The 60,948-nt window shown below is 39.3% G+C and overlaps 1 protein-coding gene across 1 annotated transcript; it reads right to left on the reverse strand.

The window, feature by feature from the left end:
- Nucleotides 1-11,936: 11,936 nt before the first annotated feature.
- On the reverse strand, nt 11,937-56,951 carry CHST13 (carbohydrate sulfotransferase 13). Its single transcript, XM_087708969.1, has 3 exons — nt 56,713-56,951; nt 16,990-17,072; nt 11,937-13,066 (listed from the first exon to the last, which is right to left on the reverse strand). Exons 1-3 carry the CDS (start codon nt 56,804-56,806, stop codon nt 12,221-12,223), a joined length of 1,023 nt encoding a protein of 340 aa, XP_087565095.1. The 5' UTR covers nt 56,807-56,951; the 3' UTR covers nt 11,937-12,220.
- Between the last annotated feature and the right edge of the window lie 3,997 nt (nt 56,952-60,948).

Genomic DNA, 60,948 nt, shown 5'->3' on the forward strand with positions numbered 1-60,948 from the left:
ATAAGAAAAAACGACCCAGTACCATAGAGCTCCAGGAAATACTTTGGCTAGAGTAGTAGTGACTGTTCCTTCCTGGATTTCCCGGAGGGGAGGGGCACGGGGGTTGGAGGTGGGCTCGTGTGGGAAAAAATGGTGGCTCCTCATTTTTCTTTGAAAAATATTTCCCTGGGACTAATTTCACCATTTTAATTTGCTCAGTTCTTTGTATTTACATCTACATCATTCTGGATTGACTTGGAGTGCCTGCCTGCTGGTAAGTGAGCTGGGTTTTTTTTCTTTTATTTTTTAATGTATTTTAAAATAATATTTTATTTATTGTGCATTGAATTTTTTAAAATAGTTTTATTTTGTGTGGATTCTTTTTTTAAATTGTCTTAGACTATTTTAAAAAAAGGTTCTATACAAAATAAATTGAAGTGAAACCATTTTTAAAAATTCTATGCACAATACTTTGAAATATATTGTGCATAGAATTTTTAAAAATAATTTTACTTCAATTTATTCTGTGTGGAATAGTTTGAAATGTTTTACTTCAATTTATTCTGTGTGGATTCTTTTTTTAAATTGTCTTAGACTATTTCAAAAAAGATTCTATCCAAAATACAAAATGCCAGCTGCGGTTATTCACTTAAGAACTGTGGCAAGAAAGGTGGTATAGTGATCAAAGTTACAATGGCATTGAAAAAAGTGACTGATGACCATTTTTCACACTTAGCAACCATTTTCATACTTAGCGACCGTTGCAGCATCCTCATGGTCATGCGATCAAAATTTTGATGTTTGGCAACAGTTACAATTTATATTTGTAAATTGTAGTTATGTTGAAATAAAAAAAATATTACAATACTATTTTTGCGTTGTATGAAAATTTTTATTGCTTTGTATAAAAGTTTTAATCAAGTGTCCCCCCCGCCCCGCCCCTGGTCAAAGGTGTCCCTCTTTACCAATCTGAAAATCTGGTCACCTTAACGAAGGGCCTATATACACATCTACCTTTGATACAGGTGATACCATCTTAGGCATTTTACTTGTGAAAATAACAGGCTCCTGCTTGATTGAAAAAGATAGAGAAATGTGAATTTGTGTATCTCCCAGAACCATTGAATCTTAACGAATACTACCTTTAAAAAGCATGCAGAATCAGTAGACAGTTGCTCGCTTTCAGGATTTTCAGCTGAATGCCAGAACCTCCCAGCAGCCAGAATATTTGTAAACAAACACATGCTTTGCAAATGCCAAATTGCCTCCCACAACCAAATTCCAAGGAAACCAGCCCCAGGTAAGAGTTCTAGAAATGGCTTCAGCTTGTACTCAGAAACGAGTGCAAGTCAAAACACATATGGCTTTAGAGAAGTTGGGTTATTGCTTCAGGGTTTTTAATTTCTTGTTGAGTTTTTTTGCCTCTTGCAGCAATCAAAAACTTTTCTTTCTTTTTTCTTTTTTAAAAAACTCTTTGTGAGAGAAACAAAGATTTATTACTAAGTCAAATCTTTTAGTGTTAGGCTGAAGCGATTATAGTCCATTCAAGAAAGCCATTAGTGAGTAGGCTTGAGTTTTTACTGGAAGAAAGAACTGTGTGATTATTTGATGACAGATTATTGATTAATAGGCTGAGGGAAGACAGATTAATCCCATAGTACACAGCAAGCTCTATTTAAATGACCAAAGGTTGAAGCCAGATGAAATTCTTTAGACATCTTAACAAAAAAGATGATATAGACATTAATGTCTAAACTGCTGGCAACAAAAGTGAGCACTAGGATCATATGTGAGGGGGTGTACTCCTGTGATATGCTATATAATTTTACCATATGGATCACACAACAAAAGATAGTCAATATTCTATGATTCAGGGGGGGAAAACCCAAGGATTTTGCACTTTACAAGGATAAGAAAGGAAGGCAAGCAAATCTCAGAAGAGGATAAGTTTAAAAATGGGCCTTAATTAACTCCAGAGATTGACTGCAGCAGGATTCAGGTCACAGCTGTTCAACTGTTCCTAAATTCAAGTTCTTTTAGTAGTTTGCAAGAGACATAAGAGCCAGCTGGCTTGGCTTGTCCAGCTGAATACAATTTAAAGTCCCTCTTCAATAGTCCTACAGATACTTCTCTGGAACTGCAGTTAGAGACCAGCCATCTGCTTGGTCTGTATCATTTCATCTCCGTGTTAGGGGAAAGCTGCATTTATTGGGCTGTTGCCTGTCACACCTGCTGCTAAACACAGGGGAACCTGATCAGGGTAGCTTCTACACTAATTCCTGGCCCAGGAGTGATATTTCCCAAAATAATCATAATCCCAAAATTGTGAGTACTATGAAGATTTGTGTGCTTGGTAGAGTGGCTGGATTTATGGAAAACGGAGAAATGATTTCATATTAAATCTTGATGCAGCACTTTGCAAGTCATAAGGTCACTGAGTTCAAAAGAACTAAATAATCTACAGTAGTCCATCATTTATGATGGACTGGACTGGCCGTGAAAATATTTACAGACCCCTCACATCCTGGACGTAAATTATTTCAACTCCTACCCTCAAAAGGACATTATAGAGCACTGCATACCAAGACAACTAGACACAAGAACAGTTTGTCCCATCCCCCGAATGCTATCACTTTGCTAAACAAATAATTCCCTCACCAGTGTCAAACTCACCTGCATTACTATTACTATTAGTCTTCTCATGTTCCTATCACCCATCTCCTCCCACTTATGACTGCATGACTGTAACTGTTGCTTGTATTCTTACAATTTATATTGATAGTTTCCTGATTGCTTATTTGTAGCCTATGAGTATCATTAAGTGTTGCACCTTATGATTCTTGACGAATGTATCTTATCTTTTTATGTACACTGAAAGCCTATGCACCAAAGACAAATTCCTTGTGTGTCCAATCACACTTGGCCAATAAAGAATTATATTCTGTTCTGTTCTATTCTATTTCCATGAAAGCTAGAGCAACAAGTAACTCAGTTAAGCATGATGCTTCCAATTTCATCCACCAGCACATGAAAGTCTCATGTGATGTAGAGATGGAGAGCAGATGCTTTTAATAAATAAAAATACTAAATAAAAAGTATGTTTTAATGCTTCCGTTTTAGAGTTCTACTATACACCTGCTATACTTAATGAGCAGAACAACAGAATATACAACCATGCACACAAAATAACAAAGATATCTACAGAGGGATTTTGAGAGAGTGGTCAAATAAAATGTATATTAATCTAGTTCAGTCATTCTGCTATTAACATAGAGTATTTGACTTCTCCAACACCAAATTATCTTAGAATAAGTATTTGCTAATGTTTTTTTGAAACTGTATTTCCAGAATCCACAATTATTAGGTGTGATTGGCATGCACATCCTTAGAATAGGGATCCTTACCCCTAGGTCGCAGCCTGCTACCAGATCACAGCCCTTTAGGAACTGGGCTGCCAAAGTTGAATACACAAAGTTTCATTTGCACATGCATGGGATTTAGTTAGTGTGTGTGAAACCATTCCTCTTCCCCCTCCCCCCACCACCGAAGCCACCACTTGTCCACGGAAACCAAATCCCTGCCTTAAGAGCACTAACTCACATTGGTTTGTAATGCCAGTTCTGAACTGAGCTTGTAATTCTTTCCTATGTTTAAAGGTCCATTTTGTTGATCCTTTTGTTAAACAAGTGTTAAAACAAGATAGAAACAGAATGTTAATCCGTTTCAAAACTTTCAGAAATCTACTTATATTTGCATATCCTTATTCTATGCTAAATTGCTTTAAATGCATTTTGTTCCATGATCAAACAGCTGTGAAACTTTTGTTTATTAAACCTCAATCCTCTAGAACAAAGCATGAGCAATCTTTTTGGTGCTCTTGGAATATTCTCAACACATCTGGAAGGGATGGGGGTGATAGAAGGACCATCACGGGTCTATTGCATTTGTACATCATGGCCAGTGCTCATTGCATAAATAAATAGGGGTGCTACAAAGTTTTTTTCTTTTCTGTTGGGAGATTGGTATTGTGTCTTTAACAATTTAAACTTTATTTAGGAGGGTAGAATTTTCATTTGTTTTCAACTTCAGCATGGTGAGAAGTGCATCATTGATGTTCATCAATCACACTGCTTACATAGTGAAACAATTGGAAGGAATTCCAGAGTTAAGGGGCTGATTATTGATTAAATGCATTATAATAGTTCTAGGCCACTCAACTCTTGTATATGCTCTGCCAACCCAACCTCTGGGTGGGTTCGCAGAGAAGATACAAAATAATACAATTAACAAAACAAAATACAATCACATCTAGAGAGAACAGCAACCAAACTCCCTTACCAGTGGCGAGAGCCGGTGGCAAAGACAGACCAAAAAAAAAAAAAAAAAGTGATGGGGCATCATCCCTGAAAACATGTGTTTTCCAAAGAGTCAACAGCAAATGCTACATGTGAGCTCAGTCAGGATGTGACATTTTTTCCCCTCTGAAATCAAAGTGCTGCACAGTTTTGTTGCACATCTAGAAAGCATCAAATTGGGAAGGACTATCTCTAGCATAAAGATTAGAGATAGTCCTTCCTAATTTGATGCTCTCTAGATGTGATGAAATTACAGTAGTTGTTATTATTGCTAGCTAGCACAAGTAGGGTTATCTGAAAATTCAATGAGGTGTAGTCTCATCACATCTGGAAGATATCATATTGGAGAAGACTGGTATAAGCAACCAAACAGCAACATGAATTATTTTCTCTTTCAATGACAATCCTTGTGTGTACATTGTTGGAAATACATGTTCAGCAAGGTTGGTAATACTGGACAAGATGGTCCCTATTTTTTCCTGGTTTATTGTCTATCGTGATTCTGTTCAATTGCAAAACAAGTAGGGTTGTGCAGTGCTTTGGATTAAGTTTGGAAAAGGTGGTTTGAATGTATGGGCACATCAATGCAGCATCTCTCTGTGACACATAAAATCCGATGTTTCTGTTTCCAGGATCCCATAGCTCCACACTTTTCAAAGCATTCCTCCAGAATGGAATTGAGAATACCACACAATCCAAATAGTAAGCATCTCCCATTTTAAAAAAAAGTCTTGTTGAAATGTGTTGTTATGATATGCTTGTCATCCAATAATTACTGTCATAGTAATGTTCGATGGCTTGTTAGGTGGAAATGGTGAGACTTCCCAGTCAGGTTCAATACTGGAAAGAATCTAGCAGAGAACAAACCTGTAATTACAAAATAATGATCACATTTTTTAAAAATAAACACATAAAAAAGCAGGGTTGGTCAACTTAAGAAAGAAAAAAGAACCCCAATCCATTATGGGTAAGATATTTATTAAGATTAAATAAAATTAACACAAATACTTTTGCAAGCTTTCATGTTCTCTAGAACTCTTCATCAGGTGATGTGCAAAAAGCAAAACATTTAAGAAAAAAAGGCATCTTATTGCATAAAGAATTATTACATTCCTCTTTAAATGGCTGCAGTTCACCACTTTGACCTTAAGATGTCCTTATAGCTCTATATGGCTTCTAGGTAGGATAAGTACCAGAAATTTATATTTAACTGTAGGAACATTGAACAAAAATCACCTGTAAAAACTATAGCAGTAAAAGCATGTTTCCAGATGGACAAGTCAAAAGGCACCTTATAATTACTCCATTCTTCCTTAACAAATGTGTGCGTGCGTGTGGTAAGAGAACAGCTAAAAGAAAGGGTAAAATTAAGTTACAAGTGGAAAATGATGACATTTGGAGGGCCTATAAAATTCCACCACTGAGGGAAGGTTACTGTGTGGTAACAGCCTTGCTTGGAAACATCAGAAAAGCTTTGGGAAGACTATAAAGACCAACAAAGGAATCAAGATGTTACTCTGGGGTAAGGAAGTTCCAGGTTCAAGTCTACTATCAGTCATGTAAGCTTTAGGTCACTCATGCTCTTTCAGCCCAACCTACTCAGAGAGGAGTTGCTGAAGTGAGGGAACGAAAAAGGAAAGAAAAGTGCTACCTATGCTGGACATACCAAATCTAAGCTGCAGTAATTTATAATTTATACTGGAGGGTAGCAAAGAGACATAAAATTGTGATTTTAGATTTTAGCATGACTATGGAGTGCCTAATGTACCCCAAACCTTGAGCTCCAGCAGGAAAAGGTGGCTATAATCTAACACATAAATAATTTTAATAAATAAGAAAGCTAATGCAATGCTCAGAAAGAAAAAGGAGCCCGAGGCTTGCAAGAAAGACCGCTTACAAAAGAATCAGAAAAAAGTCCTGAAATGTAGAGTTTCTTTTCACTTCTAATAAAAATGGATATCTTAGGTCTTACTGGAACTAAGGGGAAAAGTCTGGACTTTGGGGCTCCTTCCACTGGCAAGTTGCAAAGATGGGAGAAAATTGTTCTTCCGACCCTTTCCTTTCCAAGCCAAGAGGAGCACAAATCTATTGCTACATGCCAATGACAAGTGATACTAGATAGGCTTCCCAAGCATGTGTGAGTGTGTTGTGTATATGTCTTACTGTAGAATATTTTCAGCAGCAGAGACCTGTACTTGAGCCTTCTCAATGGAGAATAGCTTGTCCTCCTGGACATAGTCCTACATTTCCCTGATGAGTTTCCATAAGTTTGTGAAAATTTACAGCACATTTGGGGCAGAGGTGGGGGGTTAGGTTTGGCCTGTCACTGGTAGAGAGCACTTAGACTTATATACTGCTTCACAGTGCTTTATAGCCTTCTCTAAGCGGTTTACAGAGTCAGCATATTGCCCCCAACAATCTGGGTCCTCATTTTACCCACCTCAGAAGGATGGAAGGCTGAGTCAACCTTGAGCCTGGTGAGTTTGAACTGCCAAATTGGAGGCAGCCGGCAGTCAGCAGAAGTAACCTGCTGTACTGCACTTTAACCACTGTGCCACCGTGGCTCTACTATGGCTGATGCCATCATTCATTTCTAAACTTTGTTTATCCTATACACTTCTTAGAGGAAGCCAGAATGGAGAGTAGAGAAATCTTAGCAACAACAACAACCAAAAAAAAAAAAAAAAATGCCACCACCACCACCACCTCCCATGCACAGTCAAGATTTGGTTGCCTTCACAGGGCATGCTTGCCTGAAGTTAGCCATGATTTATTCACTCTAATTAGAAATAGAACTCTAAAATCTAACATGCAAGGTTCACACAACTTGCCAAATTACTTTTCAATCCAGGAGTTCAGTTTACTTCAGTTCATACCATAAATATAGCCAGTAAACTTCTCTGAGCTTTTTCAGAATAAACATGTGAGTGCTATTACAACAAGATGTGGCTTTTTCTTTTCTTTTTCTTGAGGCAATTTCATTACCTCTATTTTTCATTGGGCAACAATGTGCAGATGTATTTCCAGTAGAATTGCACATTTTTAATTTGAATGGTTTGTTGTTTAAAACATTGCAGAACAAATAATGGATTCACGTGAAGAAATAGGCTGTTTTCTTCAGTCTAGAAATATTTCAGGGTTGAACCACTTCCAAAATGATTGAAACAGCCACCCCACATTTGAAATCAACAACACCCCACTTGAAATGGGCATTTTGCACTTGATAGATGCATTTCCTATCTGAAGCAGTTTGTGAGATTGTGGTTAAAGGCACCAGGCTAGAAACCTGAAGACTGAGAATTCTTGCCTGTGCCTTAGGCACTAAGGCAGCTGAGTGACATTGGGCCTGTCACACTCTCTTGGCCTCAGGAAAGAGGCAATGGCAAACCACTTCTGGGGAAAAAAGTCATGCCAAGAAAACTGCAGGGACTTGACAAAGCACTTGGCAGGAATCAATACTGGCTCAAAGATAGTAAACAAACCCTAATCACTTTGTAATTCAATTTTCTAATTCAGTGTAATTCAATGCATATGATAGAAATTGCCTGTTTCTTAAGGGACAAAAATACATAGGCCAGAATAAACTAACTGTTTCTTACAATCCCATGTCATTTTTCTGATAATATTGGTTCAATTACTACCTATTTGCTTCAGATAAAATATATACATCAGGACATAACCTGCCTGAACCTCTAAGACCAGTATTTGAAGTTTCACTGTCCCTCCATTAATGTAACATATTTGGTGGTGAAGCAGCTAGGCCTCAGCTGCCATGGTGGTTTTCAATCAGTGGTGGGATTCAGCCAGTTCGCACCACTTCGGGAGAACCGGTTCTTAACTTTCTGAGCAGTTTGGTGAACTTGTTAGAAGAAATCATTAGGGCAGAGAACCGGTTGTTAAATTATTTGAATCCCACCACTGCTTTCAATCCATGATGGCTCTTGGTGGTTTATGTGCTTTTAGAGTGTCACTTGCTTAACATATTTGTGTTGTTAAAATTAGTTGATGTTCCTGATGCAGTTTATATTTGGATTCTGCATATTAACTATTTCTCCTGATTATACTATTGTTACGTCTTATTGCATTTGTATTCTGCTTTTTTGCTAGGATTTCAGTGATGAATATGATTCTCCATCCCCCACTCCATTTTATCTTCACAAGTTGGAACAACTGATAAGCTACCACTGAGATAAAAATATAAATGTTCGATTGAAACAAACCAACAATCCAAATCACAAGCTAGTCATAAAAAATGCAAAATAAATCAGCAATGTCCCTGAGTATATAAGTCCCTGCTGTTTTTTCTATGTCCAACAGCAAAACCATTATAGTTGCCTACTCAGAGGTAAATCCCATTCACTTCAGTATGATTTCCCTGGAGGAAAGAAGAAAAGTGCAGGCTATTTCACCAATGGAAATAATTTTGGGTGGATCTGTTCACTTTATCAGAAACATGTGTCCAGAACAAGAATAAATATCAATTTACTAGAAGTAAATATGCCAATGGAATTTTTATCTAAATAACATAATAGTCCTAGCTATGTTTATTTTTTAAAGTAAGTTTAATCACTAGGTAACAAAGTTTTCTTCTCATACTTCACTGATTTTGTATATTGGCACACATTTACTTTTGTTCCTGATGCTTTTATACAATCTTTTGAGGAGATTAATACAACTACCTAGTTCAATTTTTAAATAATATGGATTTCTAATTCATTGGTACTTTAAATGTAATTAATTAGTTGTCACATCAAGGAATGGGAAAGTTGCAAACCAAAGAACAGGCATCATCACTGGTTGAATGTTAATGTATAGTAATTACATACAATTGCAAAGTAAATACCTTTCCCAAGCTCCTGCCTCTCCTGTATGCTGGGATCAAACTTGCAAAATTCCCAGCCAACCATATGCTAGCTACATATCCCAGAGATTGTAAACTGGATGCAATGGTATGCATTAATGACTTTGGGAGAAAGGAGGCAGAGCAGCAGACTAGGCAACAGTTAGATAAGAGACAGCTGAATCTGTAGAAGGAATGGGAATGGGTGTGAGGCAAACATCTCAGAAGGGACCCTCCTTAGTTTAGTTTACTTTACTTTATTTACTTTACTTGGATTATAAAGGCAAGAGGGGAAGAGAGGTATTTTCAGACTTGAAAGATTCTGTTAATGTAACCTTAACAGTAAAGTTAGAGCTAGTTCATCTGAGGGTGCTTCTTCTCTGCCCTACTTTGCAAGGCTGACAATTGGAGACAGATTTGAATTTGAATTCAAATTCTGAATTAATCACAAAGTACTTTGGACAACTTTGAACAATCGCCTTTCTGTCACTTCATTCCACCCATAAGAGCACTCCATCTTATTGCCAAATGGCTCATTATAAGAAAAAGCTATGGTCAAAATGTAAGCTACCTAAAATTAAAGCTTGGATCGATATTGGGTGCTGTACAGGTGAATTGACTAATTCAAACCCTGAACTACTCAATCCTCTCATCGGAATTCATTCTAGCCTAACAGAAAGCATGCAGCTATGGGGTAGTGGTGGGGAAATGCCACCTTCATATAGCGGAACCAAATCATGGTGTCTTTAATATGGATGCCTTATATACTTCATGCAACATAAGAATGTTTAGTAGCATGTTGCATAAATCAAATTAATTACACAGAATCTGTATTAGACTTGAATTTCCCTGATTCCCAGCCAGTAGGACTTTTGGGTGTTAAGAACTAATGCAGGGGTGTCAAATTCAATTTTATTGAGGGCCACATCAGGGTTGTGTTTGACCTTGGGGGGCCTGGGTGGGCATGACCGGAGGGGGTGGACAGCTTGACATCACTCATGTTGGGGGCACCTCTGGTGGCCCGAGTACTCTGCCAGCAAAAACGGCCTCCCAACCTCCGTTTTCGGCTGCAACGGCCTCCCAAACTCCGTTTTCACTGGCAGAGGTACTACAGGCCAGAGCCACCCTGCAGGCCAGATCTAAGCACCCCACGGGCTGAATCCAGCCCATGGACCTTGAGTTTGACACCCCTGAGCTAACACACCAGAAAGCACCCAGTTTGGGGATGCTATTGTACAATAACTCTATATCCAGCCAATTTACATAAATGAGGGGATATATTTTGGTATACATAGAAATGTAACCATGTAGAGACAAAAATGCCAACTTAAACAAAAGCCGTTCAGGTAGACTGAGTTAAATGTAGTCTTCTAGGATTGCAGTTTCAAGTACAAGCCTTCAATTTTACCAGTTAAAGGTCTGTTTCTCTCTCCACGGCCCAATTCCACCTGTGATCTCTGGCTCCCAAGCCATACTGATTTCTATAGTAAAATGGATCCTTCCTTTTAGAAAAAGGAGACAGCTATTTTAGGCAGAAAACATGACTTGACTGAGACAACATAGCAACGCTCTACAGAAAAGGCACCATTCATGATTAACTCAAGATATGTCTTCTGGGGGATACTGTTTAAAGGCAAAGCAGGATCTCTGATCAATGCTCTGTTTGGCTTGCATAATCCAGTGCCCTCCAAATGTGTCAGATTCCCGTTATCACCCATAAGTGCTCTCATATTGGTAAGAGGTCAAACATATCCGGAGGGGGGGGGGTTCCAGAAGAACCATCTGTTCTCTTCTTAAAACACTTTCTGAGATCAATCCAGTTTCATCTATAAGAATTCAAGTCCAGTGGACACTGCCCAGGCCCACTGTCCTTCCAGCCTACAAAAATACAGTTCTGTGGGAGTTCATTTCTCTCACCTGGATGAGGGTTCACTAATTACATTGAAAAGCTTGGTTGTGGAGCATAGATTGATTAAAGGTAAAGGTTCCCCTCACACATATGTGCTAGTCATTCCCAACTTTAGGAGGCCGTGATCATCTCCATTTCAAAGCCGAAGAGCCAGCACTGTCCGAAAACATCTCTGTGGTCATGTGGCCGGCATGACTAAATGCTGAAGGTGCACAGAAGGCTGTTACCTTTCCACCAAAGGTGGTCACTATTTTTCTACTTGCATTTTTACATGCTTTTGAACTGCTAGGTTGGCAGAAGCTGGGACAAGTAACAGGAGCTCACTCCATTATGTGGCGCTAGGGATTTGAACCGCCAAACTGCCGACCTTTCTGCTCGACAAGCTCAGCTTCTTAGCTACTGAGCCACCTGTGTCCCTTTTGATTAGGCCTACATAAAACAGGACACCACAACCATTTTTTGCACATCCCCAATACATAATCACATGAAAAATAAAGCCCAAGGCAAACAATAAAATATTTCTTTTGGTCAAGATTTTCTCACATAGACAAATCTGCAGAGACAAGTGGGCAATCCACTAAGCGTCACTCCAGTGCAAATTGATGGAAACTGCATGGGAGCAGAACTTGACGGGAAAATGCAGGGTTGATTTCCCCCCCCCTCGAGAAAATACAGTTGTCTGAAAACACCAGCTGCAAGGATGGTAAAAGGGGGAGACACAGAAGACACTTATCTCGTAGACAATTTTGCCTCACACCAAGTAACTGTTCGCAATTAGACACTTCTGGCTCATATTCCCCTTTCCTCCCTCACTGTGGAGAAGTTTGTGGGGGTTATAATCGGACACATGAAATGCATGCACATTTTATTATGTCTCCTACTTCCACACAGATTCTCCCACCTCCCGACAAAAGGACTTAGTTCCAGTGCTTCCTAGAAACAAATGCTGTTTGGTTAAGAACAGGAGAAAGGATAGCCAAACCACAGTAGATTCTGTCTACTGAAAGAAGAACACAAGACGGAGAGAACTCTGTGTGCTGATAAAACATAAAACAAAAAAGGTAGAACTGCAAGCATCGCATATCTATGTCTGTTGGTTGACAGCAGAAATGTTGAGCAAAGTTCATGTCACCAGCTTCATCGTAGATGTAAATAAGACGGGATGGTGTAATTGAAGAGCAAGTAGTCCATCTTGTATAAATTAAATAATCTTCTTTGGTAGAAGGGGCTGATGTTCTTGAAGAACTTTGCAGTCAAGTTATTGTTGGTTCTGATGGCCTTAGAAGAGGAGGGGAACTTGATGCCTGCATCAGCCCCAATCAATTGCAAGATATAGTTGGCATCATCACCCAAGGTCTCATACTTGCCAATGATATCATAGTGGATAATGCATGGATGGCAAAGGGAGTGCACTCGCTCCCAATGCTCATTGAAAGGCTCCTCGCGCTGGGTCTTTGGATCCAACAGATAGTACACAAACTCCTCAAAACGCACATCGTGGCCACTTTCCAGGGCTTCGCTGCTAGGGTCCTGACGGTGCCGCCGGATTATCTTGGTCCCATAGCGTTTATGGAATGCCGTGTTGTAGCTACGGGTGAATTTGTTCCGGTAGGCTGAGACCAACCGTTCCAGAGGCTCCCGTACAAAGATGAACTTGAGGTAGTTGCGCAAGCGGTGGTTGATCTCAGGAGTGCTGTACTCGGAGAGAGTGCGGAGGTTGGCTGGTACATGAGCTTCATGTGCTGGGATTTCCAGGGGGTCCTGGTACTTGCCCTGCCCTGTCAAGACCATTAGGACCCTCTTCCAATTAGTGCAAGCCACCTTGGGGACATAGCAGTAGAGCAACCCATGGACATCATCCACCACCAGGTGCCGCAAGTCATCTGGAGTTAGGAGGCGTCGCTTGCGGGTGTAACGATGGCACATACTGCTTAGCAACTCCCTCCTGTGTTGATGAGTTGTCTGCAGGGAGGACTGCTCAAACTGAGGAGAGATAAGACAAGGATGTAAGGGGGAACAGGAATCACTTCATGCTGTGTGCCAAGATCCTTTTGTTAGATCCCAATAATACTCTACCCTACATGCTGCCGACACCTATACACAGGAGCTGATATCTTTGGATACCTTTAAGATTTGTGAGTAGTTATAACATTGGCTATAATTGCTCCTTAAAGTGATGCCCTTACCCTTTAATAGTGGGGATTTAAAGGTTAACAGGAAGTAAAACTGGGTAAACTTCAGGGTCCTTCAGTTGGAACATGACTGTAACCTCAGAATTCCCAATTAGAAAGTCAGAATCAGAGATTTGGAGCCTATAGACTCAAGATCATCAGACTGGTAAGGACCAGTTTAGAGAGCAGATTATTTAACCAATTTTCCTATACTGGGTCTCATTTTCAGTATTAGAAATCCTTTTTAAGGAGCAATGGCAGTGAGAGGGAAAGGTACGGGTCTAAACATCTTACATTTTATGTTGAACTTAATTGCTTCTACAATTGATATTTCAATTGAATGTATCTGTCTACCCTGTTTCCCCGAAAATAAGACCTCTCTGGATAATAAGCCCAATCAGGCTTATTTTGAGCCCATGCGCTGAAATAAGCCCTCCCACGAAAATAAACTCTCCCCGAAAATACTGCAACACAGCAGGAGCCATGAGGTGACCACGCTCAACACCTCCTACACCTCAAAAATAATAAGAACTCCCGGAAAATAAGGCCAAGTGCTTATTTGGGGGATCAAAAGAAAATAAAACCCTGTCTTATTGTCGGGGAAACATGGTACATTGAGGAGAGGGGTTTATTTACAATCCAAAATATATTAATCAAAATGTATATTCAGAATGGAACTACTCCCACATTGTTTGTCATCAGTTCTTTCAAGGTTTCCGAACAATACTGGCATGTCCTCTGAATGGACTCGATTGTTTCTTTCCTTTCCTTGATCAATTAATCATATAGAATGATAGAAATGAACGGTGTTAAAAATGGATTAGTTTGATGCTACGTATTTTCATATATGGTGGACATGTCGTAATGTTAAGGCATTTTGGATAAAAATTTGGTGGATCCTGCAAAATATCTTCAAAAAAAGGATAAAATTCACTCCCCAACTGTTTTTACTAGGTATATGTATTGACTTTGTAGCAGTAGAGATTAATTTGGTTCTGTACTTAATAACGGCAGCAAGACTCTTGGTGGCGCAATACTGGAAGAAGAAAGACCTGCCTACAATTCAAGAATGGACTTTGAAGGTTACAAACTTAGCCGAAATGGCAAAAATTTCAGCATATCTTAAAGAACATTCAAATGAGAGGTATAAACGAGACTGGAAAAAATGGATTGATTATATACAAAGCAAATATGGGACTAGGAAATTCCAGATAGCTTATGCTTAAAATTAGTAATAACTTAAACTGTTAAAAATTTGGGTAACAGCAAGAAGCTGAGTTCAATGTAGAGATATTTTAGACTGTGATTGTCAAAAAGTTATACCATGTATGGGCTCTGGGAAGTCGGGGGGAGGGAAGGGAGGTGGGGATCTAGGGGGAGGGGGGAGGGGGGAAATATAATATGTGTTAAATTTTAAAGCATGATTGCACTTGTAAAAATGGATTAGTTTGGAAGGCTGGATCATCAGAGGCCTACTTCAAATGTCCAGCTGAGTACTCTTAGCAGAGCAAAATATTCCTGAATCAAAATGCTGTAAATGTAGGTCTACCTCCATGATTGTTGTTGTTTGTTGCAAAGTCGTGTCCAGCCCATCACGAACCCATGGACAAAGTTCCTCCAGAGCTTCCTGTCTTCTACCATCCTCTGGAGTCCATTTAAGCTCACGTCAACGGCTCACACCTCCTATTACTGCCTAGAAAGCTCACGCCTACTACTGCTGGATGGTGACTCCATCCAGCCACCTCATTCTCTGTTGTCCCCTTCTTCTTTGGCCCTCAATCTTTCCCAGGATTAGGCTCCTTACCTCTATCTATCTCCATGATTAAACCTTGGCTATTCAAAATTTCATTTCTTCCCATAATTGGAAACCTTTCCTAAGAAAAAAGGGTGCCTTAGGTCACCAGGGATTGCAGCTTGGCTCTTGAAGGTATGACTAATAACAAATTCAGAAAATTCTTTTCTTTCTTGGAGTTTATTCTTGATTTCCTGTGAGTTCTCTCTAATGGTGGATTTTTTAAAAAAAGAAAATCTTCCTTTCTTGTCTCTGACATTTTGTAACTCTTCACCTAATGAAAAGTTCAGGGAAATCCCTAAAACTTCGAGGGTCTTTTGCAACATTTTGGTTCTAGGAAATATACTATTCATGTGTGGATTTTGGATATCTTTGGAACTTTCCTTATAAAAATATAAAGCAGCATCTGTTTATAGGGGAATAACCTTTTTCCTTCCTCCTAATTATAGTTAAAACAAAGTGCTTATTTGCAGTTTGACTAAACATATAAAGCCCTCCTTTTAGCAAGCTGTTTACACCGTCTGTGTTATATTCATAAAGAGAGACAGATGAGCACATTCAGTATGCCATTAACTTCATAAATACACTTCTTTGGATACACACAAGCTAAGTCAGGGGTGGGTGGGCACATTTAAAACGCTGAGCACATGTGTCATGCGCTCTTTCACTTAACATTGACCATCCACAGTGGTCAATGCCTGGAATGCACGACCCAATTTTGTTGTTACATCCTCAAACCCCCAAAACTTTAACCTTAAACTGTCTAGCATGGATCTCACCCCTTTAGTAATAGGTCTGTAAGGGGGTTTGCATAAGTGCCCCTTTGTGCCTACTGTCCCTGTCTTATTGTCCCCATTTATTTGTACTCATTTCCTGTGTTCATGTCCATGTTTATACTTATACCATTATCTCGTACATGTTTGACTAAACAAACAAACAAATAAATTGCTTTCTTTTTGTGTGTCCTGATTATTTTCTTACATATGCACATCCAAAAGGGTAAGGAAAAGGAAATCAGGAATTCAGTGACTGAGGGCTTATTTTCAACACACAGGGATTATCCTATATTTCCAAATTAGGTGGAGGAAAAACTACCCCATTTGACTCTCAAAAGACTTTACAAATAAAATACCTATGTGTGAAAGGCTATAGGCAGGGTCCAAATCTCCATTTCACAACTTTATAGCAACTGTGTGGGTGGGGGAGAAAGCTCATGTTTCCTGCATTCAAAGCAGGGTAGATAAAAATTGATGGGGTTTAAAAAAAAATCTGTTTTTTTAAAATTTAAATCGGATTTTTTTTATTTTTATCAAATTTATTTTAATGAAATGATTTTGAGGTAAAATCTATCTAAAGATAGTTTTCTATTTAAGATACATTAATAATTTAACTTAGCATGAAATGGAGCTTAGTTATGTAGCATGAGGCTGTATATTCTGCAATATTGGGAGTGTCAGTGAGTCAACAGCGGGACAGAGGAGGAGATGCTGTGGGACAGAGATGACAGTTACTCTTTAAAAATTATGATTTAAATTGAGTTGATTTAAACCAAGTCTTTTTACTAGTGATTTAAATCAAATCCACCTTGATGCAGAGTATTCTTCAGCTATTAATTATCTCTCGCTCTCTACCTCCCTCCCTCCTCCCTTCTTTATAATTCATCCTCAAAGCTGACATCTGCCAGAGCATAGAACAACTCAAAGACGTTTGGAAGATGTGGAGAAACCTGCCCCATAGAATCGCCAAGAGTCGGACACGATTGAATGGATAACATCATCCTATTTAATAATTGCATTTTATATTTGTACTTAATTGCACTGAAAGCCGCCCGGAGTTACTTTCATTGCCAAGATGGGTGGCATGTACATTTAATAAAGAAAGAAATAGCCTGTTCTCTTCCTTCATACTCCATGCAACCACTTTTCTTTTTGAAGCCCATTTACCTGGTCACCCTTGTAAAGAGTCTGAAGTGGACTTCGACCAGATTTCCCGGGCCAGCTGATCCTCAATATCCTGTCTTCTGCAGCTGGAAATAAAAAATGTGGAGGAGAGATTTTAAAAACACATGGCAAAGATTCTCTATTTCATGAAAAGTACAGGATTAGTCATACTTAGAGAAGAAATACAAAAAGTAAGGATGGGAACAGCATTCATTTAAATTAGACTATTGTTGCACAACCACCCTGCCCTCATGATGGAACTTTACCAAATATCTAAATGATATCATCTGCCTTTTGTGACTGTCCTGTTTTCCTCCTCAAAGAAGTATTAGGAAGATAGAGGGAAAAAGACAGAATAGCTGCACGGCATCTTTAGATTGCTGAGACTAAGGAAAATCCACAGGAAGCACCAAAGTGCGAAAATTCGCACTTGGCTAAACTGTATCCTTATATATGCAGTTTTAGTTGATCTAATAATAGGATTATCTCCCTTGTTCTCTGATTTGTTTCTCTCCCAAAACTAATTATAAAGAATACTTAGGTTTTGCTTTTTTTCAGTAATTATTTTATCTTTGTATGTTCATTTTTCAATAAAAAATATTATTATATGATTCTCTAAAGAGAAAGTTCTGGGTACATTGTTGCCAAATATCTTTGAATTCTTTCAGAGTTAAAATATTTTTTTCCATTCTATATTAGCGGCCTTCTCCTTTAATTATAATCTTTCTGGTTGCCTCTGGTAACCAGCCTTCAAGGTCTCCTGTTATGTTTTCCTTTCATTCACTACATTTTCCCAGGGACAGATTTTTTTCTGTACACTTAAAACTCAACATTTTCATACATTTGAGTAAGATTTTAAGTGGACCACAGGAACTATTATTATGTTTTTCAAAATCTTACTTCCAGTCAACCTGACTGACCCCTTATGCCGATTTCCAAAATCAATATTCTAATTACCTTTTGTTGCTTATTTCCAAGTAAAAAGTTTTTCTTTAAGTTTTAAACTTGCATAAAGCTTCTTTTGCTGCAGGTTGAAGGAAAATCACCCCAGTGTAATGAAACTTAAAGAAACTATGGCTTGGGCAAAACTGCCTGTCCTTGCTGCCAGAGCTCATTTACTAGAGAGAGCATGTCTCCTCACAGATAAGATCTATGAGGAATACTCCGAGTAATCCTAAATCCTCTTCTTCACTTGGGGAGCTCATTCATTCACCAGCTCGATTTTTCACCACGTCATCAACTCTGCTAAAACTAAAGTCTTCAATTCACTACTGCTTCCCTGAAATCCAAGAATAGTTATGTTTTTCTAAATTTGCATATTTTTATTCTTCAACTTTTGTTTACTTAATAATTTATTATTAAGGCCTTTGGGATTGGGCGGTATACAAATCTATTAAACTTAAAACTTATTGAAGAGCTGCATGAGCCCCAAATGACTCTGGGAGGAGAAAGGTAGGCATGGACTGAAGACAGTTCTGTGAAAAGCAGAGCCAATGACCATGGCAGAAGGAAGAGGCAGCGAGTAGACTGGTTCTTCAATTTTTTTTTGCTGGACAAGGAGAGGATTTGAGATCATCCTCAACTGCTCCAGACAGTAGCTTCTCTGGCAGGCTTCTCTAGTACCCTGGGAGATCAGGAAGTGGCCCTCTCAAAATGTGGTTGTTGCCTTTGAAAGGACATTGAGTTTGTATACTTCCTTTTCTAATCACATCCAGAAATGGCTTATCAACTGCTTTTCAGCTATTGAAAATTTTTAGATTGGTAAGTTTTGAGAGCACCAGGTGAATTTCCTTCAATCCTTAGCAAAAGAAACTTTTAACGACAAATTTAAGAACTTTGAGAAAAATTAATAAATAGCAAAAGTGTGATTAAGCCTTTGATTTTAGAATGTTACAAGTAAATTTGAAATAAGATTGTGGAATTAATGATAAACAATCTCTCTCTTGGGAAAATGTTTTTGTTTTAATTTTAAAAAACCACATAATGATTGGTTTTAGAACCAATGGAACTGGCAAATGAATAGAGGGAACCAGAGGGAACTAAGAAAAAAAATGGGTCTGCTCTTTCTTGTCTGATCCTTTCTATTGGGTGATTCTTTCCCCAAAACTATGACTTTTAACTTTCCTTAACTCTCACTCCATATGTCTAACTTCCTGCTGAGGTGCCTTTAGTCTCTGCATCCACTCTTCCTGCATCTAAAACACTATTAAAAACTCAACATCTTGTGTTCTTTCTGCTATTTATCTGCTTCTGTCTTGTTCTGCAAGTGCCTAAGAAAATGTACTTGTGATACAATTTAATACAATGTACAGTTAGTCCTTAACGTACAACAATTGAGCTCAAAAATTTTTGTTGTTAAGCAAGACATTCGTTAAGTGAGTTTTGCCCTGTTTTGCAACCTTTCTTGCCACCATTGTTAAGTGAATCACTGCAGTTGATAAGTTAGAACAGGGCTTCCCCATTGGCTTTGCTTGTTAAAAGGTTGAAAAAGGTGATCACACGACCTTGGGACACAGCACAGTCATAAGTATGAACAAGTTGCCAAGCAACTGAATTTTGATCACATGATCATGGGGCTGCTACAAAGGGCATAAGCGTGAAAAATAGTCATAAGTTACTTTTTTCAGTGCCATTGTAACTTTGACCAGTCACTAAATGAACTGTTGTAAGTCAAGGACTCTCTGTAGCATTGGTACTCGTAGCATAGTATGTGCAAAATGATTGAAAAATGAAAAGTTTGTGGAACTGTTGTACAAGGAGCATACAACATATCCACAAAATCCTTTGAATAATAAATCAATAGCCTCAAAAGCCAAGCAAATCAGATATTTACTAAAGTTTCTTTTTTAAAACAGTTTTCTTAACATTGTTATTTCTTTTTCAATGGAAGTATAACACTTTCTGAATTAGTTCGACGCAACCTCTATAGGATCCATGCTGAACCATTCAGAGGTTTCTCTGCTCGCTTTTCTCTATTCTTGCTATTCTCTTTTAAGGCAGAGATATCTCAAAAACGTACATGTGCTGGAACTTTTCATGGTTACCGTTCAATAAGTGACAGCTTCCAGGAATAATTGCCCAATCCATTCCATCCGTTCTTACAACTAACTGATGTTGTTGTTATGCAATGTCTTGTTAAGAGTCTGTTCAAACCACAAGAAACTGTCTTGACTCCTTTATGTCCCACTTTGAAGCTGTGTAGAACAGCTTGCATTGGAAAAGAGAACATCTATCATGGCAGCTGTACCGAAAAGATTTTAAGGATTGCTCCTATAAATGCTATGAGGATAGGGTTTCTCACTAAAAATGTAATGTGTCCGTTTTAGTCTTTTACACAAATGTATTGAGACCTATTACCCATTAGAGAATCTGTGGCATATACCCAGGTCAGTGCTACCTTTCCTCAGGAGTATCACGATAATAGGACCACTGCAAAATATTCTGATGACTGTTAAATGAAAGCCAAGATCTAATTTGCTACTCGTCCAGGTTTTTGTAACTCAGGGGTGATGGCCCTAATAAGAATATTAGAATAGAAGTGGCTTTCATTTATCTCTTCATAACCACTGTCCAGAATTACTGCCTCTGTTGACATTCTTTTTGTGATGTACAAAGAGATATTATACTCAAGGAAGGTAGACTGCAAGATTTGGGAAATCCTATTTATAGAGACTGTTGATGGGCACGTGGAAACTGCAACTTTTTAATTACTCCATAGCTGTTAAGGAAAGAGGAAGCAAAGATTGGTGATAAGTGCTTTCATCAGCATCAGAGATCAGCAGAAAAGGAACTTAGCTCAACAACATAAACCAAAAAGTTAGCCTACTCTCCTTGCATGTCACAGGACAGCTGATGAAGCAAGCTCCTTCAGCAGCAACCGTTAGTTGGGGCAAGCAACGAATCTATTCACAAGGCAGGTTGCTGCTAAAGGAACAGGAAAGGGGAACTGATGCAATGAACTCAACAGGAAATCAATTTGAGGGCTACAGTTTAAGTGGTCTGAACAAGCCTCTTTTCCATCTAGCTTTACCATAATGAAATAGGAAGTGGGGTATTGCAAGCAACTGCTATTATTACCCATAAAATTATTGCTACCAAGATGCAAGTAAAAGCATTTTGGTAAAGTTCTAATGGACATAGATGACTGTAGATGTTTCTTTTTTTAAAAAAATGAATGTATTTTAATTCTCAGTTTTGATCTAGAGGATTTAATCATTTCAGGGTATGGATTTAAGGAATTAGACTCGGAAATTTCTGGTTCCAGATGAAGAACTTGATCTTTATCTCACTAACTCTCCCCAAAGCTATTTCCCTTCCTCTATGCCTTTTCTAGCCACCATCAGCAACATGACTGGTATTGTCATTGTATCCATTTTGAATGACAGATGAAGAGGTGAAGAATACCTATCCAATTTGTAGACAGCTGAAATATAGAGCACGTGCATCAACAATTACCTTGATTCTTTAGAAAAATGAGTTGAAACTAACAGGACAAAATTTAACAGACATATGCAAGATTCTTCACTTAAACCAGATATTGGTTTAATGCGTGCAGGATGACAGCAGCCCATCTTGAAAATTGTACCTATGAAAATATTTGCAATATATACATAGTTCCTAGAGACTACAAAAACAGCTTGATCATTAAGGAAAGTGGTTGCTAAGTAAAATTGCAACTGTGCTTATGATCTTAAAATCATAGAGTTGGAAGAGACCATGGAGGTCTTTTAGTCCAATCTCTCTCCAAGGCAGGAGTCTTCATACCATCATGGACAAATGTTGTCCAATCTTTTCTTTAAAACATCCGGCAGCGGAGCACCCACAAGTCTGGGAGGCAAGCTGTTCCACTGTTTAAATAGTTCTCACCAACAGCAAATGTCTCCTTATTTCCAGGTTGCATGTCCCTCTGCATGAGCTCTCAGCCATCACTTCTTGTCTACTCTTTATTAATACCCTCTTCCCTGGAGTAATCTTCAAGGAGTGGAAGACTGCTCTTCTGTCTCCTCTCAGACTTCTCTTCTAAGCAAAACATGCCAAAGTTCCTTTAGCCATTTTTCAAAGGATTTAACCTCCAGCCCCTCATCTTACAAAACTGTTCTTTGCTTAACAGAGTTGCCGGAGGTCATAAATGTGAGGGTTGACTGTAAAGTTACTTTATCACTGTTGTAATTGCAAATGGTCTCTATACAAAGCAGTTGTTAAATGAGGACTACAAGTAGTCCCAAAAAGCACACTGATCAAGAATCAGGAATTATGTGTGGTAGCCAAACATGCTATTTGGATTTTGAATTATTGAAATCCCTGCACAAAGGATGTCCCTTGATAACCGTATGATTCTAAGCAGATATTTTGAAAGCAGCCCTGAGCAATTTATAACATGGAAAGACAAGGAAGAATGAATTAACCAACTTTCCTTTGAAATAATCCTAATTTAGTAGAGCACCTATTTTAAATGGGTTTCACCCAAGGAGGCATTCTCCAGATTGATTGGACTTGCAACTCTAAATCAGTATGTTTAGTAGGGGAAAACAACATCATTTTTGCATACAATCTTTATTCCTCGGTATATTCTAAACATTAGCAACGTTAGAATCCTACAGTCTTCCAATATGGAACTGAGAAATATTAAATTGAATTTTCTGTAAAATCAAAACTGTGTTTGATCAAGGGATTTTTTTAATAAAAAGGCATAGGAATACATAATACAGACTTCCTCCAATCAACATAATCTTATCAATCTATATTAAAGTAGTATTTTACTTTGAACAAAAGAGCAGATTATCACATGTAACACAAGTATTGGAAGATACCATTGCTCTGATCCAAAAAGATTCATAAATTCATATGTCAGCTACATTTCCTAATTTAACATGGAAATGATTGCATTTTTAAAAATAAAAGTTGTAATATTATCTGCTGTTAATGCGATTAACAATACTGTGTTCCCCCGAAAATAAGGCAGGGTCTTATTCTCTTTTGACCTCTTGAAATAAGTGCTTTGCCTTATTTTCGGGGAGATCTTATTATTTTTGAGGTGCAGGAAGCAGCGAGCATAGTCACATCATGGCTGCTGCTGTGTTGCAATATTTTCAGGGAGGGCTTATTTTTGGGGGAGGATTTATTTTGACCCATGCACTTTTTAACGCGATTGGGCTTATTATCTGGGGAGGTCTTATTTTCAGGGAAATAGGGTAGCTAACCAGTACTGAATTTTGAATGCCCTTTAAATCTTGATATGACTTAAGCTCAATGTGAGAATTATACTTCTGCCCTCTAAACTAGCCCCCCCCCCCCCCGCAACTCCCAAACCATGGACTGGTCCTGGTCCATGAGCTGTTAATAGTGGTGGGATTCAAATAATTTAACAACCAGTTCTCTGCCCTAATGATTTCTTCCAACAACCAGTTCACCAAACGGCTCAGAAATTTAACAACCGGTTCTCCCAGAAGTGGTGTGAACTGGCTGAATCCCACCACTGCCTGTTAGTTACCGGGCAGCACACTTGGAGGTGAGTGGCAGGCAAATGAGTGAAGCTTCATCTGTATTTGCAGTTCTCTCTGCATCACTGCCTCAGCTCTTCTTCAGAACATCTAGCAATGTATTCTCATAGCAGCATGAACCCTACCATGAACTGCCCATGTGAGGGATCTAGGTTGCACACTCTTCTGCCCCCAACTCAGGTACATGAAAAAAAAGTTGCTAAAGTTTTTTGGGATTGCTGCTCTAAACCTTAGGACATTTTATGCCATATTGGAAAAGGGCATTATGGAGGAGCACACTCAAAACTTATTGGAGACCAAATGCAGTGCACACATTTTCTTCTTCCCCTATGCAGAAACATATGTAGATATCCTGGCCATAAATATTGAGGTTACAATCATCGGTTCAGCAGGATTCTCCATCACTACAAGTTTCCCAAGATTTAAATAACCTGGCTGAAAATCATCCAACTTTATGAAGCAAGTAAGTTTTATATCAGACATAGTTGGAGGAGTTTAGCAAAGTCACAGCTGCTAGGTTCCAAGAGAAAGAATGCTATTGAAGAAGCAGGACTGCTCCTAGGAGAATCCTTACCTCTGTTCTGCTCATAGCATCTCATTTCAAAGTCATTTTCGAGCCCAATTTTGCAATGAAATGAGTTTAACAGAACAAAATCTATGTTTTCCATTGAAATTCTAGCTCTCCAGGCAAGTCCTTTCATGAGGGGATGAAAGCATCTATTTCCAACCATAATACGTATCATTTGCAGCCATCTGATGCCCTTCAGACAGATTGAAGTACCACACCCATCACTGACCACAGATTGGGAGGCAAAAAAGCACATTTCACTATTGAGATCTAATCTGAACAAGCACTTGTACCCATTTCACCCATTTCTCTTTTCTATACTCCATGTATACACGACATGTATTTGTTCAGTACAAAATATAGAAGGGTGTTTGATCTGGATCAATGACCAACCGAGACAGAGGCATTGTCTTTCAATCATTTTAATAGATCTACATCTAGAGCGGTGGTTTTCAAATCCAGCAACTTTAAGATAGGTGGACCTCAACTCCCAGAATTCCCCAGACAATTGGCTGGGGAATTCTGAGAGTTGAAGTCCACACATCTCAAAAGTTGTCAAGTTTGAAAACTACTGCTCTGAGAGTAATGATGTTTTGTATTCAGGGATGTACTGTCTTTTCCAAACCTATGGATGAGAACTTGTGATCCTCCAACTGTTACTGATCCAGAATCCTTAAAATTATTCACCATTGGTCATACTAACTAGGGCTCCTCAAATCTTGATGAGACAGATGTTACTCATCTCTGAAGGCATAAACCAAAACAACCACACAAATCACACAGACATATGATGTTGTCATAGCTCAGATCCATTTTACATATATACAAGAAGAGAAATGAAACCAATCAACAATATTTGAGAAGCAAACAGACTCACTCTGGCTAAAAGCACAACAATAAAAATCCATATGACTGTATAACAAACCTAACCAAAATGTTAAGATTTTGAATACTTTCAATATTTCTAGACCTTTTCATCTGGCACGATTTAGCAAATGTTGATGGGGGTGTAAGGGAGAACTGAATGTTTTGAAGTCAGATATTCTCCATGTAGTGAAGATGCTGTCCTAGAAACCAGAAGTTTGTGAATTCTAGTCCCACCATATTAGGAAAGTCAGCTGGGTGACCTTGGACCAGTCACTCCCTCTCAGCCTAACCCACCTCACAGGGTTGTCATTATTGTGGGGAAAAAGAAGAGGAGGAAAGAATTTTAGATATGTTCACCAACATACCTTATTATGTTGAATAAAATAGTAAACATGGGATTTTAAAAATGTAATAACTAAATAATAAAACCTACTTTAGTGTTCTAATAGAAACCTGCTCCCCCCCCCATTTCTTTCCCTCCTCTGTCCTAAACAACTTGTTTTATGCAACACCTTTCCTTATAAATATTTTTGAGAGCCGAAACAATTTAGAGTTTTCCATTTAAGGTAAAATTGACATTGACCCAGAGGAATTTTGCACCTGTTTACTACATTAATTCATTACATTTGTACATTTAAAACACATTGTTCATAAACCTCTATCAAATTTTGTAAAATGAATGAAATTGGGTAGATGCATCAGATGCCTTTCCCAGTACAATCCATTGGGAAAAAACAAAAAACAACAATTAATAGTTGCTAATACACAATAAAAAAGACCGCTTTAGCTGATTTCATGTTTTTCATGAATTTTGAACATTTTTCATTGTTCACCATTCCTGCCATCGATCTTGCATATTGAAGAAAGAAAAAGATTCCAAATTGAAGTAATATTCTATTAATCAGCAGTGTTACCATCCCCTAACAATTGGACTGCAATAATCCCTTTAAACCAAGGTCTTGAAATGGGTTGCCAGTTGGTTCCTATCATTCTCTTTCAAGAATAGGAAGGAAATCAATCTGAAACTAAGCTGGATGAGTTATCAATCTGACTGAATGGGGAAAAAAAGCAAAGAATGAATGTTCTCTGGTAGCCTTTGAGAGCCTGGATTTAGAAAAGAGCTTTGCTGCCATTAACTATCTGAAACCAGATATTTGGCGATAGCTTTAGCACCCAGCATCCAAGCTTGGAGTAAACACCTCTCTAATCTTTCCCCTTACTATCATTTTCTGACCCAGCATTCTGAATACACCTAATAGATGGATCTGATAACTTTTCCACAAGATCCCAATTTTATATTTGGTACTGGTATTATCCAACCAAGAAATCAAAATCCAAGTTTTCAATCTAGTTCCCTCCCTTGCTTCTGAGTGGAGAATCAGTCACAGCTGTACTCCAGTTTTCTCCCTATTAACCCAAGTTTTCAACTTCCTCTTTTTCCTTTCCTACTAAGCATGAGCAAGGCAAGGAGGTAGGGCAAGAGAATTGCACAACATGGGTCAATCATGTCTGAATCTTTTCTTTCCATGGAATTGACAGATAATTAGATTCACCCCAAAAGAAGGAAATATAAAAGCAGAAAGTATGTCTGCCGTTTGTCGTCGAAACACTCCGTTTACAGGAAACTTCAGGGAATGAGATTTGTCACCATCTGTGAAAACATATTAAGCATGTGGGGCAGATTAATAAACTGAAGCTCTAAATTTCAATTCAACTGCCTCATTCTACCATCAGAATCCAGCATGTTATTTAAAAGTATTGACTTTGACTGGATCATCATAATCTCAGGGAAATTCCATCTGTAGCATGTACAAAATGTTAATCTCTCCACCTATTGGATTCAGCCATCTCTTCCTCTTTTGGTCGCGTTTACACAAGATATAAAAAGATGTTGGAAATTATACAGTTGCTTTAAAAGCATAAATTATACATAGCTCTGGTCAATAATTACTCAGAAATGGAGATCTTGAGAAGTGACCCAAAATATTTTTTTTCTTCCTTATTTGCTGTTTTGAGAAAGAGTGTTACTTTGAAGAGGAAAACTGCACTTGTTGGCTGTTTACTTTTAAGCCTTATCTTGAGTGGGCCTTTTAGAATGCAATAGTCAGTGAAAGATAGAAAGAGAGAAAATGGCCTTCTCTGTTGGAGTTAAGTTATTTAAAAAAACATCCTTAATAAATTGTTGCATTTTGCCTGAGCCTTTGAGGAAGGTACGGCCACTGTATTTTAAACCAGCCTATCATTAAATGTAAAGGTAAGGTATGTGTTTTGTAGGGAGACAATTCCAGATTCATTTCCTAGCATCACAATGGGGGGAAGGATGAGAAAGAAATCATTGAGCAAAAAGAATGAAAAGTTCATTCAAATAAAAGTATGCAGTAAGCCAGTTAAGAAGGGTGTCAAACTGGTGGCCTGTGAGCGGGATGCATGATACACGGGCCACGCCCACACTGGCTCTGCAAAGGGAAAAAACGTCATATGTCACGTGATGTGATGGAGTTTGACACCCGTGGTTTAGATACTTAAATAACTTAGCAATGAACCGTAAATGGCCATGTGCAGCTATGCTGCACACAAGCTTTATCATTTTCTTATCCTACTCCTTGATTTATAATCCCTGTATTATAAAAACACAAGAAACAGCGTCCCTGATTATTTTTAAAGCATATATTGGTTATGTGAAGTTTCATGTTTTAAGTCACTGAAATCATAACATCAGATGCCCACATGAGTAAAACAAATCTCTATAGCCATACCACATTTATGTGGGGGATAAGCAGCATTCTATGGTAGAACAAAGTAAAAGCTTAAAGCTAAAAATAAGGTACTGGAACTGCATAATATTCTTGGCCTGTGATTATACATTTAAAAAAAAAGAATTGGGAGTTGCAGCAGTGTTGTGTATCATTTTGCCACAGCACCCTTCAGTTGCTATGGCTCAGATGGTCTTTTTAGGGCCTTCGTCATTTTTGGATTGAGCTCAGCCCTAATTGCACCATTGCTCAAGTTCAGAGGCATCCTTGGGAGGTTCTTCTCAACATTCCATAGAAGCAAGAAAGAAACATCTGGCTGGTGCCTCCTTCTCTTCCCCTGTAGAGGCTATGTAAGAGAACACAACGTCATCTTCAGTTCCCAAATGGGCAACTCATGGAGAGTTATGGGACTAAAATATGATGTGGTCCCTCAGAATTTTGCACACTGAAATGATGCAATCCTCTGCATCGAGTAGGTCCCAGTGAATTAGTTGAAAGTAGGAATAGGGCTTTATGACTATGACAGGTAATTAGACATTTTGATACATTAAAAAAAGTACATGGAAATCCAGGGGAGAGGTGCCAGTTGGCTTTCTTACCATCTTACCATTACTTGTCTTTCAGTTCTGCTACTTAAAAACGTGCAAGGCCCATACTGCACAGTTCCGAATGGAAGAAATTCTACCACATTTTGGCAGTTAGTCACCAACCTACATTGCCCTTGAAGAGAATCTTTATTTTTAGTTATTGGTCTTCTCTTCCTGCAAATTCATCTGTCTCTAAACTGCAGGCATTTCTTTTTCTTTTTCCAAGAAAGGCTGGCCTGACTGTGGCCTGACAGCTAGCTGAAGTCTGAAAGGGTTGGGACAATTTACCTAGCAAACACCCTAGACTTAATAGCTGCAATGGGATGCTTGCAAAACCAATACTGGCCCAACACACACTTTTTGCTCTTCCTCCTCCTATTTTCCCCATAACAATAATCTTGTAAGGTAGGTTAGATTGAGAGAGAGTGACTTGCACAAAGCCATCCAGTTGGCTTTCATGGTTAAGGTGGGGCTTAAATCTAAACTGGCTCTAGATAAATGGATAAAATAACTGATTTAAATGTTCACATGGTTAAGACTGCATTAATAATATAGATCCAGAAACCTATAGAAAATTTATGCAACTAGATAATGTATATATTTGTGTTTAAGTACCAATGATATGGTCTTCAATAGAAAGCAGCACATAATGAAAGAGTATGTGGTTTTGAAGAGATACAAACCAAGACTTTTCTAAGGCTGGGAGAAACAGATCATATCAGAGGCATGGATGGACTCAAGAGCTGCAAATGTTACTCTTATTTTAGAAACGTAAGTGGAAAATGTGGTTAACTAGAATCTGTGGGTAAGCCAGCTGCTTCTTGAGAGCAAAGATTCCCCCCCCCCCCCGAGATCTGTTACTTTTTATTTTCTTTTTGGAGAAAATATTATGTGATGGCTCTGTTCTCTTTTATTCTTGTCTAATTTAATATATCAGAGAAAATTTTTGATTCTTTTTCAATAAAAAAAATGTGCTGTGCACATTAGCCTCACATCCTTGCAGGCATTTTACACTTACAATTCCTGGACCCAGCCTAGAGACATCAAGTCATATATGTCAGTATGAAATTCAGCCCTGTCTGCTCTCGCAAGTGAACACGTCATCATATAAATGCCTAAATCAGGAGTGTCTGACCTTGCCAACTTTAAGACTGGTGGACTTCAATTCTCTGAATTTCCCAAGTAGCAAAACTGGCTGGGGAATTCTGGAAATGGAAGCCCACAGGTTTTAAAGTTGCCAAAGTTAAACACCCCTGGGCTCAACGTTCTTTCATCTCTAAGGCATTTAACTGACACTGCCCAGTTCAATGCCTCGTGTTTTCTGTAATGAAAGCTCTCCAATCAGAACCATGGTAGGCAGATCACACTAAGAACCTAACTTCAGAAAAAGGTAAAACTTATATTCTTGCAAATCTGAAAAGGGGGAGGTCTTTGATGGATGTTCATGGTCTCCAACTTGATTTTTTTGACTCTCTCCCTGTAGACACTGCTGTTTGCTGGGTTTAAAAAAAACCCTGAAACCTTCAGTTGACTTGGTTAAGTCAAAGAGTAGAATGGGAATTGAACAGAACAGAATTGGAAGGGACCTTGGAGGTCTTCTAGTCCAACCCATTATTCAGGCAGGATGCCCTATACTAGTGATGGCAACCCTTTTTCTTACGGCATGCCAAAATTGCACGTGTCCACTCAATCTCCCCGCCCACTTGCGCATGTACGCACGACCCCCTCCCCAGGCTCCGGAGGCTTTCCTGAAGCCTGGGTATGGCGAAAACGGCCTCTCCTGGCCCTCCAGAAGGGCGAAAGATCAGCTGACAGGCACGCACATGTGCGCCGGAGCTGACAGCTGGCATGCCACCAAATATGGCTCCATGTGCTACCTGTGGCATGTGTGCTATATGTTCGTCATCACAGTCCTATATCATCAGACAAATGGTTGTTCAACGTCTTCTTCAAAACTTCTAGTGTTGGAGCATTCACAAGTTCTGATGGCAAAGGTATTTTTTCAAGAGGCAACTGGACTTTCTGGTTTTTCTTTGAAGACATTTTGTTTCAGCGGAAGAAGCTTGTAGGATGAGAAGCAAAACATCTTCAAAGAAAAACCAGAAAGTCAAGTTGCCTCTTGAAAAAGCACCTTTGATACATCCATGACCTGGATGATTGAGAATTCTATAGACTTCTGGAGGCAAGTTGTTCCACTGATTAATTGTCAAAAGTGTCAGGAAATTTCTTCTTAGTTCTAGGTTCCTTCTCTCCTTGATTAGTTTCCATCCATGGCTTCTTGTCCTGCCCCCAGGTGCTCTGGAGCAGTGGTCCCCAACCCCCGGTCCGGGGACCAGTGCCGGGCCGTGGAGTACCTGGCACCGGGCCACGCAGCGGCCGGGGGCCATGATCGCTGCAGCGGCTGGGGCCATGATCGCTGCAGCGGCCGGGGGCCATGATCGCTGCAGCGGCCGGGGGCCATGATCGCTGCAGCGGCCGGGGGCCATGATCGCTGCAGCGGCCGGGGGCCATGATTGCTGCAGCACAAAGGCTCCTGGGCCATGTGCAAAAGCTCCTGGGCCGTGCACAAAGGCTCCAGGGAAGAGAGCCCCGCGCAGGTACGCACGTGTGGCCCAAAGCTGACGTGTACCTGCGACCCTGCAGACGTCTCCCCAGTCTCCCTGCGGCTCTACAGAAAACGCCTCGCTCAGAAGACGTCTCCCCGGTGTTCCTGCGCCTTTAATCAAAACAATCTGATATATAAACAATCAATGTGTCGTCGCGAACAACGCCCCCCCACCCCTGCGCACGCTCAGCGGGCCACGGTAAAATTATCAAAGTCTGACTGGTCCGCAGTGATAAAAAGGTTGGGGACCACTGCTCTGGAGAATAGCCTGACTCCCTTTTCTTTGTGCCAACCCCTGAGATATTGGAACACTGCTAACATGTTACCCTTAGTCCTTCTTATCATTAATTTGATAATATTTTTCTACTGCCTTGAACAGCGATACACACACACACACACACACACACACACACACGTATTCATCACCAACATCTATAATTCCGATATAGATGTTGCAACATCAATATTAGAATTATAGACCAAACATCCATAATTCTAAGAATACTGTTCATTGAATAATTATTTGGGACTGTGTTGTAAGTCCTCGTCCACCTTATATTCCACTGAATTAGAGACGCATCTGTATCAGTCATTTGTTATTTTACTATTCTGGACTTAAAAATTTCAGATGCTATTGGTTAGGTAGTGATTCTTCCATTGCTCTCTTAAGTTACCCCTTCCTTGCTATCTTTATTAATTTTAATGTTAATACTTATTTTAATACTTTAATGTTTTATGTTGTTTTTACTCTATTTTAAGAGATGAGCAGCATATAAAATTAATTAATTAATTGATAAAGTCATCCTCCTTACTCTCTACATCCCAATATACCAAAGGAATCTTGTTACTGAGTCCATTTCAAAAGTCCTAGTGCCTTGATCTATGTCTTGATAGTGCCCATGCCAGATGCCCTAGTGTCTTGGGGAGAGAAACCTCTTGTAAAATTAGTTTAGTACATTTCATATCGGGAAGTCTCTTTCCACATTTGCACACTTGTCCTTTCAGAAACAGTAGTCAACTATGGATCTTAAGATTAACTGTCCTATGTGAACAGTTTAGATAGAAAACATCTTTCTTAGTCTGAGCCCTCCGTAGCTAGTGAGATCTTTATTGGCTTTAACGAAAATATCTGGGAATCCTCATACACAAAGACATGTCCTAGTGGCTCAGGTTGGAAAAAGGACATTTTTCAACTTCTACTTAGTTCAATATAGAAAACTGTATAGATCTAATCCAGCAGATAAGATGTCACTGCTATATAGTGGAGATGGCATTTCATAACCTTCTCTTGCTTAATGGAAACTAATTCAAGGAGAGATCCATCCTAGAATTAAGGAGATTTTCTGACAGTTAGAACAATTAATCAGTGGAACGATTTGCTTCCAGAAGTTGTAAATGCTTCAACACTGGAGGTTTTAAAGAAGAGATTAGATAACCATTTGTCTGAAAAGATATAGGGGTTCCTGCCTAAGCAGGGGGTTGGACCAGAAGACCTTCAAGATACGGTAACTTCCAACTATATTATTCTGTTATTTTTTTTCTGTTATTTTTTCTTTCTGATGAGTGCAACTATCAGCCATGGGTAGAAGCAAACAAAGAAGAGATACTAAATTATTTCCAAAGTTATATTTCACATCAAAATTGTAATAATATATTTATTGCCCTGTTTCCCTGAAAATAAGCTCTCCCCGGATAATAAGCCCAATCAGACTTTTGAGCACATGTGCTAAAATAAGCCCTCCCCCCAAAATCAGCCCTCTCCAAAAATATTGAAACACAGCAGCAGCCATAAAGTGACCACTCTCGACGCCTCCTGCACCTCAAAAATAATAACACCTTCCCGAAAATAAGGCCAAGCACTTATTTCAGGGGTCAAAAGAAAATAAGACCCTGTCTTATTTTCAGAGAAACACAGTATTTCAGCCATATGGATTATATTGTACTTCTTGTACATATGAGTTTGACATAAGTTCTGTACTGAATACAGTGATCATCCATATAGTTCCATATGGCTCAGCAAAGAACATTTTCCTCTTCATTTTCCCAAGAAACACTATATTGGCTGTGTTGCAATTTTCAACTTTACTAAAGATCAATAGACATAATGCAATGCTTGTGAATAAATACATAACATATATTACATGGAGCAATATGTTACAACTTAGGAGATTCATATCTCTCTCTTTCCCCGGATGTGTCTGGTGCATAAAATAATCACAAACTAATCACAAACTGTCCACAGTGTTCATCACCTATAAATTTTGGTAATCAAAAAGATTCAGTGCAGTAAGGGGGGGGGGGGGATTGACTGTTATTTGCAAGACAAAAGAAAATGCAAGCGATTTCAATATTGGATGGCTTATCTGAAGGCAATAAATAAAGAAGCCTATGAATTTAGAGACAGCTGTTCTGGCATGAGATAAACCAGTATTGAATAAACACAAATCCACTTCCAATTCAGAAGTCACTGAGGGCGTAGGCAATTGGATATGAAAACTGTGCAAGTTTGAATCAAATAAATTAAACTTTGAGCTGCACTGAGCATCAGCAGTACTGTACGTACGTACGTACACAGACACACACACACACACCATTTCTTGTAAATCTATGAATTAGTCCAGTTTTTGCTTTGCTCTCTTTTGAGCGTGTGCACATATGAATAATAAGACAGCTTTTGGAATTAGAAGCTTATTGACCACAAAATGTTCCTTCCCTCACTAACTGTTTCCTTGTTAACTTTATTAAAGGAAAGCAGTTACGTATACTCCAATAAAGCAACTCCTCAAAGCTCATCCTTCCCTTTGCCAACTCACCCCTGCCAAGAAGAAGTTTGGCTTCTTCTGAATTCCTGGAGATCCTACAGATGGTAAGACATTTAGCAGAGTTACTTCCTGGCTTATGCGTCCCTGACTATGAAATTATGCTTCTGATCAGCCATATTTCTATAGATTTGATGACTCCTTGGTTCATACTCTACTACTCAGGAAAGGGGAGTGAAAATTCATTTGTGGGAAAGAGTATTTGTTAATAATTTACTTATTAAGAATCTATTAAGTATTATTTTTAAATGATTTTGATGGAAATAACAAGTAGCAATTCCAACAGAAAAAGATGTGTGTAAATAGAGAAATGAAGTTTTTTAAGAGGAAGGGATGCTTATAATCTATGAGCTACTCTAATCAATTATTGAACGCTACAGAAAATGCAGAATTAACTCACCCACTTTCTCACTGAGGAAACCCAGTTCTCTAACCTATAGGGGCTACATTGGGTTGCCTGTTGGGATGGGGTCCAATTCAAAGTGCTGTTTATGTCCCATGAAGCCATTTGTATAGGCATGTGCAGACACACAAACACACATATATACTGCTTGGATGGATTGGCATCATGAAAACCCTGGTTCAAATCCTCATTCCTCTAAACAGGGGTGTCAAATTTGTGGCCCGTGGGCCAGATGCATCATGCGCTGACCACACCCTCCCCCAGTTTAGCAAAGGTGGGAGAAGTTGTGATATGTCATGTGCGACAACGTGACATTGCAAGTTTGACGCACATGCTCTATAAGATCAACAGAGATACTTAAATCAGCGAAGACCTCACAGCAAAAAAAAGCAAGTGGTTAGCTGGGAGCAATAGCAATAGCAATAGCAATAGCAGTAGACTTATATACCGCTTCATAGGGCTTTCAGCCCTCTCTAAGCGGTTTACAGAGAGTCAGCATATTGCCCCCAACAATCTGGGTCCTCATTTTACCCACCTCGGAAGGATGGAAGGCTGAGTCAACCCTGAGCCGGTGAGATTTGAACTGCTGAACTGCTGATCTAGCAGTAGCCTGCAGTGCTGCATTTAACCACTGCGCCACCTTGGCTCATAAGCAGAGAAGCATGAAATAGCAATAGCAATAGCAGTTAAGACTTATATACCGCTTCATAGGGCTTTCAGCCCTCTCTAAGCAGTTTACAGAGTCAGCATATTGTCCCCAACAATCTGGGTCCTCATTTTACCCACCTCGGAAGGATGGAAGGCTGAGTCAACCCTGAGCCGGTGAGATTTGAACAGCCGAGCTGCTGAACTGCAGTCAGATGAAGTAGCCTGCAGTGCTGCATTTAACCACTGCGCCACCTTGGCTCTATACAATAAGGCATTAAATACAAGGGCATACATGTCTTCATCTATAGCAGGGGTGTCAAACTCAAGGCCTGCGGGCTGGATCCGGCATGCGGGATGCTTAAATCCAACCCATGGGGCCGGCCTGGAAATATCAAAGGACTGATCCGAGGTGCCTCTAGCAGCTAAAATGGGCTGTGTGTGGCCTCCTGGTGCCTCATTTTCACTCTCCATGGCCTCCTGCAGCACTCTGCTGGCCAAAAACGGGTCAAAAAATTGGCCCAAAAGCAGCCGGCAGAGTGCTGCAGGAGGCCATGGAGAGTGAAAATGAGGCACAGGGCGGCACACACAGATCCCCGCGCCTCATTTTGAGTAATTGTTATTGGCCAACTGATATTTTCAGCAGAAGATATTTGCTGGGTCTTAATATTGATCTTAGTTGGGGTTTAGCAACAGCCAAGTAGTTTGAAGTGTATTATCAATTATATCATGTCAATTATCTGAAGATGCATTGGAGGGCTATTTTGCTACTAGAAGTGGACTCTAAAAAAGTTTTTCTTTTTGAAATAAAATATAGCAGTAGATGTGGTACAGAAATGTGATTTTGGGTGCAACTGGATAGAAGTATTACTACTACTACATTTATTTAGTACTTGATAAGCATGTTTATTAAGAACTAAACATGTTTATTAAACACTAAATAAATGTTATAGTAGAAAAATAATAAAACTTTATTTTAAAAAAAGAAGTAAGCATTACTGTAAGGACAAGCTCTTAAGTCCACTGGTGAAAATGGGCAACAGGGACTTAGGTTAAGATAGTTAGTGATCTGGAAAGAAGTGTTTCCAGTTGGAAAATAGGTTAGGTCTGTGATGGTGAACACCCTCTCTGTGGGCACGCAAGTCGCCGCCCCAGTTCAGCTCTCTCATGCATTTGTGTGCACCTCCCACTGGCCATCTGGTCTTCGAATCTCTGCTGTGCATGACGGGACATGAGGCGCACATGGGGCCCTGCATGCACATGTGCAGGGGTACATGAGGGGATGCACACAGGGGGTCGTGTGTGCATGCAGGGGGCATGGCGCATGCACGCGGGCTGCACACTCATTGCACTTTGGGGGTGCGTGTGCACATTCGCGCGCATGTGCTTTGGGCACTTGGTTCAGAAAAGGTTAGTCATCACTGAATTTGGTCAATTTGCCTGAAATGGGTGCCGTCCAGATTTTAGATTTATTAGATTTTTCCTCACCTTTATTTCTTTGCACAAACTCAAAGTTAACCTACTTAATAGTTTTTCTAACTCCTATTTTTCCCACATCAACAAACCTATGGGGAGGTTGGGATGGGAAAGTGGTAGCCAGTATTCCTGCCTAAGATGGAAGTAGAACTGGTTTTTAGGTCATCACCATAACCACATGCCAATCTGGCCCTCTGATGTGTGAAGACCATAAATTCTACTTTTCTCACAGGTTTGTCATCCAGGGATAGCTACACTAGTTGGAAGAAAGGGATCTGCAGTTCAGCACATTTGCTGGCATTGAAGTGGGCAAACTTCAATTTAAAAACAGAGTAACCTCCCCCAACCACTGATATTATATATATACTGTACATAATACATATATATGTACACACCCATATACAGTTTGCTTTTAATAGGGACGTACAGAAGAATAATCCAAATCCAATACAGAGTTCTAAGAGCCAAGTCAGGTTGTCAGCTAGTCCAGAGGTCAGAAGTTTAAAGGTTTCTTGCATGAACGAGATTCATAGAAATGTTGTGCAAGAATTACAAATCAGATTTGTTGCCAGTAAAAAGAACATGGGTCAGGGTTGCCACTTAAATCAGCTGCAGCCAGCTGTGATTCATCAAGAAATTTATTCTGCTGCTTAACAAGCAGCCTTATGGAATATCTTTGCTTTGCTCTGCTCATCTCTCTACTTGCTGGGTACAGAGACTAGGAGGTTTATGTCATCCTCATCTGACTGTCTCATCTGTACAGATGATGCCTGTGGGTGTCTTGAGTTGGTGTCTCCTGAGGCATTCCACAGTTTCAGATTCAGAATTTCGGTCCCGAATGGGGATCACGGTATTGACCACAGTTTGAACAAGATGGTTGTTTCCTTGTCTCCAGATCTCTATTCCCACCAGAGACTACTGCCTGATAGTCTCCACAAAAGGAACAGCTCTCTGGAGCTTTTGTGGGCAATCTCAAATCTCTTTGTCTGAAGCAGAATTGCCAGGCTAGTTACCAGTTCTGCATTCCCCACTGTGGCCATCAGCTCTACTTTTTGGAATTGTCTTCAGACTATAATTGCTTCCATGGAAGTCCGATGACCATGTTTTCTAAAATAACAATTTTGGTTTCTTCCAAGTGGAGAATCAGACTTTCTTCTCCAGGATACGGCTAAGGAAGCACTGCCAAGGAAGCTGAAAAGTATGAAAAGGCTAGCAGATATTGGTGCTTATATGTTTAAAAGCAAGCACAGAGTTCTCATTGTATATCATTCATATAACACATTGAGCTGGTTCATGGAATTTACATTTTTATTGCTTCGTATTTGTGCTTTGAGAATTTGAGGACAGCTGTCAAGTTTACAGTCAAGATACATTTGCTTAAGTGAGTCAGTTTCAGGAACTGAGTATTTCTTTTTAATGCTGCACTAGTATTAGTGCACATCTGAAAAATCTGTTCAGTTGATCTGATTTGGTTGGATCAAAAGTGCACAAACCCTAAATTTAACCAATCACAATGTTAGCATAGGTAAAGGTAAAAGTTCCCCTTGCACATATGTGCTAGTCATTCCCGACTCTAGGGAGTGGTGCTCATTTCCGTTTCAAAGAGCCAGAGCTGTCTGAAGATGTCTCCATGGTCATAGCAATAGCAGTTAGACTTGTATACCGCTTCATAGGGCTTTCAGCCCTCTCTAAGCGGTTTACAGAGTCAGCATATCGCCCCCACAGTCTGGGTCCTCATTTCACCCACCTCGGAAGGATGGAAGGCTGAATCAACCTTGAGCCGGTGAGATTAGAACCGCCGAACTGCAGATAACAGTCAGCTGAAGTGGCCTGCAGTACTGCACCCTAACCACTGCGCCACCTCGGCTCATGTGGCTAGTATGACTAAACTCCGAAGGCATACATGCTTTTATTTTCCCAACAACAACTAACTTGTAATAAGGAAATCCATTCTGTTGCATATTGGTATGTCCCTCTTATGGGGGGACATACGTTGTGCAACCATATGGAGAAGAAACATGTTATACATACATACATACAGTACATAGGCTCTGTGGTGCAAAAGTGTTACAATGTCCCAATGAGTTTGTGTAAATTTCAGTTAGGAATTTTTTTTAGCATGCTTCACAATGACTTAAACATTAAGGCTGCTCCTGCAGCTCTGTACAGAGGATGTGAGCTTAATCCCATTCTGATTTTACTTAGACTGACTTTAATTCTTCAGATAGTGCTATTGTTGTGGCTCAGGGCTATTTCTGTTCTTTCTTCATATTAGATGAGACAGAGCAGAATTTTAGTAGCTGCCTGGATTTGCCCTTTGTCAAAGGGTAAATAGAGCATATTTTAAATGTTCTTTTTCTATACACGTTTTTCTCACTACTTTTAGATTTTTTAAATATTTGCCAGCAAGAGGCTATATATCTTAACAATTAGAGAAGCCATAGATTGCCCCCCCCTTTTTTTTTAAAAAGTCTCTGGTTGGGTTATCCTTAATCCCCTTGTTGGTTTTGCAAGACAGTCAGAAGAGCAAAGACTTTTTAAAAAAAACTTTCCACCAATTTTAAAGCCACATTTCTGCAAACAAAAGAAAAGCTCCTTATCAATGTTTCACTCTGCTCAGAAACTGTCCAATAGCCATCCCAGTTTCTTCCTTAACAATCATTCTATCAATCTCACCAGGCTCAAAATCCTATCATTAAGCATTGACATTATCCAGGATTACCCCAGGATTGACCTCAGTTACCTGGGCTTCATATGCTTGCTCTGAACTTGGCCTCTGTGAAATTCTAATTATTTTCTTATTTTGTTCTATTTAAAAGGAATTGTGAACGAATTAAAATAGAATCAAGCTATAGGGAGATTATCTGGGATTAGAAGCCTCAACTGCCAAAATATATTCTCAAACTGCCTGGAAATTCCACAACGATAGACATCTGAGTAGCATAATTGGTAATGAATAAGAAGGGTGGAGAAAGAAAGGGATTGCAGCTGCACTTTTATTGTTTCTGTTCTTTTGGGGAAGGGTTAATCATAGCTTGTTGTAACAGGTTGTACTGTATTTGCCACAGTGCACAGCAGATTTTCTTTTTAAAAATGTAGGAATAAGAAGTCAGCTTGACTGATTAAAAATATTAGAAGCGAACAAAATAAGGGAAACAAACTACCTTCAGATGCATAAAAGTCTGTAGAGTCTCAGTCATCCAGGCCATGGTTAGCCCAAAGGTGCTTTTTTTCAGGAGGCAACTGACTAGTCTAGTTACATCCTGAAAAAGCACCTTTGAGACTTCAGATGCATATTTTAGTTGATTCGTTCTTACATAAGTCAAGCCAGAGCATTTTAAATAACCTAATTTCAGTTAATGAAATGTACATGCCTATTTAACATTTGCTCTTTTCCTACAGTGCTGTCAAACAAGCCACTTATAGCAAATGGCAGGGGTGGGCTTCAAAATTTTTAGCAAGGGTTCTCTGCCTGGTTGCTAGGTGGGCATGGCCATTGTGGGTATGGCATAGTTGCCTCCTGCACCATGGCGGGGGGGAGTATTTTTGCCCTCCCTGAGGTCCGGAGGCTTTCATCCAGCCTCTGGGAGGATGAAAACAGCCTCCCTAGGCTCCAGAGGTCCTCTGGAGGCCAGAAATGGGCCCATCTTCCCAAACATCCGGTAGACCTGCTTTTCGCCCTCCCCAAGCTTCTTCCCACGCCCTGCACTTACCTGCATCCAAAATGGACTGTGTAGGGACTCTTGGGAGGGGCAGGGTGGACAGGGCTGGCCAAGAGTGGGATTTGGTGGTTCTCCGAACTGCACAGAATCTTAGCCAGAGGTCCTCCCGAACCACTGTGAGCCCCCAGCAGCTTACCCCTGCCAAATGGCAATATTCAACCACAATAAGAAGAGTAATGAAGTACCCAAGTCCTCAGATGCTCAAATGGACATTTCTCCTTTGGAGTGCAGATGGGTCAGATGCTGTACCTTTATCTCTAATTCTCTGTGTGCAATTATCATTCTTCTGCCTGAAAAAGTTGTTATTCATACAAGCCCCCTCTTCCTCCACCACCCACATACTGAATTAGCATATTCCCAAAGACAAGCTGGCTATCTTATTTAACCTTCCTGCAAATCATCAGCACTTTATTTAGTGGTATTTAGAGGTTGGCATGCCTGCGGGGCTGCCCCTCCCCACTAAAAAATGCAAGCAAAGATAGGTCCGTGTTTCATGGTATTTTCATCTATACTCATGATGGCCAAATGTCTAAAAAAAAAAGACAAAATGGGAAGCAGAGCAAGAGTGAATGAATGCAGTGAAAAATCCAGACACGCATAATAAGAGCCTGCCAAGCTCCAATATAGAAGATGTAAGACTAGACCGAACTTAATTCTATTAACTGAAGGTTGACAAAGTCCAGCATTGTTCTGAGAGCAAATAGGTGATTAACCAACAGTTACATATAGAGAGGAACTCCAATTTTGTGTTCATTTTGCTTTTAATCCCTTAGGATCCCTGAGAAAGAACTGGAAGATTGTTTCACAAAAGCCTCTTAAACAAATTGACTCAGAATGCAAAAGGTGCTTTAAACAGCTTCCTATCGGAAGGAAGGAGCAAGAAAGAAAAAGAATCTCATATTAAATCTTTCATTTTACATGAGACATGCAACAAGACAAATCCAACCAAAAAGGGTAATGAACTCAGATAAATTGATCTGCATATTCCTGCATAAGAACCATGCTTGTTTAAAAGAAACAAGATTAATGCCAGATCAACTGTCAAGCAGTAAACAATGGTCCAATTAAAAAACTACCAAGTCAGATAGACAACCAAACAATAAACAACAATCTAATCAAGGAACCACCGAGAACACTCACACCAACATTGATGGGTCAAGCCATTTGTATTTAAAGAGAGACCAAAGCCCACTCCCTTTCAGTACTGATGATGTTAGCAAGTTGGGTAATGTAACAACCAAGCTCAGAGAGCACCAAGGACCCCATAGTTAAACCAAACAGAATGATAGAAGAGTAACACAAAGAAGCTCTACATTTATGGACAATGCATCCTTCTTCTGCCCTTCTCAAAATAGTCAGACTTTGTCCAATGAGAGAGAAAGAGAGAGAAAAAAAGAGAAATAGTAATGGAAAATATGGTTGAATTATAAATGGAGGATACTATCCTCTGTACAATGTGGGAAATAACAGCACAATGTGTGCTTTGTTTCATGGAGCCACACTATACAGGGTATGTCACCTACTGCTTCAAACAACAACATGCAAATCGTGTTCAAACTGAACTAATGAATCCTGAGCTTTTTTCTGGAGTAAATGTGATCATTTGTCCATTCTCTGGCTGTGCTAATATTTCACATGACTGCTTTCATACATTATAAATTAACTCCAGGAACGTCACACACATGAACAAATAAAAGAAACAGATTTCCCTTATGATGTATTGCTTAAATTTGACATTCTCAGAGGCAACACGTGCCTGAATAGTTTGTTTCTAGATTGCCTGCCAATTCCACATCTGGAACTGATGAAATCCAGTTCACGGTACAGTTACCGGACAATGGAAGAATGGAGATACAGCACAATTTTTCATATCTTTCCAACTTATCTTACGTCCTTCTATTTAAGCTAGGATTTCATCATTGTTGAAGAAGAAATGGAAAGGCTTATAAAAATAAAGAAATAGAACTCATAGTTCAATACAACAGCTTTTGAGGGAATTAGAGATTTAAGCATTGTACTCAGCATTCTTCCAGGATTCTTTGGCAAATCTACAAAAGTTTAACCCAGTCCTTTTATAAAAAAATCCATATGTACCCTGTTCCATGACCATTTCTGGCATTCAACAGAATGGACTTTGGCTTATGAAAACTTATTCGGCAATATATTTGAAAAACTGCCACTATCACATTATATTTGATCAACTCTGCCCACAGCCTGGAGTTTGATCCTGATTAGTCCTAAGGCTGACTCAAATGAGATTGTTGGGGGCTATATGCAAATAATGCTGACATTGTAAACCACCCAGAGTATGGTGTAAAACGCTATGAGGTGGCATATAACCCTAAATGTTATTGCTATGCTATCACATATAGCATAGCATAGCGCATTCTTTTTCTGTACCCAATAAACATGCATTCAAACTGATAGGAAAGCAAATGGTAACATAGAATCCCCTACAATATTATACAAAAAACTTATTGGGAAAAACGGCCATTCTTACTTCAGTTAGGCAGATCAAAGCTTGAACATGCAAGACTATGTTTTGTCATATTCTTCCTAATGTCATGGTTTGAAATACGTTTAGATGAATCCCCCAAACCTTCTCTAATGTATCCCTCCTATTAACCTCCATGTGAAGATATTTGACAGCAAATATTAAAATGAGAAGCACAATTTCTAGACTGTTTTTGTTTCAGCAAACAAAAATGGTATTGGAAAAGCAATTAGGTAGGTAGGTAAATCACTCAGAAAAAGCAACAAACGAAACTCAAGAACCCAAAATCAAAATCCCAGAACCCAAAATCAAAATCCCAGCTCTATAATTCAGGTGATGTCAAAGCTAGCCTGTCAAGGCTCTTAAATATGCCATCCCCTTTTCTTCCACTTGATCCATAGAATTAAGATTTTACTATATATTAAAACCTGGATCCTTACTTGTCACTTAGTTGTTAAATCAAAAGAAGCAAACCAGTTACAAATCCTGTTTCTATATTCTTATTTGTCAGGGGAAATGTGAGAAAACAGGAGCCTAGCTTCTGATGAAATGTAAGCTTCTTTTCTGAATAATTTCTGGTAGTTAAACTCATTTTTTTTCCATTCCAAGAAAAGGTAGGAGCTAGGACATGGATGTAACAGGACTAGGATGGAAAGTACATTTGGCTTGATTTCATTTATATTTAATTCATGTAAAATCAATTAAATGCAGATGACATGTTTACAGCCAATCTCTGCCTCCAAACAGGAGGGGGAGGAGGAGAAAAAGAAAATATAATAATCAGACATTTTGGGAAGGATTCAGGGGAGTCTTCTTTGTGACTTTTAAAAGCCAGAGGCAATTCTGAAGCTTTAGGTTAACTATTTTAATGCTTTCTACTGATGGGTGGAATCAATAAACAAGTTTGCTTATGAACAGTAAACCCAGGCCAAGATGGTACATTCAGAATCAGGAAAAGATTAAAGACCCAGCAATGATAGCTCAATGAGAGCAGCATTTTACCATGATTACCATGCTTACAAATTACTGGAGAAATAGAAAATGATCGCAGGAATGAAGGAGGGACCTTGAGAAAGCTGATGGAATTTGAAATGTTCACACAGAATTAAGATAATCTACTGAGACACATCTATACATTGTTATTGAAATAGAAATGGAAGCAGAGCAGATGAAAAAAAATGCATATAATTACATGTGATAGCCATGTTAAAAAAAACAAACCTCCAGAAGCATTGTAAGGAAATCTACCAAGTTATCTTAAAAATAATTGAAACCACAAACATTTTTTGTTAGGAATAATTCCAGAGCGAATAAACGAAAGCATCACAATCTACTAAGATACATACTGACAGTAGAAAGAACTAATTTAGTCCAAAGCTGGGAAAGTTGGATAACCCTGCTGAATAACTGAATAACTGAAGAATATGCAGCAGTGGTAAAACTGATTCTGTAGCTCCGTAACAGAAGCTGAACTGAATTCTGAAAGGCATGATCTCCCTGCAAACAAGATTTCACACAGCAAGGCAAGTAGCGACACTTGCAATGCAGGTTAAAAAATTAAGGTACAATTTTCATTGCATCAAAAACAATGAACAAATAATTTAAATAGACACAAGCAATAATAGCAATACTTAGTCTTATATTATACTGCTTCATAGTGCTTTACAGCTCTCTCTAAGCAGTTTACAGAGTCAGCATATTGCCCCCCCCCCCAAATTTGGCTCCTCGTTTTACCCACCTCGGAAGGATGGAAGGCTGAATCAATCTTATATCCAATAGTATCTAATGTTCAAATAAAAGCCCAAATGTTTTAGTAGCAGTTAACAGTTGGGGACAATGGAAAAGAAGGAGGAAAACTGCTATCCAACATTCCTACTTACAATGTTTTATATCTTTTTTCCCTTACTTTGCTTTTACTATCTTTCTTGTATCCTCTTTTTAATATTTAGATTTTCCTTTATCTTGCCCTTATTATGGTTTGTTGTAGAGTCAGCCTGTGTTGAGACTGGATTCAGCATTTTTCTCTGCCTATTGTCCTTTCTAAGGACTTGGGATATGCAGATGTGGATGTTTGATGGTGTTACAGAAATCATCAAGGAGATAAGCTGTTTCTTTTGCAATTGACTAGTGGTGAATTTGTCAGTGCTGATGGTGTTCAGGTGGTCCTCCAATTGTTTTGGGATCGCACCCAAGGCGCCCATTACTATTGGTATCACCTTTGCTTTCTTTTGCCATAGTCATTCTATTTCTTTTATTTTTAAAGGTAGCTCAAGGTGGTGAACCTATCTAATACAGGTACTCCTCAACTTACAATAGTCCGCTTGGCGACCATTCAAAGGTGCCACAGCATTGATACAGGTTGATGCAATGAAAGTGTATAATAAAAATTAAGCTAAATTTAGTTTACTAGTTTATGTATAAAATGAAGTGACAATAGCTATAGTTAAATAATGATTAATAATGATAACGATATAGATATATTAGTTTAATAATATGATATTTTATATAAACAACACATGGAGATTATGAGAGGAGGTTTAAAAGCTTTATCTAGAATATGTTATAAAGATGTATTGTGATTGGATGATTTTAGGATGATTTAATGGAATGTTATCATACAATCCTATTTTAGATTTTGAATATTATATATAAAATGACGTAAAAACAATTACAATCAAATTAAGGTTGAGATATAATAATTGTGATATACATAAATATAGGTGAATTTAAAATATAAAATTTGATATGAAAGGCAGGTGATGACTATGGAAGAGATGCATGGAAATACTGTAACCAACTGACACACTTTCTACAATTTGTAATGGAAGATGGGGGGTTTTTATGTTTGTTTGTCCTTGTTCACAAAAAAATGTTTTAAAAAAAGAAAAATATGACTTATGACCATTTTTTAGATACGAATTTCCAGCACCCCCATGATCACGTGATCAAAATTCAGACTGGTTCATATTTATGACTGTTGTAGTATCCCAGGGTCCTGTGATCACCTTTTGCAATCTTCTAACAAGCAAAGTGAGTGGGGAAGCCAGGTTTACTTAACAACCGGGTTACTAGCTTTCCAACTGCAGTGATTCACTTAATAACTGTGGCAAGAAAGGTTGTAAAGTGGAGCAAAATTCACTTAACAAATATCTCACTTAACATCAAAATGTTGGGCTCAATTGTAACCGTAACTTGAGGACTACCTGTACTTCTTCCTATTTTCCCCACAACACCAATCCTGCGACATGAGTTGGTCTGAGAGAGAGAGAAAGCGATTGGCCCAAAGTTTCCAGGTGGACTTTCATGCCTAAGGTGGGACTAGAACTCACTGTCTCCCAGTTTCTAGTTTGGTGCCTTAACCTCTAGATCAGGGATGTCAAACCCGTAGGCCAGATGCGTCACATGCAGGCCATGCCCACCCCAGCTCTGTGAAGGGAAAAAACATCATGATACATCATGTGACACTGCAATTTTGACACCCATGCGCTAGGTAAAACTGCCTCTCTACCTTCTTTATTTTTTTTTAACATCAGCTTGAAGGATATAAAGTGACTATATGTTTAATAAAGCCTCTCTTAACAACAACAAAAGAAGCATCTCTCACTAATGGCTGGTGTGCTAAGGAAAGAGTCTTGATGCCACTGATGGGCCTGGAAAAACTCCTGCAGCCACTTATCTAAAATTCATTTGGTTCTATGCACTCAAAAGAAAAGGTCAGCTGTTCCTTGCCGCCGGAGAGAAACTGGAGCAGGCATTCAACAGATGTGTTTCTGAGGAGGGCATACCCAGATGGGGCAGCTGAAGCCAAGATGGAACCTGCAACTTCTTTTTCCAAATCTGCATCACATGAGTTGAACTGGATGAGTACCTGACCAACAGCCAGAAAAATCGAGGAAAGGTCCCAAGGGATACATAAAATAGATTTCTGTTCATCCCTGGCATTATTCTATTTGGTGCCAACCAAACAGTTTCCAAGCCTGTGAGGTGTAAAAAAAAATATTGCAGAAAGGAAGAATTCCACCTTTGGAGGAGATTTAGTCCAGCTCAAACGCAGCAAAAAAAACAGCACAGTTCAAACAGTTGTTGCAAGCAAAACGTGCAGAGGGAAAAACTCACAAGTACAAACAGATTCCTTTCTTATCCTTACTATTTGCAATGCTAAAACAGAACTCTCAGAGAAAACTAAAGTTTATGTTTAGCAGTTTTCCAGTCATCTCCCAAATCTTACCAAATAAAAAGTTTCCTCTCTTGCCACTTGGTCACTAGCATTTTTAATATAAAAACAAATCTGTATCATTTGTAATCTTCCCAGATGGCTTCCAACAAGTAAAATCAATGGGAGAACCCAGATCTGCCTAACAACTGTGGCAAAAAAAGGTCATAATATGGGGTGCAACTCACTTAAGAGCCCTGGTGGTACATGATTAAATGTAGTATTGCAGGCAAACTCTGCCCACTGCCAGGAGTTCGATCCTGACCTGCTAAGGTTGACTCAACCTTCCATCCTTCTCTGGTCGGTAAATTAACGATTTGTTGTGGGCAAGTTGCTGACTTTGTAAACTGCTCAGAGAAGGCTGTAAAGCACTATGAAGCAGTATATAAGTCTAAATGCTACTGCTATTAATAACTGCCTTGCTTAGCAATAGAAATCTGGGGTTTCATTGTGGTCGTAAATTGAAGACTGCAGAAGGAGACAGTCCATGAGGAAGTGGTCTAATCACTTTTGTTACAGGCAGTTCCTGATTAAAAACAAATTATGTTCCTAACTCTAACTTTCTGAAAAGACTCTATTCTCATTTCTTCTTCTGAAAAACACCGAAATGTGTTGTAAAAGTGGCATTGGCCTTCCCCGTTGATGCTATTTTTAAAAATTTGAAGCTAGTGTTTCTAGTCCCAGAGCTGAAATTAAATAAATAAATGTGGAACTTGCACAATACAGAGACAGAAAATTGCAAAAAGGCAAGAGACATTACTTGTTATATTTTCCCTGAAGTGAGGAACTTCTTCACGACAGAAAGAGAAGAAGGGTTGGAGAAGGTGATATTTTAAAAAGTAACTCTCACAGGAAATAGAAGTATCTAATATACTGAAGCATGAAAAATGTGTAAACACTAACTTTTGCAAAGCCAGCCAACTGCTGGCTGAATTGCCACATTTAGTTTCAAAGCAAACAATTTTAGACTCCTGCTGTTTTCCTCCCAAATTCCTCCATCTAAAGAGATACGTGAGATATTTGCAATCAAAGGTTTAGTAACATTTATATTATGAAAAGCCGAAGTGCTGCAGAATTAGATATTCCCATACCTGCTTCCCTTCCCCAGGGCAGCTAAAGTGCTGAATATGGAATTATCAACACATCAACTCTTTGCCCATGGGTGTTGAAACACACATAAAAAATGGCCCTGGATAATTTTGAATCATCAAAAGATGAATGAAAGCTAGATTAGGATTAGTTGTTGCACTGGTACAAAATCAGCAGTAAATCAACAATGTAACTTTATTTTTGTGAAAGAACAGATCAAAACAATAGTTTCTAATCCTCAATAATACAAAGTTGAGAAAATTATGCATTATCTATCAGACACACATGGAACTGTGGACAAATTATAGTTTTGTAATTTTTCACAGTTTTCACTACAGCAAATGTATAATATGGATAGGATATTCTGTCAATTTGCCATATTTAGAATTTTTTCAGTTTGATTGGGGGCGGGTTATGTACCATGTTTGCAAGCAAATTAAAGTTGCACAGCATAAATTATCTCAGTTAACTTAGTTTTGCCTTGATCACACTATCATACTCTAAAATAATATTTCAGGGGAAAACTATGTCCTTGCTAAAACCATTAGAACAAAAAACAACCTAAGAGCTGTGAAAACTAGTAAGGGCATAACTGATAAACAAAAAGAGCTTGATTCTTAGCTTACAGTTAATGGGACAGAACTGATATTTTCTTGAGCTCTAAACTCATCAACCATCAAAGTAGAGCCATAATTCCATTTTTTGCTTCATATGCTGTGTGTTCGCTAAACAGAAGCCACATCTATAAAACCACAGCACAGTCAAGTCTTAAAAGCTAGGGACTTGCATAAGATTTAAAATAATGTCTCTGCCTTAAGTTTTACACCACCTCTCTGACTCAGGAGAAAGGGCCCTGGAGAGGCAGGAAGACTTTTAACTTTTGGCTTTTATCTTCCACTGTGTGTTTTTGGCTTGTTCCTCTAGTACAGCAAAAAGGCACCTTCACCCACATTGTCTTCCTTCTAGAAAGGGTGGGACAATGGCCAAATTGGCCTTTGGGAGGGTGAATCTTCACTTGCAGAATTCCTTAACTGGAAATATCATTGCTGAGAATTCTGAGACTTGAGATCTACATATCCTAACACTAGTAGTGGGGATGAGAAAGACTAGAGGTCTCCAGATGGAATAAGATTAGACACAAAGGTTTAACTGGCCTAAGGGCACAGAAACCTGTAGTAACTTATTACTGTGGTAAAACATTGAGGGTGGAGTACAAACTCCTGCAAACAAGATAGGATTAAATTAACAGAGTAAATCCATGTAAATAAAGCCTTATAAAATAAATGCAATTACGTTCTTGTACAAATAAAGCTTCGGGTTTTATTCCAGTTTAGCCTGTTCTTTTTGTCAATCCCTAATAATCACTATATCATTGTTTTAAACATTGAGATCCATCAGATTTGCTAGTGAAACTAACGTGGGTAACATCTTAAATGGTGCACTGGGGATGGATCACCTGTCAACTACAAGACTAGGATATATAAGCATTCTTAAAATCAGTTTCATCTAATGAGATCTCTTTCAAGAGTGTTTCTCTTGAACCATGTCGTTTTATTCATTCAAAATTCATTTTAAAGGGATTAAAAATTGGGAAATTTTCCCTGGATGCTTCAGTTAGGATTAGGTTTACCGCTCCTTCAACAGAAACTGAGACTTAAAAGAGATATAGAAGAACACTGCAAAGCACAATTAGAACTCAGCACTCCAAGATGGCATCAGAAAGGCACTAGGAACAGTTAGATGTATTCATAGAAAAGTCTGTAAGATATCATGATAGCTATAAATAATTGATAGAATTAGCCACAAGGAAACTGCTTGTAGTTTTTTTCATAAACATTTTATAGCCTGTTGGCTTAGCTTAGGTAATGGTTCATTTTTACCATTACCATTCAGATGTGGGACAATAGAGCAGATATACCACAAGTTTACTTAAAGTTTATTTTAAGACTCCAAAAAGCTGGCTTCTCAAAAACATTGTTTCAGATTAAGAAAGTTGCAAACAGGGGATCACATGATCCAATGAATGCTTGTCACATGACTCCAGGTGATTGCAACTGTCATAAGTATATGCCAGTTGGCAAACATCTGAATTTTGATCTCATGACCATGGGGATGCTGTAATGGCCATATGTGTAAAAAAAATGGTCATATTACTTTTTTTTGGTACTGTCCTAACTTCAAAAGGTCACAAAATGAACAATTGTCAGTTGAGGACTATTTGTACTGTTCTTGTGATATAGATGCCATAGAAACCACAGTCTGTGTCCTTCCGTATTGCCAGTTCTATAGGGACATTCGCCATGAGTTCATTATACCTCATTAATTTAAATTTTCAGGCCACTCTGACAGCCGTTATCTGCACTGTCCCTTAATATATATTTATTTCTCTAAAAGTAGCAAATTTTTGCTGCATTATATGTAAGCTTCACCCATTTATGTTTACTAATAGCTCTTGTGGTTAGGGAATAATTTTTTGTTCTTTTATTGTTTGCATTTTTATTGGTCAATGACCAAAATAAAGTTCTGTCTTTCTGTCACAAACGAGGAACATTCCAGAAATCAAAGAGACTTTCCTGCTTGAGGGGGGGGGGGTGGCTTCACAGGAACCTGTAAGAAAACTAGGCAAGACCAAACCTAGAAATCTGGGGTACAAAATAAAACTGGGATAAAACAAGATTGTCTTCCTGCATTTCCTAAGGAAATGATTATTTCTAACAGGACATCTCTCAGACGTTTTTCATATATTTATCAATGATAGACAGTCACAACCTTGAACAAGCAAAATGGCACTAACACAACAGGGCTCTGTATCTGAGGCTGTCAGTTTTTTTTTAAAAGGGATTCAGTCCTCAGAAATGTCAAAGCAAAAGACACATTAAAAAAGACAACAAGCTGTACAAGAAGTTACACAGTAATGGCTAACTTTTTTGTCGTCGCATGCCAAAAGCGCACGCATGCACGCATGACAGTGCTGCCCGTGCCCATACCAATAACACAATACATGTGACCCCCCTGTGTGCCCCACCCCCACATGTGTAACGCCCGTACATGCATGCATGAGGTATGCCCCGCCCACCTCACATTTTTTGGTTCCAGGTTGTGCAGGAGGCTTTTGAGGCCCAAAGGTGGAGCGGAGGCACTGCATGAGGCTTCAAAATGCAACGCAAGCATCCCCCACGCATGCACCCTTGTCCCCTGCATGCACCCATTCCCCCACCCATGCATGGCAGAGGCCCAAAGACCAGCTGGCAGGTGGGAGGCCTGTGCACATGCACGGTGGAGCTGGACTGGGGCAACAGCTGGTGTGCCCGCAGAGGGCTCTATGTGCCATCTGTGGCACATATGCCATAGGTTCGCCATCACAGCACTATATGAACCTTATGGTTTCTTCCAAATCTATAATTCCAAAATAAAATCTTCCCAAACTGCAGAACGTCTGAAGAAAGACCAATAGTATATTTTAAACATATACCAATCCCACAACACATTGCTCACATTGTATAATATTCAACGAAATAATTATATTTTTCTCATTAACACAGTATACTAAACATGCTTCTTCCAATTTACAATGCTAAAAATGGTCAACACTTACATCAGCATAATCCTGGTAACTGCTAAGTTATTCTTGAGAAATACTGATGTTTTCTTGATTTACAGGAATCACATGAACATTTCTAAAATGAAGAAAAACTTCCAAGAAGCAAAAGGAAGGCAGGGGTCAGGGGGGACGATAGCTTTTCTAAGCTTGGCACTGCTTGGATGAATAGCCAAATGATGAATTGAATTAATAGACAGATCAATCTGCTAGTTAACTGGCATCAAAATAAATCAACTTTTAATTTGCTAGAGCTGTGCAGAAATATTTTTTCCAATTCATAACCTTTTGCCAATACTTGGAACTCCTGAACCAGCCATTCTATGAGATCCATGTTATTTCTGCTTTAGAAAAGAATCAATTAAATCAATAGAAATTCATTCATGCCTTCATCCAAAAGATTTGTCATAATTTTTCCTGGAATAAACTACCTTTCTGAAGGCAAATAAAATTGCTAATTCAAAGTCTTAGATACAGTAGAATAATGGTGAAAAATGCCATAGGAATCAAGAATATTGTGCCACCAAAGCTATATAGTTTCATGCATTTTTAAGCTGCAAATAAACTACACTGACTTTCTTTTGAATCGCTATATAAAGAAGGGTTCCTCATTGAATGTCTCCTTTTTAGTTATATGGGCTTTGGTCTTCAAATGAAATCCATACCTCCTACGATCCTAAACATAATCGAGAATAATCCCCATCAAACTGAATGGAACTTCCAAATAGGTATGTATAGGAAATGTGGCACCTGTGCTTAAATTCCAGTTAAATTAATGGAACAAATACAAAGTTGAGTATTATTAAGTCCTATTGAAAAATGCATTTCTCTATGTAGCAGATCTCTCTCAGTATATGAAGTAGGAAGGGAGGGATAGAGTCCAGAAAATAAATATACGAGTGAGTTCCAACTTCTTCTATTTGTGTCACAAGCCCCATCCAGTTAAAGCCAAGCATCTGTGAAAGAAGCTTCTGTCAGCATATTCCAAGCTCCATTAGGTAACTTTGTGCACATTCTTGAATCTGGGAAACTTTTTCAGTTGAGTTTGTGCAGTTTCACTTAGGTGATTCACGAGAATGTTGATGAGTTTTGGGGAAGAGATAAAGGATCAAGGGAACAGAGAAAGAGAACTGCAACTGCTTTCCTACTTGAGAGCTTCTCACTGAGTTTTTTTCCCCAGGGAATCTTCTCTTTAGTACTCTCATTGCCTCAGCAAACCATGAGTGTTATTACTTATGAGTCCAGAGCATCTGAAGACAGCATGGCATATGTCAGTGATGGCTAACCTTTTTGGCACCGAGTCCCGAAACGTGCATGCATGCATACACATCCATAATGCAATGTACATCTCTGTGCATGTGTGTGACCCCCCCCCACATGCGCCCTTCCCCCCACATGCATGTGACCCCACAATGCACCCCACACACATGTGCACGTGTTTCCCGCATGCGCCCCTGCCCTTCACGCATGTGCGGCAGAGACCCAAAAGTCAGCTGGTTGGTGGGAGGTGCACACACATGCGTGGTGAAACTGAGCTGAGGTGTCGGCTTGCATGCCCGCAGAGAAGGCTCTGCATGCCACATGTGCCACAGGTTCGACATCACTGGCATATGTGATCAAGAAAGATATATCTGAAGTGTGACACTTACAGTGCATGTATTTCAATTCCTTCCTAACCAGTGGTGGGTTTCAAATTTTTTTAGAACCTCTTCTGCAGGTGTGGCCTGCTTTGTGGGAGTGGCTTGCCAGTCATGTGACTGGGTGGGAGTGGCTTGGAAGTCATGTGACTGGGTGGGCATGGCCAACTTGTAAAATGTGGTGAAACTCACTTAACAACGCTCCTGCTTAGCAACCAAAATGTTGGCTCAGAAACTCTGGCATTTGAAGCACGCAAGTCTTAAAGCTGTCAAGTTACAAGACCCTTGCACCCCTAAGCCTTTAGAAAAAAAACCCAGGGGTGTTCAAACTTGACAGCTTTAAATTTAAGACCTTAAGATTTAGATAGGACTCTTAGAGGCGGCGGGGCAATTGGTGAGCCAGCCAATCAGTGAGCAGCAGGCATGGCAAGCGTGGTGGGGACTGGTGGGGGAGAGGGAGCTGGAACCGGTTCTAAACAGCACGGTAGATTTGTGGAACAGAAGAGGTTAGAACTGGCAGGAATCCACCCCTGTTCCTAACTGTACTGGTGTGTCTTCAAATATTTCATTTTATTTATATCCCGCCTTTATTATTTTCACAAATAATCTAAGGCGGTGAACATATCCAAGATTCCACCCTCCTACTAATTACATTTGGTGCCACAGTGATGCTAAAATTACATTGTAAATGGATGCAGATTGCTAAAAACAATGCAAGATCATCTCTGTATGAAGAGGACTACCATACTCTCAGGACAGGCATTAAAAATGCTTAGAATCCAAGAAATTAAGACCTATATAGTAACAACTGTATTTCTATCCCAGTTCTATTTCCACTACAGATACTCTGGGCTGCTTATGCCAAAGTAAGTTTTTAAACACATCTCAGTTGCAACAAGCACATTCTATGTCACACTCCACTATTAAAATGTGCAACCACTGGTTGAGTGAACGCAGATAACTTTTGTTATCTTAGGAGTTATCCTGGAGTCACTTCTATGATTCTACTTACTTACCAATCTCAGTACATTTCTACTTGCTTACCAACGTTGCTCACAGCTGATTTGCACAGTATTAAGATGAACTGAGTTTTGGTTCAGAAAAGTTAGCATATGAACTTAAAGGGAAGGCCAGTTGAATTCATCACTTATTCCTTTAGCTGAAGTCAGTTAAACTGAAGCTCTGACTAATCTTCGCATATTTCAAGCCCGTCAGCCTCCAATGTATTTTATGCAAATTATTTTCAATATCTTTTATGGCTACACAATTAAGAAACCTAAACTTGAAACCACTTTGAAAGAAGTCACAAAGTTAATTGGGATTTTTTAAGATGATATGCTCATATGATCTATATTGTTCTTCTTGTATGCTCCAAAGAACCCTGGACACCTGGAAACCTTTACACTCCATAAGAACTGAAAGGGAATAGTAATAAGGATACAAACTTGTTGGTTTTAGTAAAAACATTTGTTTTCTGTAACACACATATATTATGCCTTGTATTTGTAAGGTATTTGGCAAATGTCAAATCCTTGCCATTTGAACTCTTATCAATCTGCAATCTATGGGCATAGAATTTATCTCGGAATGGAGCTGTAAAACTGACACCTTTGATATGTCCCCCTTCTGCCTAAAAAGTATCTCACCTTTGATCTGTGCCCTTCACAACAGGGGGCCAAATGGCCAATCATGGGAACAGAGGAAAGAGATAATGCTGATAAGTCTAGTGAGGAGTATTGTAAAGCCAGGATGTTATTCTATGATGCCTCTAACTGTATAAAAAGGAGCTACACCTTCTCTGAAGGGTCGTTCTTCCCTGCATATCCTTGGGTTATGTTGGGAACAACTGACCATCATGTCTTTAAGCTTTGATCAAAGATTAAACGCTAATTGTTATTCAAGCCTCTGTTTAAGTCTCATGTTTGGCTCATTGTGACTTGGATGTTTTCTCAAACTTCTATGGGTCTTAGCGTATTCTCAAACCTTACAGAACAATTTTGTATCAGAAGTTCTTCTCCAGATGTTGACTGGGTTACCTGTTGAAAATCAATTAATCCTTCTGGTTCATGTCTCAGCATGAAAATAAAACCACTAAAATCTTTTCACGGAAGCCAGCAAACTGAAAAGCATTTCACCACTTGACACTTCTCAATGATATCTTTTTTCCCTTTGCCCTGAAGCCCACTCCTTCCTAGCTATTCTCAGAAACTGCACCCATTTAACATTCAAGTACATGTAGTCCTCAACTTACAACCACATTTGAGTCCAAAATTTATGGTGCTAAGTGAGACATTTATTAAGGGAGTTTTGCCTCATTTTATGACTTTTCTTGCCACAGTTGTTAAGTGGATCTGGCTTCCCCATTGATTTTGCTGGTTAGAAGGTTGCAGAATGTGCTCACTGACCTTGGGACACAGCAACAGTCATAAATATGAACCAGTTGCTAAGCATTCAAATTTTGATCATGTGATCATGGGGATGCTGCAACGGTTGTTAAGTGTGAAAAACTTAAGTCAATTTTTACAATGCCATTATAACTTTGAAAGGGTACTAAAAGAAATGTTGTAAGTTGAGGACTACCTGTAAAAGCTAGGTATGGTAGCCTGTATCAATATTATATTATTTTGTTTTATATTTGTCAATGATACTTTCAAAGATAACCATCACAGCAAAGGCCCTAATAAAGTTATTAATTAACCACAATAAAGTGTGTTACACTCTGCCGCCTTAGGAATGGGAAGCTTGCTTGTCTGCATCGGAGTTTCGATTAATAGAATATAATAGAATTCTTTATTGGCCAAATTCCCTGGACGCACAAGGAATTTGTCTTTGGGGCATATGCTCTCAGTGTACATAAAGAAAAATAGAATAGAATACATTCATCAAGAATCATAAGATACAACACTTAGCGATAGTCATAGGCTACTAATAAGCAATCAAATCATACTAGGAAACAAAACAATATAAATTGTAAAGATACAAGCAACAGGGTTATAGTCATAAGTGGGAAAAGATGGGTACTAGGAGGGATGAGATGAATAATAGCAATACAGTCTTAGTAAATAATTTGACAGTGTTGTGGTAATTAGTTGTCTAGCAGAGTGATGGCATTGGGGGGGGGGTTTGCTACTATTGTTGCCTCTTGTTGTTCTGGTGTGCAGTTAACCAGGAGGAGGTAAGAGGAAACCCCTCGGGGACGGGTCTGTAACAATTTGCCGTGGTGCCCAACTTACACCGGTCGGGATAAGAGATATACCAATATCAAAGAAATGGTGAAAATAGAATCATTAAAGAAAGAATGCAAAAAAAAAAGTAGGACCAGAATGAAAAGTGAATGGCAACAATTAAAATATTCTTTAAAAAAAATATTTTAAACTGAATTGTTAAAATTGTCCCGCTGGCGAGGTGTCCCGCAGCAAGTTAGTCGTGGCGAGTTGTCCCATTCCGGTCCGGGACAGCTTCGCCAGGGTGCGGGTGAGGGGGGGGGGAGAGAGGGATGGTCTGACGCGAAGCCTTTTGCAGCGAAAGCCACGAAGCGGGTCTCCCGAGGGCACCTTATTAAACCTAGGTGTTGTGTCTCTGGTGAAGAATTTACGCCAGAAATAAAAGGCTGGTAGTGCCACGAGTCCATTCATTGTTTCAATTTAGGGGCTGGAAAAAAAGAGAGCGCTGCCCCCGCCCGAAGGAACATTGTTTGCCGAGGCGAAAAAGGTGAACGGGATGGGACTGCGGGGTAAATGTTTAACTCACCCGGGTTCAGGCTGCTCTGGAAGTAGAAGATGACCAGCAGCAAGGAGCCCAAGCAAGTGGCCAAGACCATGCGGTACACCCTGCTTTTCCTCATCTTCGTCCCTGCGCCGCATCCCCCGGGATCAGAGCTTGGAAGAAGTTCGAGGAAATTGCGAGGAGCGACGCCAGCTCCTCATGGCCAGGCTTGTCCGGCTCCGCTCCGAGCGGCTGGCAGCCCAGCCCAGCCGCTTCCACCTCTTCTTGGCTCGCAAGCTCAAAAGCTCCCCTGAGCCAAGGGGGGGAAACCTCTTCACCGGATAGGACCGTACTAAGTAAGCGGGCCGGGGAGTGAGGATCGAAAGAGCGAGATGAAAAGGTGCTTTTCTTCGGTAAGGCTCTTCCTTTGGGTGTCACCCTCTGTGTATTTTTTCTCCCCCGATATCTTTGAGAGGGGGAAAGCGAAGAAAAAGTTTAGGACGCGCGACCGGTTGGGAAAGCGGAAAGGCGGACCCCCCCTCCGTCTTCCTGTCCCGTGGATCAGTCCGACTGAAGAGGGGAGTCACAATACGCAGGCAAAGTCACACCGGGCTTGTATACCGTTTGTTTTTCAGGTGGTGGGTTTGGAAGCCCGGCTTCATTATTATTTTTAAATTCTTTTTAACGCGGGAGTCCGGACTTCAGGATGAAGGAAGGAGGGCTAGACCGTTCCTGAGCATGCAAAGTGTTTCTTTTAAAGGCCACTGAACAGCTACGCATCTGGTAATTGGGAAATTACCAGAAGGTAATTTAGGAAAAATAATCTTATCCCCTACAGGGAAGAATTGCCTCGCTGTCTTCTCAATGCTTGGACTTTCCTGGCTCAGCACTTGAGAGATGCCATTTCTCTTAGCCCTTGGCAGCTCAGCCCACGGACTGCCCTGCCTTTCCCCAAACAGCCTTTTCTTTACCAAGTAACACAGCAAGGCTCTGCTTCCTATAGAGTTAAGCCTGATGGACTTTGACTTATTATTCTCAACCTTGTTGGGTGGTGGTCCCCAATTTTTAGAAAATATCAGAGTCTTCCCAAATCCTATATAGAGATTCTTAGGGTTGAAACTGAGATAATTTAAGTGCCATAAACTGTGTAGATCAGTGGTTCCCAACCTTTTTTTAGCCATGCCCCACCTAAGTATCTCTAAAATCCTGATGCCCCCTCCCCAATTCTTACTTTACTCAAAAAGTGAACTCTATTCCCGGAGGGAGCCTAAAAGGCCATTAACTTGGTTTAAACAAGGTTCAAATTGCCCCCATTAAAAATCAAATTGCCCCTCTGTGGGGTGTGGGCTTCACATTAGGAACTACTGGTGTAGACCATTCCTCGAAGGTGTTTTAATTTTTTCTCCTTTTCCTTTTAAATAATGCTAATGCTTAGAACTATCCACAGCCTAGGACAATACTTATCAAGCCTTGGCTAATTCTTGGGAAACCACTGAGAAATCTTAGGGCTAGAGGCAAAAGGGGAAATGAAAATTCTGGGAAAGGCAGAGGAGTATTGTAAAGGGGAAAAAAACTAAGGTGAATGAGTTCATATAATTACTAAGAGAATATCTCAGAATGTCAGACCTTAGTTGGGTTTGGAAGCAAAACATGATTGGGCCTTTGTAACACTTTGATTAGAGTTCTTTGAGGAATATCAAGGTTGCAGCGAGGAGTCAACTTCAGTTTGAGAATAGCTTTATTTTTTAAATATACCATATGTAACCCATTCTCAGTGCCTTTAGAATTCTTCAAACATACACCCCTCACTTCCTGTTAATAAAGCAGGCAGAAACATACTCTGATATACAGTCTTAATTCCCACCCTACACACAACAATTCTTGCAGCCTTTTATCTGCTCCTAATGATAAAATCCCAATTCAAAAGGTTTTTGTCTGACAGTGGATATATTTGCATAGGCAGGTTTTGCAAACCTTTATTAACTCTGTGGCATGAATATTGTACAGATATATAATGTAGAATTCATCCAATAAACCCCAATAAATAGCCAAAACTCACTCATGAGCACAAAAGGAACAAAAAACAACCCTACTGAAGGTAAGGGCAATACTGCAAATGCCATTTTATCCCAAGACAAATCCTAGGATCTCTACTGTAGAAACTAATTGCAAGCCAACATGCTTCTCTGTGTATCCTGCTAACTCAGAGGGACCTGCAGTGCAGTAATCACTAATAGGTGCTAAGAATTTGCTAACAAGCCATTCATCAAGATAGTGACTCTTATTGGTAGGGGAAAAGAGAAATAGGAAGCTAATTGTGTTAAAAAGACTGTTTGAATTTGCTAAGAACTTTCTTATAAAGTTGACTAGCTCAAGGGTGACTCAGCCTTCCATCCTTCTGAGGTTGGTAAAATGAGGACCCAGACTGTTGGGGGCAATATGTTGACTCTGTAAACTGCTTAGAGAGTGATGTGAAGCACTGTGGAGTGGTATATAAGTCTAAGTGTTATTTGAATAATGTAAGCCCCTGCTGCGTACAAAGGAATAATCTTTCCATATTTTCTCTCCAAGCTGTAGGTGTCTTTATACTTATTTTTGGAGTCTTGAATTTGCAATGAACTTCAGAGAAGGTATCAGTTTAAACTTGTTTTAACATTCTCTCGATTTCCCCAATTACATCTCAGTTTTAATTGGAAACAGAGTGGATATGAACAGAGATGAAAGTCTCTGTGATACTTTTTCATCTTATGGGACCACAGTACTGAAAAAGCTACTGTTACTTGTAGGAAGGAGAGTTGAAACAATATTCTAAACTGGTGGAGGGGGTAAGGAGGTTTCAACCTTGGTATCTTTAAGACTTGTGGAGTTCAACTCCCAGACTTCCCCACCCAGCATGAGGTTGGGTGTTAAAGGACTTGGATAGGGTAGGGTAGGGTAGGGTAGAATAGAATTCTTTATTGGCCAAGTGTGATTGGACACACAAGGGATTTGTCTTTGATGCAAAGGCACTCAGTGTACATAAGGAGAATAAAATACATTTGTCAAGAATCATAAGGTACAGCACTTAATGATAGTCATAGGGTACAAATAAGCAATCAGGAAAAAATATCAATATAAATCGTAAGGATGCAAGCAACAAAGTTACAGTCCTGCAATCATAAGTGGGAAGAGATGGGTGATAGGATAAAGTTGCCCATCCTAAAACTTCTACACTAAACTTTCAATTTCGCAAAAGGTCTGGAATACAAATGGAAGTTTATTTCTGTGTGAAATGTTGAGGCTTTACATATGCATATTATAGAACATGAATAACATCCTAAGATGTTTTTGTGCATGCACAGACATGCACAGTATATTTTTAAGTTTTGATTCCTAAATTGAGAAGATCCATGCGGACTTCATAACCTGAGAAACAAAATTCCTTGACTTGAATGAAAAGCTATGGCTTCAGTAGCCCTCAAAAGTTTTTATTTGTTAAGATATTTGAAAAGAAAAGAAGAAAAACCTTGACCCTTTTATTTCAATGGCTTTACTTTAGCATTATTTTCTTTTCATGGCCTCCAGCTCTCAAAGCATCTTTCTGAAGTAAATGCACTCGTGGTAATCCCACTTACATTCTTCCTGTGCTATCAAGCAAATTCCCTCTTCGTTTTCATTCAAAGATGAGAATGGTTATTGTTGAAACCCCAAAGCCCTTGAAAACCCACAACATTTGTCTATTTTGGTGCATTTAAATCTTGGACTTAATACCCATTTTATTGTGGGTTACAAAGAGAACTAAAAATATATACCCATTAATCAAATCAAACAAATAAACAAGCAAAACAAAAAAGCAGATATTTTAATAAGATGCAATTGGGCAGTAATAAAAATAATAATAATAAACCGGGGAAAAATAGCTAGGAAAAGGAGATGATGAGCTGAGTTCAAAGGCTCTGTAAATGTTTCTTCTTCTTCCATTGCTTACTGAGTTAAAGGAGATACACATGCTGCTCCTATTAACCACATTGCTGGGAATTTGCCAATCCCTGCTGTAGAGGACTTGATATAACACATTGATTCAATTATCAGTGAACAAAGAAGTTTCCCCTATGACTTCTCTTTTCTCTGCATTCTAACCCGACTTTGTTGATTTTCTCTCTAACTTTCACCATTTTTACAAGCAGCTTAATCGCCTTGTTTCCTTCTGCCACTGTCTTCCATGTATGGTAAACACAATTTCCTCTTTCTCCTCTTTTACTTTCTCTGGGTGCTTAATATACAGTACCATGTCGGTTCAAC

This window comes from Thamnophis sirtalis, unplaced genomic scaffold (assembly GCF_051295495.1).
Source record: "Thamnophis sirtalis isolate CommonGarterSnake01/CBP01778 unplaced genomic scaffold, rThaSir2_p1.2 scaffold_3, whole genome shotgun sequence".
NCBI lineage: Eukaryota > Metazoa > Chordata > Lepidosauria > Squamata > Natricidae > Thamnophis > Thamnophis sirtalis.

Bases quoted from the DNA above. Each gene is read 5' to 3' on its own strand.
- CHST13 (XM_087708969.1), bottom strand. From the start codon at position 56,806: ATGAGGAAAAGCAGGGTGTACCGCATGGTCTTGGCCACTTGCTTGGGC. The intron at 17,073-56,712 runs GTGAGTTAAACA...TTTTATTTCCAG, and splicing joins CCAGAGCAGCCTGAACCCGG to CTGCAGAAGACAGGATATTG. The intron at 13,067-16,989 runs GTAAATGGGCTT...ATCTCTCCTCAG, and splicing joins CTCTTTACAAGGGTGACCAG to TTTGAGCAGTCCTCCCTGCA.